This window comes from Xenopus tropicalis, chromosome 1 (genome assembly GCF_000004195.4).
Source record: "Xenopus tropicalis strain Nigerian chromosome 1, UCB_Xtro_10.0, whole genome shotgun sequence".
Taxonomy (NCBI): domain Eukaryota; kingdom Metazoa; phylum Chordata; class Amphibia; order Anura; family Pipidae; genus Xenopus; species Xenopus tropicalis.
In genome coordinates this window covers 72,555,170-72,619,975 of record NC_030677.2, presented here as the reverse complement: position 1 = coordinate 72,619,975, position 64,806 = coordinate 72,555,170, and the positions used below count along the sequence as shown (strand labels likewise).

Sequence of the window (64,806 nt, the reverse complement as noted above, 5' to 3'; positions counted from 1 at the left end):
GATGTAGCTGAACATTAAGAAGAGCAAGTGCAGTGTTTGCACAGCTAAAGTCAGACAGCCACTGGCAGTTTTTCTGCAGGCAAATGTGTGTAATATAAATGGTTACATACTTGAAAGTTTCAGTGGGATATGTACAGCAACTGTTGCAGCACTGCCTATAGCCCAACTAGCCATTTTACAGTACACAGTAATGCAAATTAGCATTGTAGTGTTTCCCTAGAACTCTAGTCTCTTCAATGCAGGAAGCCTGGCAAGCTTACATACAGTTTTTTAACATCAGAAATCCAGCATCAATCTTTTATCTTATAGAACATACGTAGAGTGTAGTAAACAAATGATAAAATAAATCAGGAGCAAGACTAAACAAGGCAGAAATCAAAATATGTGATATTCAGAGTACAGAGTATGATTATTCTTGCCTTGCCTGCTGGAACAAATTCATTTGTCATCTAGGAAAGGGTTAGCATAAAATGAAGAATATGTGGACATTAAATTCATGTTAGAAAATGCTTTCAGTTATTGTTAAAGTGCCTGGCAATAAAGGTAAGAATCACAGATGTTTTGTATGTAAACACTTATAAATAATAACATTTCGGTCCTCTCTGGCCACATTTGGTAAGATCCGGTCATTCAGCTTGGTCACAGATGGCCATTAACAAAATATACTCATCCATGCTATCACCAAACACTTAGCATTTCTGGCCTACAGATGGATGGGATTTGGACCAGTTTGGATTCAAAATTGGCTAATAACATTAGAACATCAGTGTCAGTTCTTCATATATTATGGATAGCTATACACATTTTAGAAGCTGTATTTACCATCAACTGAATCACTTTTTTTTAATTTGTGTAATTACAAACTATTCTCTGTGTACTTGCATCTGCTGGTTCAGTGCTACATTTATACTTCATCTTACAGGAGGTAATCATTGATCCCTGTAGCTGGTGTTAAGGAGGCATCCAGGGCAAGTATAGCACTTACATTTGCAAGTTAGTTGGTTATCTGCCATAGCAGCAGAAAATTGATTTGATATATATATCTAAAACAAACCATTTGTGAATTTCTATTCTGCAGCACTTTAGCCCTGTACAACCATTTTAAATGCCTGTTTAATATACATTAACTAAATGGCCATCCATTTACAGGACTTAAGGCTAGTAGTAGATGATCACCATTTCAATGTGGGGCCATTTACCTGTTGCAAAGGTTGGAAAATGGGATTATACTGCTGACATCCCAGTAAGCTAGTTGATTGCAGGAGTAAAGCTATAGAGCTACAATAAATCATGTAGTCATTTATCTCAGATTTAGAATCTCCAAGACAGCATTTTTAATTTCCCAGAGGGTAGGAATTCATGCTAAGAAGTTACAGCAAACTAGCATCACAAGCAGCTGATTTAGATGATGTGTTTGTGTATCTTAAATGTCAGTTGCCTGTCTCTCTGCCACCCCCACAGTGATATTCTGCAGTAATCACACTGCAAAAGTATAACCATATGACAAATTCCTTAATGTCCAGTTTGGACATGTGTACTTTGGAGCAGGGATTGCTTTTAGTTTTGTTCTAAAACAAAATATTCAGTATAAGGCTAAACTTTATTTGTGGTGCTAATAAAAATAACGATAGAAAAAAATATAGAAAAGACCTAAACATACTAAGCAACTAAATCCTCCTAAACATAGGGCAGCTTGTGCCATTATTTGTTTCTGAAGTCTGTGTGATTTAGAGGCAGTTAACCTGCCAGTCTCTTAAAGACCACTTGGATCTCCAAAATTGTCTTAGACTAGAAGTGTTGTGCCAGGAACGCATTCCATGGCTGATGTGAAAGTGCACATAACCTAAGGACAAAAATCCTTGTGTCAAAGGGCACAGCACAATACCACCTGTAATAAAGGAGGCCCAATGCAGAAACCTATCTAACTGCATGGTTAAAAGGCACCTGTGGTAAATACAGTTCTCCATCAGTAAAATGACTGATCATTGTAACTAATGGCTTTAGGAAGCTGATTACTGAAGTGTGTTTGCTGTTTTTCATTAAGTAAGAAGGCCCCTACCATATTACATCCCATCTATTTGCAGAGACATGACCAACATATTATAAGATTCACAAATTTGTGGAAGAAAACTAGAATAGTAAGAACTTTTGTAAAATATAGTTTATTTCATACTGTATTTTTATGCTGGAAACAAACTGATGTATGATGGTGCTACTCACCCTGCTCCCAGTGATCATATTGTAAGCTAAACTTTCATTACTGACCTGAGTGAGAGTCCTTGTTGTCACCTACCTCAGCACTAGTTTGGCAGTAGGATATTGATAGGTGAGTGAAAGAATACTGATGTCATACCGTCGACATTGTCCAGACACCTAGCAGTGAATAAGTAAACAGCTAACATAAATAAATCACATTTCTTAATACTTGACATCTTGACAAGTTTAACTTGAACTTTAATCTTTTTCTTCTCAAAATTCAGGGATATAATTGCTTGGTCTTTTTACCAATAAATAGCATTTTTTTGTTTTGTTTTGTTTCTGTCTTGGGCTGTGATAGGCTATATCTATTTTTCTGTTTTCAGGGGGAAGGACATCTGCTCCCTGATTTAATTTGACTTGTGTATATGTACATATATATGACAGATGTTACGAAAACTAATTTTGTAAATGTGCTGGCTTTTTTTTTACTGTAAAATATGTAGAACTTAGCATCTTAGTTTTAACAGAATCTATTAAAAAGATGTTGAATGCACTGAGCTAAATTAAAGGGAATATTTATAGCCTGGGTTTGGAAAGTAACAGTCTTACTAAGGCAATATACCATAGTAAGTGTCATGAACCTAACCCAGTGCTCTTATTGGCTTAGATTTTTATTAAAGAATTTCAAATATACACACTCCAGTGGGGCTATGTATTTGGTGCTATTAAATGGCCACCATTATTTTTAAAAGTTACCTAGAAATAAAGGACATACTTTTTTTTCTTAGAACCAATGTGTAATGAGTTGCCCTTTGGTGAACTAAGATAACATTCTAATTATTACTAATTAATCCATGTAATAATGCATAAAAATCCACAGGTATTTATTTGACTATTTTGCTACACTTGCATTGAGTGTGGTGATTTTTTTTTCTTGCATTATGCAGAGATTAACAATATATATATATATATATATATATATATATATATATATATATATATATATATATATATGTGTGTGTGTGTGTGTGTATATACAAATGCTATGGTACATGCCTAGCAGCTGAGTATTGAGCTAGCAGTGAAGTATTACACCTTCTGTGTAAGCAATGTAAAGAAAACCAAGTATTTGTAATGGTTAGTATCTGGTTTTTCTTTTGTTCTGTACAGGTTACAGTAACCCACCTCTATTGTATATAGTTCTTGGTAGCCCTTACAGCATTGTTTTAAATTAAAAAAAAAAATGTTTTTTTTTTTTTTGCAAAATTGTGAGAAAGTTCTTTGGCACAAGGTCCTTTATATTTATAAGTGCATCTTTAATCTGGGTAATGGAAGGTGAGAACTGAACTATTACAGTACTAAAGCCCTATACATCAAAGGTGGGCTCAAATGTAATGTGCATTAGGCATGGCTACTGCCATGTCTTTGCATTATTCATGCTTTGTTTCCACTCTAATTTTAAAGGAACAGTAACACTAAAAAATGAAAGAGCTTTAAAGTAATAAAAATATAATGCACTGTTGCCCTGCCCTGGTAAAACTGGTGTGTTTGCTACAGTAACACTACTATAATTTATATAATAAGCTGCTGTGTAGCCATGGGGGCAGCCATTCAAGCTGGAAAAAAGGAGAAAAGGCACAGGTTACATAGCAGATAACAGATAAGCTCTGTAGAATACAATAGTGTTTTATCTGTTATCTGCTATGTGCCTGTGCCTTTTCTCCTTTGAATGGCTGCCTCCATGGCTACATAGCAGCTTATTTATATAAATTATAGTAGACTTTCTGAAGTAAACACAATTTTTACCAGTGCAGGGCAGCAGCACATTATATTTTAGTTACTTTTATACACTTTCATTTTTTGGTGTTACTGTTCCTTTAAGGCCTATAGCATACATAATGTTTCACTGTTGGTATATTTTAGCTCAATACCCCTCTGTGCATTTTCAGGGCTGCAAACCACCTTTCATTGAATAAATGAATAGAAGCGGCATAGAGGTATGCCAGGTGTCTGACTTCAGGCTAAAATATACCAGAATTGACATATTACATGTGCCAAAGGCCTAAGTGGTTTTGTAACCTGACTTCAGAACACTCTTGTAGAGCCACAGACACTTTTTGAAGCTATATATTACTTCATTTAGTAGTAGTTTAGTTTAGTAGTTCACAAATGCATATGTAAACTTTCAGACTCTTTACAACCTGGCTTTACATTGCCTGAAATCTAGAAAAGTCTCTGTACTGTTTACATATATATTGGTGGATGTTGCTCCTGTCCATTTTAATGATATTGCAGCCACGGGCATCCTTTAGTACATTGCCCCACATGTATATTTATCTAAATTCATGGATACTGTTACAATAAGTACATGGATGATTGTGCTTCCCATATATTTTTTTTTTAGCTCAAATCCCTTTTTCAAATATGTTCATGCAGTGCAATATTCAAACCGGTTAGCTTTTTGGTTTAAACCTCTCACTGTGATTTCTTGCAGTAAGTGAGAGGTTTTGTTTTGTACCATTCATTTATAAGTAAAATATATGTATATAAGCAATGTTTTTACAAGCGTGCTTGTGCACACTATGATACCATTTTAAATATATATTGTGTTTGTTTAAAAAAAATGTATTAGTTTTGTTATCCAGCAAAGAAAAACTTGTAAATTAAAGTATTTGTAAATACTCCAGTCACTCATATTTGTACCTGTCAAGCTATAAGCTTTTGGGAAGGTGCTGCACCCATCCACTGTTGCTAGGGGGCTTGAATATATCAATTACTAATGCACTTCAGGCCCCCAGCCCTGTGAAAGAGGTGAACTTGGTGCTTGTGTTCATAGAACTCATGTGACTTTTCTAATATTTAGTTTTTGATGCCATTATTTGCCAAATGGCTTGCAGAAAAAAAATTAAACCATATACAAAATCTGAAAAAAGTAAGATTGTCTAAGATCATAAAAGCTGTAAGGTTGGGCTACTGTTGGCAAAATGAGAAGCAAAATGGCTTCTGCACAGTAGTCAGGTTGACTGTAACCATACTTGAAAATGCTTCGAGCGGTGTCAACTTTACTTGAACGAACCTTGTCATCCTGAGAGCTGCACAGCAGTGCTTGGTTCATGTCTAAAGCTAATGGTGAACTTGTATAGGAACTTATGCTGTTTGACACTAAAGGTAATTACTTTCTCTGTGCATATTATCTGAGTACATTCTAGGAGCTTCTTTTTCCTTCATTTTTTTTCCTTTCCACAACATGGTGTGTGTACAAAATCTGAGGATGGTTATAAATACTGTAAGTATTGTAATGTAATGAATGCAGGCTATTTGAGAACTGTTTATTATATCATTCCTGAGATGTGGGTGTTTTTAATAAATTTATATTTATTTAATGCACTTGAAGTCTGTGGCAGCATTTTGTCTCATTTCTAGAAATCCATCAGAGCATCAGAGGCTTTGTGAGCCAAATGGCTTTCATGTCATTATATCTTCTGGTTAGGAATACAGAACTTGGTCATTCTGCACATATATAAATAGTATAGGCCCCCCAAAACAACATGTATGGCTAAATTGTTTTAGTGGTCCCAGTCTTCAGCTCAAGATACTTTATTGTTTATTTCAGTGGTGTAACTATAGAGTAAGCAGATACCGAGGGCCCAGGGGGAACTGGGGTACAGGGAGCCCCAGATCACAGGTGAAAAAATTCATCCTCCTCCACAGCCGCTTTCCTACTTGTGGCCAGGGAGGGGGATGTGACAGGCGTGAGACTCCAACGGAGGAGGAGGGTAGTAGGTGGCAGGGTTCCAAGTAGGGAGAGGTGTGTGCCAGGCCCTTCCAGGCAGGGGCCCCAGTGCACCCTAGTTATGCCACTGGTTTATGTTATAAATCATGGAAGTAGTATTGTCTAAAGCTTGCAAACACACACCACGGTCAGTCATTTGATATCAGTAGATACTGCACTGGCAGAGCTTCTAGAAAGAGATTAACTCGCTTGCAAACAAGCAGTGATGTTAAAGTAGGCAAGCCCAAAACAACTAGGGTTAATTCAATAATGATGGACATGGGCACTAAGGCAGATAACATGGTATACATGAAAACTTCCATGGGGCTTGTAACTCTGATTTACCAGTGAGGTGGTATTAGTCATTATTGTTGCAGTTCCTATTGGTACACTAGTATATCAGCACTATTTTCATTTTTGAAACACTTATCTTGCCCTTGGAGTGTCCATCAGATTGCCCCTTGTATAATTATTAGTACCAATGTTGCAACTATACAGTACAACTCGGGTGAGATGGCCTACCAGAGTTCCTTGTTATCAGATTCTGACACAGACACGTGTAATTCTACACAATCCTTTGTTGCTGATAACTCATATTTAGAAAAGATGCATATAAGAAATGTTATAGGCTTTAATGCAGGTTCATGCAGTTCCAGAGAGAGAGATCACATACACACTCTGATAGGAACAGGAAAACATAGCAGGAAGTAACCCAGAAAAGCAATCACTTACATCACACACAGGAAATGGCTTGCAAACATATAGCAGGTGAATTCTGGGAACTGTAGTCCTCTACAGTACTTTTTGAGACTTTATTTCATGAATTCATGAATTTCATCATTCACACCTAAAAAAAAACAGAAGCGGAAAATTAACTCTCTCATCACATGAGGTTGGTTGACAGCTTTACAAAAATAGTGTAAAATCAAGGGAAAGTGTTAAAGCAACTTATTTTCAATTACTAAAAAGATATAAGCACACCCTGAAATACAATATTTACTGTGGTGATAACAAGGGTTAAGCAGAGCTGTATTAATGTTACACTATGGGGGGGGGGGGGGGGGCAGCAAGGCCTTACTGACAGTCACATGCACAACCTAAAGCAATAAGTGATTGGTGCATGACTGTATGAGGTGCAGACTAATTGGAATTGACTATTTACAGACAACACCAAAGTATGCATCTGGTTAGTACAGGTGTGGGACCTATTAGGCTAATGTCAGACGAGGCGTCTGGCGTATATTTTCGGCAAGCTGAAAATTGCTTTTAGAAAATAGCACCATCTGCCTCCTAACAATGCCTGCACGCGAATGAATGGAATACGCCCGGGTGCAGGCACTTGTAGCCGATATCCGCAAAAAATGCAAGACTTTGTATCTTTAGCAGATATCAGCCACATGTGCCTGCACCCGAGCATATTTCATTCATTGGGCACAGGTAGGAGGTGGCGCTATTTTCAGCAAGAGATTTTCAGCTTGCCGAAAATATACGCCAGACCTCGTCTAACATTAGCCTTATCCAGAATGCTTGTGACCTGGGGTTTTCCCGATAAGGGATCTTTCCGTAATTTGGATCTCCATACCTTAAGTCTGCTAAAAACTCATTTAAATATTGAATAAACCCAATAGGCTTGTTTTGCCTCCAATAAGGATTGATTATATCTTAGTTGGGATCAAGTACAAGGTACTGTTTTATTATTACAGAGAAAAAGAAAATCATTTTTAAAAATAAGAATTATCCGCTTATAATGGAGTCTATGGGAGGCGGCCTTTCCGTAATTCTGAACTTTCTGGATAACAGGTTTCGGGATAATGGATCCCATGTAGTTTAAACCAATTTATTTCACTAATACTATTCACAGAGGACAAACATTTTTTTATGTAAAATCCAGGAAACAAAATGTAAAATAAGGGAAAAGCACCCATTGAAATTCATTATAAATTGGTGGGACCACAAACAATATGAAAACCACTGGGAAACTTAAAAGGTTTCTTAAAATTGAGGAAACAGAAATATGCAATAAAGCTTTAACATCCAATGGTACATTAGAACTACACATGCACAAAGATAAAACTGTAACCTCTGTTTAAGTCTATTATGAACTATTACTGTCATACCTGCACTTTATTGTGCAAAGTCATGGGCCTCGTTTTAAAATTCTGCATTCTCTGAATTTTCCTTCTCTCCTGAACTTTGTTGAGCCTTTTGATGTACATCAAAGTTTCCATTGTATATCCCTTTAGTCTTCATTCCATGGAGAAATATGCTGTGCATTGAACTGTAGGACATACATTTATTATATCTATATGAAAGATGAATAGGACCTCATAGGACCTAAGCTATATTAAAGTGAATTTTTTATTGAGCCAACATTTTGGATCCCAGACCAAGGTCATCAACTCAACCTGTACATAGATTTATTCATCAACTTCCTGACAATATATGTAATCATTGTTGCAAGCTGAGTACAATCTTATACTTTTTAGTGGGTTTTTTTTGCTGTGTATGACCCTTACACTACATTATTAGTGTTATTGGTCAAACGTTGGTAGTTCAAAAATAGTTAAGGTTACCTGTGACATTACTAGACATTACCCATCCCCCAACAAACCTTAGGTCTTCTCTACCTACCAAAATATTTTAGGACCCTACTCAACAAACTGTTGGTCAGTTGGTCTGCGTCTGTTTTACTCTTTTACAATTGACCTCAACATTTATCTGCACTGTTTTTTCCCATAGACAATATGTCTGAGCAAAGAGAAATGGTTATTTATTTATTTTATTTTTTTTAAGCAAAGGCCATAGATTTTTTTAACGATAGTGGCACATTATCAATTACATGCATTTCAGTGGACACAATCTCTGAAAGAGCACAGCAATCAAGGTCCCTCTTCCCCAGAAAGGACTCAGGACTACCACCAGGAATCACAGAACCTCATACTATTAAGTTTGCCACACTTATTAACCTATTGGTCACCTGGGCCCCTGGAAGAAGGATCCTGCCAAGAAATACATTGGAGCCTTAAAGAAAAAAAAGGCTAGCACATGCATGATCCCCCTGATCCACCAAAGCCATGCCCTGGTATGACAAAACCCTGCTCATGATCAATTCACCCACATGCCTTGTCCCCTTTATGACCACAAATTGCATTTTTAAGTCTCATGCTGCCGCACCACCTGTACCTCCATGATGTTGTCCTGCTTCCTATTATGATACACTGTAGTTCTATTTTAAGCGTACTGTCCAAAAACACTGAAGTCTTCTGGTAACAGAACTGCTATGGGTTCCATGTGCCTTAGAACAGTTCTCAAACTATTTCTTAGGCCATGCTTAAAACTAACACCATACTGAAACTTTGGTTACACTTGGCTGCCGAAAAGTATTAACCACAGCACTTGAAATGCAATATTTTAGGGCTATTTACTATGAGTGTAGGTTCAAGTGCTAGAGCAAAGTTTCATTCTTAGAGCCCAATGCAATGTGCCTACTCAAAGTACAGTTAGGGGCACATTTACTTACGCACGAACGGGCCGATTGCGTCCGATTGCGTTTTTTTCGTAATGATCGGTATTTTGTGATTTTTCGGAAAATTGTCGCGACTTTTTCGTAGCCATTCGAAAGTTGCGCAAAATCTGGCGATTTTTTCGTAGCGTTAAAATTTGCGCGAAAAGTCGCACCTTTTTTGTAGCCATTCCGAAAGTTGCACAAAATGTTGCGATTTTTTCGTAGCGTTAAAACTTGCGCGAAAAGTCGCAACTTTTTCGCAGCTTTCGCGCCGAGTATGAAACATTCGGATTCATTCAAGCTTCAGTATGGTGACTTTTCTTGGGCCAGGTTGGAGCTGCAGGGTGCCATTGAGTCCTATGGGAGGCTTCCAAAATCATGCTAAGTCTGAAAGTTTCGCCCGCCGCTTACGAGTGCTCAATACGAAAAAGTCCCGACAAGATACGAGCGAATCGTAATGGCTACGAAAAACTCGCGTTTTTTCGCGCAAATCGTATTGGTAACGAAAAAGTCGCGACAATTTCCAAAAAGGCGCCGAAAAAATCGCAAAAAATACGAAAAAGTCGCAAAATGTTCGTTTTCCAATCGGAATTTATCCAATTTGGATTCGGATTCGTGGGTTAGTAAATGTGCCCCATAGAGTTGTGCTCTGTGCCTTCTGCCAAACTGAAAATGTTCCAAAAGGCACCACTGAAAGGTACAAAGGAGCACTGTACTGACCACCTATAGGGCTGCAGAGTGCCTTGTGTCCATAAGCACTGCTTCCTAAATGAATACTAATGTAGTGCTGCTCCTTTTGTATGTCACACTGACAGGTGCAACGTGCAAGTAGCTCAGCATACAGAGAGAGGTCCAAACATTTGTGCTCCATTCTGGAGCTAAAAGCAAAAGGAGAGAGCACTCTGCCAGGAGATGCAGTGTGAGAGAAAATGCAGAAGGAGAGGTTGTGGAAATTATCCAGCGCGTGGATAAAAACTCTCTCTGGAAAAGTTGGGGGCTTTATTGGCTTCTAAGCGATAACACATGTTGTTTGCACATGGTTCCAGTTTTCCATAGTTGCATTTATGTTCTTATAGTAGTTATGTTCCTATAAAAAACCCAACATAATGTTCTTTGACTTCAGCTTATTCTTCCTCTTTTTAATCTTCTTCTTTTTTTTTATTCTTAGCCCCCCCCCCCCCCAACTATCCACACTTCTTCGTCCTATAGCGGAGCAGGTTGTGCTTTTGTAAGCGATTCCGCCCCCAAGTAAAATTTTATCCATTGACTTAAATACGGTAATATAAACTGTTTTGAAGCCACATTCACCAAACTTAAATTACATAGTCATGGGGTCAACCCAAATGAAAAGGCGATATTTGTTGGATGCCCAAAATTGGGCAGAGCTACACACAGCCAACCAGATTTCCCCCATTGAAACACACTTTCAGTGGGGGAATTTAACCTGCTGCCATTCTCACAGTATGAACGCCAAGGTCCCCAAAATCTTCACAGTTGGTCACTGGTGGACTGTAGGTGAAGGTTAGTAAAATAGTAAAAGTGGATGGAGCCACTAACAGCCAATCAGATTTCATCCATTGAATTTCATTGTTTTACATTTAAAACACTCCCATTTTCACATTATTTATGCCAGGGTTCCCAAACACAGTCACTGGGTGACTATGTATTCAAGGTTAGCCAATCACATTTCTTTCATTGATTTCAGTGGAGACATTTTAACTGCTGCCATTCTCACACATTTAACATCAAGGTCCCCAAACTGTGCACAGTTTGTCAAATGTGTGACTACGTTTTAAGTTTAGAAAAATGGGTGGAGTCCAATAAACTTTAATTGCTGCTATTCTTTAAATATTAATACCAGGGTCCCCAAACTTTGCAGAGCTAGCCTTTCAGATTTTCAATGAGGAAATTCAACCTGCTGCCATTCTCACAGCCAGGGACCCCAAACTCTCAACAGTTGGTCACTAGAGGACTGCAGTTTTAGGTTTGAAAAAGTGGGTGGAGCCACCAGCAGCCAATCAGATGTCACCTATTAAATTTTGTTTTTTTGGTTTAAATTTAAAATGCTACCATTCTGCTACCATACTATTTACGCCAGGGTCAACAAACTTTGCAGAGTTAGTCACTGGGTGACAATACTTCAAGGTTTGAAAAAAGTGGGTGAGCCACCAACAGTCAATCAGATTTATTTAATTGATTTTTCATTGATTTTTAAACTTCTGCCATTCTCACAGATTTAACACCAGTGTCCCCAAACTTTTTACAGTTGGCCACTGGGGGACTAAGATTAATGGTTAGAAAAAGTGGGCAGAGCCACCAACAGCAATTCGGATTTCACCAATTGAATTTTATTGTTTTTTTATTGCGAACTACTGCCTTTCTCACAGCATTTATGGCAGGGTCCCCACACTTTACAGAGTTAGTCACTAGTGGAATGCAGTTCATGGTTAGTAAAAGTGGGTGGAGCCACCAACCGCCAATCAGATTTCATTCAGTGACTTCACATGAAGTTTGTTCTCAAAATTGCCTTTCTAGTTTGTAGTCTGCTACTGTATGCATCTGTATATTACAATTCCTTATAGTGGAGCTCTCTCAGCTGCAGTACGATTGTTCTTTGGGCAGTACAGCAGAAACATGAACATGTTGTACCACTTGAACTACAAATGTCCATCAACACCTTGCCATTTCAGTAAATTCAAATGATGGTGTGAAACTTTCAGACCAACTAGAATGAGGACTATGGAAAGTCACATGGCGTATTAGCTGCAGGTACTCAAATGGCAATTTTCACAGGTGTTTTCATACAGTCAAACTGAGACATATGAGACATAGAATGGACATAGAAGGCCAAACAATTTAGTAAAAAGGGGAAATATGCTTTCTCAAGCCCTTAAATACCCTTCTTTTTCACCTTCATCTTTTTGGGCTGATATTGCAATTAATGCATCCCTCTGCAAGCTCCACTTAATTACTAAAAAAAACTTGAAGTTAATTACATATCTGCCTTTGCCACAATATGGTGGCATTTGTGCATGCCAGTCTGTGGAGAGGCAATACATGTGGTGGGCTAGTGTTTCTAATGGTTACTGGCTAATCCTACCTTTCAAGAGTCCAGTGACTTGCCTCTTTTTGCCTTGCACCTGAAAATGTTGATTGTTAGAGTACTTATGAAGGCAACTAAAAACAGATTTTTTAATTTAATTTTTTTATATTTGTATTCAGGCCCTCTGCTATTCATTCTCATTCTAACTTCCCAACTGCTGCCAGGTTTTTGGATATCCAATGACAAAATAAGAGACAATGCCTGAAAGTTATGGAGAAAATAGGATGATACCAAATATATTACAAAGTGCTGATGACACCTCAGAGGGAAAATTGACAGCAGACAACACATTTGTTTTCTCATGGTCCCTTTACAGAACTATCTGAGGCTAAGGGGGAAATAGAGAAGCCTTGATTAAGGTACAAGAACTGGGAATACTAAAGCAATGAGACAGATCAGAAAGGGAACTTTTTTAGATATTCTTTATTTTCATTTTCAAACAGCAAAGGATAAAGAGGGGTACAAAAGGCAAGAGGGAGGAGGAGCAAAATTGCTTACATCAAAGGATGACAACCAAGCATTAAAGATAATAAGCCATGAAAACAAATTAACTTCTGTTACAGATAAGCGGGGTACAGTAATAATTGTTACATCAATGGGCCTTTCCATTGTTTTCAGAAGGAGAAATTTATTGCCAGTATTGTCTTGTTTTACAAATTACTACATAATCCCCTCCAAGACTTTGGACTGATGGGGCCTGTTTGTAACCGACAATCCAAATGGAGACTGTGTTTTTGCAGCCCTAAACCAAAATTTGACAGGTCAGTGAAAATCGCTTTACAACTGAATAATAATAATAGACAGCCGGCTAAGGCACCACTGCTGCTTCTGGGTGCCACCATGAATCTCTATTAATGCAGCTCAAAGTGGCAGATGTGTTGGAGCTAATGATGACTTCTTGGCCCTGTGGCTCTTCTCAGAATCAATGGCTGCTTAATCACTTTTCCCTTTGTATTTCCCTACAGTGCAATTCATTTTTGTCTTTGTTAAAGAGGCTGAAATCTGCAATCTGCTCTCCCGTGAAAATCCTGGCAAGCTTGGCTCGGGGTTGCTCCCCTTGGCAATTAAACCTTCACTGCCTAAATGTTCAGGACAGCGATTAAAAAGCATCACACACTTTGGCCTCAGCAGAATCTACTAAATGCTCTATTAACCCATTAGCAACACACTATTAGCAGCTATTAATCCCCCCTTTTAACATTTGTAATGGATTCTGTAGGGATGGCTTCCTTTAGTAGGATTACTGATTTTATTTCACATTATAGCGAGTGTGTAAACCATTTTTTTCAGAACAGTGTTATATAAATACCATAATTTCAGATTAAATGAATCTAAACTGAATATTAACACAAATAAACAACATCATAACATGATGATGTCTCAGAGACTGCCATATGCAGGGCTACCATCAGGGGGTACAGAGGGTACTGTATTCAGGTACCCCATGGCAGAGTGCCCTAAGAGATGTGGTTGGTACAATTTATTAGTTGCAAAAGGAGGGGGGTTGCGTGGGCATTGGTAGAGTGGATCTTGGCCATGGTTGGGTGGACCAGGGGCTTGGATATGCATGCCCTGGGCTTTTCATTTCATTTAGGGCCCTATTCTACTTGGCACTTTTGTAACATGGGTCACCAGCCCACCAGCACCGCATGGGTCTGCTTCCTCTATACACCATTCAGTACAGGGTTGCATGATTACTGATGGCATCCATGACCATATGACTCCACAATTTATATTTGAACAAAAAAAGTCTACCCTTCCCTGCAAAACATGCTTCTAAAATCTTTTCTAGACCAATGCTGTGTAACATGTTGGGTTCAAAACCCTTTATCAAGTTATGCTCCTAGAATCTGAGCCTCTTCTGCTCACTGAACTTTCTTGTTTCTACCATTTGTGTGACATTATGAAAACAGTGTCTTAAGAATGTTAGATCACACATTCCTTCTAAGTGGATTTTAACATTCATATTAACATGGAATGACATTTATTTTCTATCTTGTTATTGACACCAGTGGCATCAGTGATCATAGCAACCAAGCATTACATGGTGAAGGGCCAGTTTTTACCACTTCCATTTTTTTATACTGCACCCACGTCAAACCACACTGATGTTATCACAAGAGCCTTTAAGACTAAACCCACATTAATGGTGACAGAACAGCAAAAACCCAAATGGTTGGTGCTCACTGAAGGGATATTGCCCTTCATTCATGTCATAATACTTACCCTTAAATCCATATGCCTCACCTGTGTATAACACAACAACCCCCAACACATAAACACTACGTACGGCACACACAGGCAACATAGGTCAGGCAGAGTATGGCACACACAGGCAACATAGGACAGGCAGGGTATGGCACACACAGGCAGCTTAGGGCAGGCAGAGTATGGCACACACAGGCAGCATAGGGCAGGCAGAGTATGGCACACACAGGCAGCATAGGGCAGGCAGAGTATGGCACACACAGGCAGGACAGGGCAGGCAGAGTATGGCACACACAGGCAGCATAGGGCAGGCAGAGTATGGCACACACAGGCAGGGCAGGCAGAGTATGGCATACACAGACAGCATAGGACAGGCAAAGTATAAACTATATTTATGGTTCCAGCACAAAAAATCAGAATTCATGTGGCTGCAGATTCCAGGTGTCTGTGTGCCACCCCAAAGGTATACCCAAAGCAGTACAAATGAATCAAACAGCTCCAGTTGGTAATTCAAACTGCAGTGCTATTTTATTAGCAGTGTCAACTACATGTTTCAGGCACAGCCCTTTCTTAAGTGTCACTACGCGAAACTTGAATTTTAAAAATAAACATCCTGGACTAACTAGGGGCCTGTTCTTTCTCATCCTTACTTAACTATCAGGTTCTTCTATTTAATGGCTAACCAGTTGGAAAGTAACCTTACTGTAACAGAAGGCTGCCTTTCTGTTGTTCCCTCTCTTTTATGTGCCTGAAGAAAACCTATTATCAAATCTGATCCACACTTGCTATAAATATATCCTTTACTATTACCCCTCCCAGTGTGACTACCTATTGGCCAATAGAGGATTATGTGTATATGCAGTACTTTGGTAGTTTCCAATAGAAAGATGTATTTACCCATTTTTGTTTCTTCAGAATGTGTACTTTTGAAAAATATATGGTATTCCAGGGTCTCTGCACTTTTAGGGGTCTTATGGCACATAACACACATACTGGGTGCTTTTAAGAGAATGGTTAATTTAGAGAGAGTTGCAACTGTGAAGAACAATGGCAGATTATTCACGATACCACAGTATCAAGTTCAACCGGCTTCTAATAATACTGTACATTATACTGTATTTGTAATTAATGCTAAATACCTTCCTTCCTTTGCTCACACCTCCAAACTCACTCAGTTCAGGTAATTTCCTAATCAAAGGACTAAATAAACCTGGGTCTTTGAACTTGTTTCTGTAATTTAGCCCTTGGTTCCTGCATTAATGTGTAGCCTGAGTATCTGTAGCCCTGAATTCCAGCATCCTGTGCTGCTTTGTGAGTGTGTACTGCTCTGAGTCTTCATCCTGTATTTTACAATATCACATTTTGAACCCTGGCCAGCATCATGGACTAGTTTTCTTGCTGCCTGCCCTGAACTCTTGCTGTTGCAAAGGCTTGCAACCTATTCTGAGTGTCTGCTGTTCTATCCTTTACTCAGAGTGTTAAACCCACAGTTTTTTGCAGTTTCTCCGCTTCTGGTTTTTACCATGTTAACACCCAAATACTGTATCTTCAGAAGGGGCTTCTTTCAGCTAGTTCCACACTAGTATGCCCTGACAGCCATTTGATCATCTCCAGAGACTTTCGGAGATTCGGACTCACACTGGGTTCAGACCTGAATACCTTAGTAACTTTTGTTAAAAACAAATTTGGCAGCCCATTCAGAAAAAATTGACAAAGTATTTGGGTTTGAAACCCAGCAAACTCACATGGTATTATTTTCTTTATGATGCAAAGAGTATTACAGGGTACTGATTTTATTATGATTACATATATATATATATATATATATATATATATATATATATATATATATACACATATACAGTGGTGTGAAAAACTATTTGCCCCCTTCCTGATTTCTTATTCTTTTGCATGTTTGTCATACAAAATGTTTCTGATCATCAAACACATTTAACTATTAGTCAAAGATAACACAAGTAAACACAAAATGCAGTTTTTAAATGAGGGTTTTTATTATTTAGGGAGAAAAAAAATCCAAACCTACATGGCCCTGTGTGAAAAAGTAATTGCCCCCTGAACCTAATAACTGGTTGGGCCACCCTTAGCAGCAATAAAAGCAATCAAGCGTTTGCGATAACTTGCAACGAGTCTTTTACAGCGCTCTGGAGGAATTTTGGCCCACTCATCTTTGCAGAATTGTTGTAATTCAGCTTTATTTGAGGGTTTTCTAGCATGAACCGCCTTTTTAAGGTCATGCCACAACATCTCAATAGGATTCAGGTCAGGACTTTGACTAGGTCACTCCAAAGTCTTCATTTTGTTTTTCTTCAGCCATTCAGAGGTGGATTTGCTGGTGTGTTTTGGGTCATTGTCCTGCTGCAGCACCCAAGATCGCTTCAGCTTGAGTTGACGAACAGATGGCCGGACATTCTCCTTCAGGATTTTTTGGTAGACAGTAGAATTCATGGTTCCATCTATCACAGCAAGCCTTCCAGGTCCTGAAGCAGCAAAACAACCCCAGACCATCACACTACCACCACCATATTTTACTGTTGGTATGATGTTCTTTTTCTGAAATGCTGTGTTACTTTTACGCCCGATGTAACAGGACACGCACCTTCCAAAAAGTTCAACTTTTGTCTCGTCGGTCCACAAGGTATTTTCCCATAAGTCTTGGCAATCATTGAGATGTTTTTTAGCTAAATTGAGACGAGCCATAATGTCCTTTTTGCTTAAAAGTGGTTTGTGCCTTGGAAATCTGCCATGCAGGCCGTTTTTGCCCAGTCTCTTTCTTATGGTGGAGTCATGAACACTGACCTTAATTGAGGCAAGTGAGGCCTGCAGTTCTTTAGATGTTGTCCTGGGGTCTTTTTTGGCCTCTCGGATGAGTTGTCTCTGCGCTCTTGGGGTAATTTTGGTTGGCCGGCCACTCCTGGGAAGGTTCACCACTGTTCCATGTTTTTGCCATTTGTGGATAATGGCTCTCACTGTGGTTCGCTGGAGTCCCAAAGCTTTAGAAATGGCTTTATAACCTTTACCAGACTGATAGATCTCAATTACTTTTGTTCTCATTTGTTCCTGAATTTCTTTGGATCTTGGCATGATGTCTAGCTTTTGAGGTGCTTTTGGTCTACTTCTCTGTGTCAGGTAGCTCCTATTTAAGTGATTTCTTGATTGAAACAGGTGTGGCAGTAATCAGGCCTGGGGGTGACTACAGAAATTGATATTGAAATTGAAAATTGAAATTGATAAACCACAGTTAAGTTATTTTCTAACAAGGGAGGCAATCACTTTTTCACACAGGGCCATGTAGATTTGGAGTTTTTTTTCTCCCTTAATAACGTAAACCTTCATTTAAAAACTGCATTTTGTGTTCAATTATGTTATCTTTGACTAATAGTTAACGGTTTTTGATGAGCAGAAACATTTAAGTGTGACAAACATGCAAAAGAATAAGAAATCAGGAAGGGGGCAAATAGTTTTTCACACCACTGTAAGTCTAATGTCTCTAAACTACATATATTGCTGGGAAACATTCTAACATTCCATAGGAAATACAGGTACGGTTTTACGGTCAAAAATTAGACATGGCTGAAGAGGTATATTGCACTTGGGGTTGGGGGGGTCTCCTGTGTGATTCCACCATAGTTTATAATAACTGAGTTTACTGTTGTATAGTCCAAATGTAACATGAGTGGCTGATATTCTGTCCTTTTTATTTGAAGGTCACAACCTCATCTTCATTAGATTGTTAGAGAAGTGGCAATATTCAATTTCTGTATATTTGCAACCTCACATAATGCTCTTGTTGATGGGGATTTTGGATCCTGGGATGAAGATCTGCACTTTCATGTTAATTTCTTATACCATCATATTCTGCTCTCACTGATAAGTTTGAAATTCCTTCTGGAAATTACACTCACGGTTTGATAAGAAACTGAAGTAAGGCCAAAGGCAAGGAGATAGAATAGGCGTGGCATGGTTTAGCATTTCAGGCTGAGGAAATATATTTTAAAATGTACTGTATGGTTTACTTGCGCACATAAGAAAAAGCACAATAGAAAAAAATATTTTTTGTTATACAGGTATGGGACCCATTATCCAGAATGCTGGGGACCTGGGGTTTTCCGGATAAGGGGTCTTTCCGTAATCTGGATCTCCTGCCTTAAGTCTACTAAAAAAAATAATTTAAACATTAAATAAACCCAATAGGATTGTTTTGCCTCCAATAAGGATTCATCATATCTCAGTTGGGATCAAGTACAAAGTACTGTTTTATTATTACAGAGAAACAGGAAATCATTAAAAATTTTATGACAAAGTAACTGACTTTTTTTTTTATGAACACTTGCAATTATTATTCACCTGCATCAAAGTCAGAGCAATTTTTATGTAAAATAAATTAAAACTGGCCTAGTTTAATGTACTTTTGTGTTACGCACCAAAAAGTCAATGTTAACCTTCCCTAAAGTAAACTTTTCTGCAACCCCTGGCTCTCTGAGATAGGCACACCAATCATAATTTTAAATGGAAAAGGAACCTCCAATAAGAACAATCCAGTAATCTTGCAATTCTACATGTATGGTTCTAGCTTACTAGTAATGCACAGTAATCATTCTTTACAAGGGCAGATAAAATGCTCCTTAGGTGTCCAGGGATAGATATATGTTGAATGCTTTTTCCAGTGTGCATGTTCTCAATCTAAAGGGTTGGCATATTCATGTTGACATATTATTGTGCAGGGATGCTTAGATTCGCTTCTGCACCAGTGTTGATACACATGGACAGCTCCATGTGTGTGTCCTAACGCAACTTCAGTATGTAGTCTGCACATGCCCTGATTCCAGATCCGCTCTGGCTTTGGTGCCCTTTTCTCCTTAAAGGATAAGGAAAGGCATTTCATTGCCAACAGATTAGTCACAATAGTGCAAGCTAGAACGTTATATTTATTCTTCAGAAAGCTTTACAGCCATAGAAGCTCCCTCTGTTTGTTTAAGATAGCAGATGCCATTTTAGCTTGGTCTGACTTCACTTCTGTGCCTGCATACTATTCTAAACTCAGATTACACAGCAGAGAGGGGAGGGGGAGAAGGGAGTGGGAGACAGGAATGAGGAGCATACTAAGCAGACTTGTGCCGTGACCTGAAGGATTCCATGTATACAGATTAAAAGGAAAGACGTGACTCAGAGCAGCAGTTCTGTAAGTGCTTATGGCTATATTTACATAGACCTTTCTGATAAAACTTAATTAGTTTTTACTTTTTCTTCTCTTTTAAAGGAGAACTAAACCCTAAAAATGAATATGGCTAGAAATGCCATATTTTATATACTAAACTTACTGAACCAGCCTAAAGGTTTAGCATCTCTATAGTAGTAATGATCCATGCTTTCAGAGTTACTGGAATCTTTTAGAAGTGTCTGCGGCTCTCACATGTTCTCTGAGCAGCTGTTGAGAAGCTAAGCTTAGGTATCATCGCAAATTATCAATCAGAATATGAGGTTTGTTTGTCATAGAGGGTGATGCTACAGGGTTGATTATTAATTTCTAATGTGAATTGCACTGGTTTCAGAACTGCCATGAGGTTATAATCTTTTTTTACAATCACCCTTTTAGTGTAGCATATTTCATATATACAGTATGTAGGGACCCATAGGGTTAAGTGCCCTATGGCTTCATATCCCTATCTTTCATATCTTTGCTGTTATTGGGCAGAGCCCTCTACACTCAGGTTACAGTTGAAAAACTATCCTTAATAGGTTTAGCCAGGTTGACCACTCCCCCTGCAGACTGATATAGGGACTTGCAAGGAGGAGTGTCTTCCTTTTTTGGCTGCATGCTGTGTCCTAGGCAGAGCCCCAACTGAGCCTGGACCGGACATAGGCCCAGAAGCCATTTTGTACCCTAGGGGACCTTATACCCTAGTGAAAAGTCGGGGACAGGGCCCCGTGAATGAGAACAAGCCAGCACAGTCACATCTATTTAATAGCACCCTCTAGGAGAGGTGAGCATAGTTAGCTTATTTAGAAAGTGCAGCCATTAGCCCCAACAAAGGACATTTTAAGGGTTTAATCTAACCCAGGCTCTGTATGCCTTGCTGTAGGGACCACAGTTAAGACGCAGGATTCAGGCAGTACTTCACCCCTGAACCATAGTTGGCTGGAGGAGATCCGTTCCAGTAAAGGGCATCCATCCTGGGCTCTCAGCTATTTCTCTGCACCTCTCCATGTTGGGCTATACTGTTCCTACAGGTCACAAATGCTGTTTATCACTGTGACCCAATCTATATCTGCTGTGTCTGTGAGTATAATACCCTGTGTGCACTATTACATCTATCTTGCTGGACAATAAATCTGTATTATAGTTTACCATAAAGAATCCTCTGGCGTCCATTTATATCTATTGCACCACACTACTTATATAGTTGTAGTTCAACAACACCCTTAGCTCCATTATCTATCTCCCACTTAGCGGAGGCCCACTTCTAAGTATTAAGGTCACATGTAACACATGCTCTACAGCACACTACTAGCCTGGGTTTGCCATATCTAAGCCAAACAAGTGTTACAAGTATATTACGTGTCGATTGCTAAGCTCAGTAACTGACAGCAGCACAGAACATGTACAGTGAATCAGCAGAAAAGAAGATGGGGAGCTGTTGGGGCATCGTTGGAGGCACAGACCTTCCCTGCTAAAGGAATGTGGTTGCCTTGGGCTGGTACAGAAGCCCAAAACATAATGTACAACATATCTAGCCTTCTTCCTTAGTTTAGCTTTAGTTCTCCTTTAAAAATCTCACAAGTTGATCAAAGAGAAAATTAAAAGACATTAGACAACAGGGCTGTTGGCTGGCACCTTTGATTTAGCAGCATTACCTTGCTCTAAGCTTCTTTGCTATCTATAGTGGCACAGAACACACAAGTTGTATCTTACAGTGTTTGTATTTTATGGAGCACAAATTCCCGTTCAGCTTTCCCACCTGATCGCTAAAGTGCGCTCCAATTAACCTCCCATTAAAAACAGCCAGTGGCTAATTACTAAAATTGTAGGACGCTCAAGTGTAGTTGTCAGGGGAAATAAAAATTCAGAAACTGACAGGAAAGCAGCCTTGTATTGCAAACACGGTTGATGTACCATGGAAATCAATCAATTTGTAAAGTAAGTCAGTTTTTACACACATAACCAATGCATTTTGCCCAGGTGTAATTCACAACATTTCAAAAAAGAAATATGAACAACTCAGAACCTAAAGGGGTTTCGAAGTGATGGTTGATCACAGGGTTTATAAATTCAAAAAGTATAAGTAATGGACCCAAAAGAAACACAGATTTAAAGGGGAACTCTGCCCTGACACAACGTTTTGAAAAGTAAACATAATTTCTAACAACATTGCAATATACATCAGTTAAAGTTTAGAACAGTTACCTAAGCCCAGCCCCCTGTTGATCCTGCTGATCAGGCTGCATCCTCCAAATCTCATAATCTCCTGCACATTACAGTGATAGGTATATTAGGGGTTTCTGTGTTGTGTGGGGCTCTTTAACAAATGTTGGTTTGGAAGACGAACTTCCCCTTTAAGGTTATATCTGAGGAACAGTGGCATCTGGCTAAACCCAAACCACCTGCAACACTCAGCAGCATCAGCAACATCTCATAAATGTAAGAGATCATAATGATGCTGTAGGAGGATTCCATTTATTTGTTCTTCCAGATATGTAGCAATGTACACAACACTTTTCAGGTACACACTTTAACACTATTAAGAGTAGATGGACACTTGTGTTTTTTAAATAGGTTCTATTATTATGTAACACATTATTTGGCTATAAATTAGTCAAACCCAGGCTAGTGTGGTTTAGAGCATGGGGTACATGCGACTATATGGAAGAGACCTGCGGAGCAAGGGTGTAGTGGAACTACAACTCACTGTAGCTGTCTGCAGTGCAGATTAGCAGAGATTGACGATAGAAGGTTCTTGCAGTTGAACTATAGAGAGGTTTATTGTCAGAGACAAATGAATATGCAGAGTTATACTCACACAGATCATACAGATGTTAAATGATAGTACACTCTGAGGACAACAAGAGAGGATGCACACCGGTTTATCCCACCTCCTTTAGAGTCTGGGCAGGGTAAATGCACCTGGGCAGCTTGGCACCCCTTTGGAAGAAGTCAGGATAGATACCTCAGTTCTCAGGTTGATAACCCCTAGCTTGAGAGTCCTACATCTGACTGTGGAACAGGGTTTAGGTACTGCCTGTCTCCTATGTCTTAAACCATGGCCCTATGCTGAGGCAACACTGCCTGCATGGAAGGGTACTTCCTTCCCTACTTTCCTTGGTGGAGCTGAGCAGGGTCGGACTGGGGGGTGAAGGGCCCACCAGGGCTCCCGCCCCAGGGGCCCTGCAGGTGCCCCCACCGGCTGCGCACCCTTACCCCTCCCCCCGCAGGGCCCCCCTAACCCCCCTCGCAGGGTCCCCCACCCGACGTTCTACCCCGAGAGCGTAAATTTCATGCGTCAGGGGAGGAGCGTTTGGGCAAGGGGGAGCGCTGCAAGGGTCGGGTCTGGGCTGCCGGGGCCCACCAGGATTTTTCCCAGTGTCCCGGCGGCCAAGTCCGACCCTGGAGCTGAGCTGCTCTTGCTTCCTACCCTCTCTATCTCACTCTCCTAGAGAGTGCTCTTACAAGAGTAACTATCTAACTGTTCCTCATTCACAGGGTCCCTGTCCCCGAGTATAGGATGGGTACTCTAGGGCAAATGGCTTTACTGGGGCCTATTCTGATCCTAGGCTAAAAGGAGCTGTTCCTTGAGATTCAGAAGGCAGCCAAAGAGGAAGCCACACCTCCTTGCTAAACACTATATGAGTTTGCAAGGGGTGTGAGCAACCAAATAAACCAATAAGTTATAAGTGCATAACTATAAACTAAATGGGACTTTGCCCAGTAACAGTGTAAATCAAGAAGTAGTAGGGTTTAAAGCCATAGAGGCAGATTAACCCTATGGGTCCCTACAATTATTTTCTTATAGTTTCTGAGATTTAAATGCTTTATACAAGTATGCTGCAGCCATAAAAAAATGTTAGGCTGAAGAACTCACATATAAATCTTTAAATATATAAATAACTCTAACCAAAAAAAAATAAAACAATAAGAAAATAATAAGAAATTAATTAATTAATAATAAGAAATTAACACAATCCAGATCACATACAACATGCGTTTTTACTGCTCTATGTTGTTGGGCATCTTCTACCTTGCTTTCAGTGACCCTAAACCAGGTAGTTATTTTTGAATTTCTGACTTGGTGGCAAGTTTTGGTTAAATAAAATAAAGCCCCCTGTAAGCTGATAGTGTGCATAGAGGCCCCTAATAGCCAATCTTAGCCCTTATTTGGCACCTCCATGAACTTTTATGATGCTTGTGTTTCTCTTCAAGTCTTTTTACATTTGACTGTGGATCACGAATAAGAAAGGTTGGGGATCCCTGTTTATATGGTATTGAAAAGTGGTTCCTGCATATTAATCTTATATATTTAATATTCATAAAGGGTCATGTGTGTTAATCTTTCCTTTCCAGTAACTCATAGCAACCAATGATATTTTCATCCTGGTTGCACAGGACAAATTATATAGATTAACTACCGTAATCTCAAAAAAGTGAATCGCCAGTGGGAAGGTATAAGCAGTGCTTCGTTTTCCGAAGTTGCCCAAAGTTTCTTGCAGGAGGAAACTTTGTGCGACTTCGGAAAATAAAGCAACACATATGCCTTTCTACCAGTGATTCACTTTATTACCAGTGGAAGGCATTTTGGGGAAAGCCTGGCTTTCTGGTGATTCTGGGAGTTGAGATTAATTGCTCTTTGGTGCATATAGTAAATAGAATAGATGCTGCTGTGCCATTGGTAAAGCAAATATTATTTATACAGCTAAATATGGCCCAATTCAGTAGGTTTAATCCATTCTTTAAATTCTGGTTTACAATAGAAAAAGATGGTAGATAATGAATATCTGGCTAATAATAAATGGCAGGCTTCAGTGTGATTATATGGGATTTACTAAATCTCTAGCAAATGTTATCTGGGAAAGCATAAATTTGTTGGTTATAGGTGCACATTAAATAAGGAAATGGGACCCAACAGTTCATATGTTCATGTATTGTGTGTTGTCAGGGTAGAGCAGAACAAAGCCAAGTCTTGACTTCAAGCCAACATTCAAAAAAGATTCTAGGGAATGGAATTTCAAATTACTGGCATTAAAAGAACATCTGCAAAGAATCAATGATCTCTAACAGAATACTCAAAGGAGACGCATAAGCAGAGAGTAAAAATACTGATCTGGCTTTTCTATAACATTTTCTTCAGATTTCACAGCGCATTAAATGCACCCTTCTGTCCCTACTGGCTTTTTGTATGTACTAACAAATGGTTTTATTTCCTTGGTGCATGACCATAGTTATCTCCCACGCAAGGCAATGCCAACATGAACACATGTTTAGATCCAATAACTATGACACAAGTAATATTTGCACAAGACCTTGTGGACCAAATAGAAACATAAAGCCCAAAATGGAGCCTTAATTCAGCACTCTAGGTTTTCAACATAAAAATGATTTTATTTTAAATGCAATTGAAAATAACACTATATCAAACATCAATAAAAACACATTAGGACGATGGATTGCCAATGCTGTATGCCTGCTTCATGACCAAAGTGCAACTATAACTCCCTTTAATTGTCCAGGAATCAATGTGTGCAAATCAGTCCATAATAAAATGAATTCCTGCCACACTACACTTGGCAAATGAGCACACTACAGTTCTTAAAATGTTCAGATTATCCAACGCTTCACAATAGGGATTTTCCAGGCATTATTTGAAATATGAGCAGTGCATCCCTTTTGTTTTTGGTTTGAATATTTGCATTAAGAGGCAGCATTTCTTATGCAGGTCAGTAGAGGAGCGTAACAAGCGGGTTGGTTGGTATCTAGAGATAAGATCAGAGATGTTAGGGTTGGGCAGAGTTATGAACTGCTTTAAATGTGATGGTCATGAGTTTGAATGTTATTCTGGTTGATGGCGGAAGTCAGTGCAGGGATTGGCAGAGGATGAGTGTGGAGAGGTGTATGAGCCTGGCAAAAGTATTCATTATGGACTGGAGAGGGGGACAGCCTATGGAGGGGAAGGCTAATTAATTGAGAGTTATAGTAGTCCAGGTGTGAAATGATAAAAGCGAGAATAAGAATTTTGGCAGCATCTTGGGCAATAAATGATCATATTTTGGAAATATTTCTTAGGTGAAAGTGACATGTTTGATAAGTGATTGGATTTGAGTAAAGGGCAGGGCAGAATCCAGAAAAACCCCAAGACACCAGGCCTGGAAAGATGGGGTGATTCAGTTGGGGTAAGTAGAATTGTTAACTGTGATAGATATGGGGGTAAAAAGAACCAATTCTGTCTTAGAGAGGTTTAATTTAAAGTAACATTGGGACATATAGTAGAGATAGTAGACAGGCAGGAAGAGACACGGCAAATTGAAGGAGCAAAGAAGAGACGGGGTAGAGTGAAGGGCGGGGCTAAGAGGCTAAGGGATTAAGTTCTGCATTGTCATTTCTTATGGTGTCAATTTTGTATTTAAAATGCTCAGCAATATCTTGAGCAGTGACTGAAGCACATGGAGGGAGTGGGAAAGGGACAGCAGAGAGTTAAAGGTAGAGAAAAGTTGTGCAGGTTTTTTTTAGAGATTTTGTCAATGAGTGCAGTAAAGTGGGTTTGCTTAGCTTGGCACAGGGTGGTATTTAGGAGAGAGAAGCAGTTTTGTAGCTGCAGAAGTCTGATTCCGACTGGGATTTGCACCAGCGACACTCAAGTGTACATGACTGCCTTTGGAGGGCTTTGGTATGAGCAGGGTGCCAAGGTTGGAGCCGTTTAGGTCGATTGCGTTTTGTCTTGGCAGGAGTAAGTTTGTTAAGGGCAGTGATGAGTGTGCTGTAGTAGGCAGAGGCAGCCAGATTAGGACAGGAGATGGTTGAGATATAAGAGTGAAGAGTCAAAGGCAAAGAGAGATGCAACGTGTATAGGGATTGCAGGTCCTGATATGTGCATGTTTGGAAAGGGGGCTGCAGAGAGTGTGGATGGAGTTAGCGAGAGCTAAAATGTATGCAGATTCTAACCAGAGAGCGGGAAATGGGAGTTAGTAAAGTTGGAAACTGAGCAGAATCTGGTAAATATGAGATCCAAAGAGTTCCTATTGTAGTGAGAGGGGGAACCAGAGCCCAGAGAAAAAACAATGTTAGTGAAAGAAATTTAGAGACAGTAAGGGCATTAGGATTGTTAACAGGTATGTTAAAGTCACCTTGGATGGGTGAATCAGATAAAAGAAAGCCAAGCAGCAAAGCTGTCAAAAAATTGTAAAGTTGGTCCAGGAGGTCAGTATATCACAGAAACGCGAAAGAGCAAAAGAGCTTAATGAAGTGAAACTCAAATGAGGAAAACAACAGAGAAGGAGCAGGAGGAAGAACTTTAAATGTAAAGTTGGGAGAAAGAAGGAATCCTACCCCATTCCCTGCTTTGTTCCCAGGTCTGGGAGTGTGAGTAAGGTGTAGACCCCCTTAGGAGAAAGCAGCAGGTGAGGCAGTGTATGAAGAAGCCAGGTTTCAGTTATTAAAAGTAAGTTAAAGGAGTTAGCGATGAAAAGGTTAAAAATGGAGGTAAGTTTTTACAGACTGAGCAGAAATTCCACAGGGCACAAGATGTTTGAACAGTGGCTTTTGATATAAGGGTAATGCTAGTAACAGGAATGAGAGGAATACAAGCTGAGAGTGGGATTTGTATGTTCTAGGTTTATATGAAGAGAACGAGTTAATTGGAGCTACAGAGATCTATCTACCTACCTACCGTATTTATCAATCTTACTTTGTATCTACAGTATCTTCATTCTACACAGGTTTCACTGTGGACAATATTTGCAGTTATTTTAGTGTGGCTGCACTTGCATTTGTAAATGAAAACTAGTTTCTAAAGACCCTGCACTACCTTTAGCTCTCACTATCTGGTTTAAGCAAGGTTTCTGGAGGAGCAGTCTCCTCCCCTCACAGACCTCCAGGGCAGAGCACCCAGGTATGTATCCACACCGCCATTTAGGTGCAGTGGCTCTGCACTCAGCTGCAGTGCATGTAACTGGAAGAGAGTAAAACATAACCCTTTGTTCCCCAGGCACATTTTTGCTGCACTAGGCACATACAACAATTCTGTATAATTTCTGGCCACACTGTAACATTGCATAAAAGATTCTCTACATAGTTGTAAGTACAGACTAGTGTAGCAGCTGCCATACAGTGAATTGGTTCAGGCATTATTCCAAGTATCCAATAAATACAATTGCATTCAGATTACAGGGAAACAGTATAGCCATACAAGGGCCAATAGTAGAGAACAAATGTAACTTTCTCCAATATAAATATGTTGGATTTATAGTGTTTTTAATGTGGTATATCATTAAAAATCATTACATTCAATGGGGCTGCACAAAAGAAGAATTCAAAATATACAGATACTAGATACTAAGCTCAGAAGCACACAAATTTCAGTGAAGAGAGCAAAACTGTTCACAGTTGATGATTGGACGACGCTCCCTGGTGGCATCATTAACTTTAAGATTGAATCAGGGCAGATTTAGGCACCGTGGCAACGCTAGCCCCCCACAAACTGCTGGTTCTGCCACATACAAACCAAATGGTTGTAGGATGTAGTCTTTTTTTTTTTTTTTAGAAAAAAAAAAACAAGGCACAAAATAGCATTATTTTGTAATTAGTTTTTAACTTTCTTGTGAATTGTAAAAAAAAAAAAAGCTGGAGAGTGCAGAGACATGCAAACTAAACTGGTAAAGGGGATGGAAGATTTTAGACTGTCAGGGTTGGAGTTGTTTTCTCTGGAAAAAAGTGCTTGTGAGGGGACTTGATTACTCTGTAAAAGTACATTAGAGGGGATTATAGGCAGATAGGGGATGTTCTTTTTTTTTTTTCCCCATAAAAACAATCATCACACCAGAGCCCACCTCTTTAGAAGAGCGGAACTTTCATTTGAAGTGGCGTAGGAGGTGAGGTTGGGGAATGCCCTTCCTAGTGATGTTGTAATGGCAGATTCTGTTAATGGGGCCTGGATGAGTTCTGGAACAAGCATAGTATCCAAGGCTATTGTGATACTAATATCTACAGTTAGTATTGATGTTGGTATATATGATTTATGTATGTGAGTGTACAGATAGGTCAGTGTAGGTTTGTGTGTGCTGGGATTACTTGGAAGGGTTGAATTTGATGGACCTCTGTCTTTTTTTCAACCCAACTTAACTATGTGCTTTATGTATAAAAAGATTACAGCTGTGCTAGCCATATTTGTTTAGACAAGAAATTAAACCCCAAATTTGAGAACTATTGTTTTTTTTCCTGTAAAGGCATGTTCATGTGTCCCATACATTCATGCAGATTAGAGCATGGTGTTCTTATAGCCAAAGTAGATTTATATGTGAATGTTTTGGTCCAGTGTAGCACCTGTCATGGGAACTGTGCATGCTTTCTTCTATGTTTCTATTGTCTGCCGCATTGACAAATGACCACAACTACATTTTGATCACAGTTCCTTTCTGGTGTATGTAATGTCAAGTTATTTGACTTATGTTAACTATTAACCATTTGTGCTGGAGTTTAGCCAGCCACTCACGAGGCTTAGAATGTAGCAAATACACTTAATAAAAGACAAACAGCCTGCAGTGCAAAACATATGTGTTCTATTAAATGCAGTTGTTTTAGGTAATACCATGCCGTATTTAGCTGGCTGGACTATTATTACCTTATTTTTAATCTCAGCAATTATTTAAAAAGAAAAAAGGAAAGAAAAACAGGAAATGTTAAAATGTAACATATATTAAACGGTCATAGTGTTGAAACATAGTGAATGGCCTTGTCTTTTCCAGCTGTAACACTAATTTTTTTTAAAGCAAAAAAGCTATTCTACCCTGCACCAATAACTGCCCTATCCTGCAAACCAAATGCTTTAATAGAAAATACCTGCAAAACTTGGCTTCCTGTCAATTGAACTACGGCGATAAGGCGAAGGAAGGAGCAGCATCCACTATGCGACGATCGATTGATCGAGCCTAGCCTGACTCCTTCCTATACAGAAAGAAAGCTAGGCTCGATCAATCGATCGTCGCATAGTGGATGCTGCTCCTTACTTCGCCTTATCGCCGTAGTTCAATTTACAGGAAGCCAAGTTTTAGCAGGTATTTTCTATTAATGCATTTAAAATACTAAGTGGTTTGCAGGACAGGGCAGTTATTGGGGCAGGGTAGAATAGCTTTTTTACTTAAAAAAATTAGTGTTACTTTTCCTATAAGAAAATCTCCAAAACTGCACTGCATTGAGTGGGGAGTATCAGCTGACAGACCTGCAGTCACATTCTGTGAATAAGACACACAGCCAAGAATTGCCCTGGCCAACAGAGGCCTTCAAAAAGATAGTGCCATTTGCTCAATTGGAACTTTCCTTAACTGCATACCTACAGCAGCCAACTTCATCCATCATGTGCTCCTTGCCCAAAAGTGGCCATACATGAGCAGACCCATAAAGTACTCCAACTGATCAAACCGCAGGCCAAAAGGACAATACTGTAAGAGGGGCCCATACACATGCATGGCCATTCCAATTTTTTCATTCATGTGGGACAAACATTTTAACAACTGCAGGTCCTTTCTTTCAGGACACAATTCTTGATCCAACAAGAACATGCAAGTATCTTTTTAAACTGTACAGAACCACTCCCCCCCCCCCCATGCCCAGATGTTAGGATATTATAGCAGAAATCCGCAACCAACCTGGGCACATATGGCTAAGCAGAAGCCATATGTGCCCAGGTTAGTTGAGGATTTCTGCTTATTATTATACAAAGAAAAAAAATGGTTTCCTTCTACAATACTATTTAATTAACCAAAGTATAAAATAATAAAGAAAACAATATTGTTAACGAAAAGAGAATGTGTTTATTTACACAATGCTGCCTTAAATTTTATAACCACTTTATTAAAAAAATAAAATATATCTTCTTGATTATATTCTTGAATTGAAGAAGGAGCTCTAATAACTTGTTAGAGAGTTCATTTGTTAAGGAAATGCCATGTATCAACTGAAAGAGAAGAAATGATTGTCGTGAGAAATATAATCTTACCAAAGAGACATTTGAAACAGCCTAAAGCCTGGATTGTTTACATATTTGATATTTTGGCATTTATCCCTTCTGTTTCATGAAAAGATTTTTGAACAAGCCTCCTCCTTGTAACCAAAAATTTCACACTTAATCATCATGACAAATTATGCCTTTTACACCAGTATACAGTATTGGTTGTGGCCTTCTAGGGCCCACCAGCGAACCTGATTATCAAGGGCCCACTTTCACAACAATATGATGTAGACAGGGTTAAATGTATTAGGTCTCAGAGTCCTATGGTTAAAATAAAGGGCTGATGGGAAACATCCTTGGCTGGGGCCCAAAGTGAGTTACTGTGGTACACAAGTCTGACCGTCGTTTAGTGGATCTTCACTAAGGAGTGTATAAGATAACTGTGGTGGGGTTGCCTTCTTGCCAATGTTAACATTGAGGATTAGTATTACTGACATGGAAGCAACTATATAAGGCGATGAAGAGGCGAGTCTAAACTATATTAAGTTTTCTCCCATTCTTTCGGTCTCTATTTATGTTGTTCCTAAACTGTTGTGATCGTTATGTGCAATTTTACAACAGTATGCTTTTTGGTACGTGTATGGTGGTCAGACATTCCCAGCTAATGCAATATTAGTACATTTTGTATTATACCATGGAAATTTGTCAATTAATCGTGCAGGTTTCAAAATATTATCTGTAAGTGCACCATGCCATCCAGTGCACAAAAAACCACTAGAGGTCATTCAGACTGAACAACAGAAGGGTGGCCTTTCAGCCTGTTTAATACATTACAATATGCACTTAGATTTATTAGAAGCAGTCCGTGTGTTTTGGTAGATCAAACAAAAGCAATAGGTTCTGTGGGACTGAAAATAAACATTTGACCTTTAAAAAATGGAAAACAATGGGGCCATACATATTTCTATGAAGCATACACTGTCTAGACCAGGGATGTAGAACTCGCAAAATGCCAAGAGTTGTAGATTCTAACAGCTGCAGGGCCATAAACAGCTGCTGAGAAATGAGGGGAGCTTGCGTGTCAGACAACCCAAACCTATCACTACGACTAAGTGAGTATGAAATATAATGAAACAAATGAGTCTGAAGCAGCACAGTTATAAGAAAGGATGTGCAGAATCTGGTCAGCTGTTTGTTGCATTTGGCTCAGTTACGTACAGTAGGATCTCTATTATAGATTTTCCACCAACTGGGCAATGGTACAGGAGGCTTGCTCCGCACCTGCAGAGAAGCAGCTGCTCCCTGCTGCAGAGACATTCAAGTTGGCTGTAACAGATTTTTGCTCTATGCAATGTTTCTACAGCCCCGGGACTCATTTGTAGGTTCCTCCCCCCATTTGTTTTATTGAATATTTAAATATGCAACTTTTCTGGTAAAATAAACCAAATCCTTTTCATCCACTGTGTAATAAAAGCAAAACAAAAACACACAAAAGGATTATATTATATACCATCTGAGGAAACTTTATTCGGACTTCCTGGTGAAGGAGCCTGCAAAATAATAATATACTTAGGTTATAATATATAAGGAGTAGGTATCAGAGCTATAATCTTAATATATGTTCTTAAAGGGATAGTTCCACGTCTTAACTTAAGCGTGTCAACATGTCTACATAAACCCTAGTGCTGCTATACTTTCGACTGAAAATGGCCCCCTGCCTCCACCAGCTCACCAGTTGAACAGCTTCATAAGTGACAGCTTGTTTGGAAGCAGGACAACATTCCAATAGGCTGGAGGACAAATGTAAACAGGGCACCAGCCTATGAGAACTTTGCCCTGTCCCTACAGTGAGATGTAAACCACAAAGCTGCACAACTTTAAAGTGTGCCAAAGACCAATGCAAGATAGTAAAGAGGGAGGCAGAGGAACAAATCAATAAAAAAAAAAAAAATAGCAGCGCAAGGATTCATGTTGGCATAGAGGCATGTTCCTGTTAAAATTGGATTATGTATCACTTTAAGTATATTTAACAGTTAAAACAGTGTAAAGGAAAAAAGAGTCCCCTTTGACAGTTGCAGGTGAGACAAGCCTCCCAATATACAGAGTATGTAATAGGTTCTTTCCAATGAACACATGGAAACAAGAATTATTCCACACAAAATCTAACTTACAGACTGAACAATGGATGCAGCTTCATCCTCAGGGCAGCAGAAGGGGCTTTCACTTACAGATACATTTTTACTAAAGGAAAAACAAAACAGATTTGTTAGGTAACTAAACACTGCTAACAGCACAACAACTTAATGTTGCATAAATAACACTGTCTGATGCAAAAAAATATATAACGTAAATTCTAAAGACGTTTTCAGACAATCTAATCTTTAGTAAAAAAAAAAAAAAAAAAATCTTACCTGCTAGAGCCACACAGATTACTGGTCCTCCCTCTATGATAGCCATACCACCCAAACTGCCCTTGCCATACCTAAACTGATCACCATTGTTAACCCACACTGTAGTCAGTCAGTGACTCTGGGTTGTATGTAATAAAAGACACTAAAGTTTAAACATCTGCAGTAACCTATAGCAACCAATCAGCAGGTAGCATTTACTTGTCACTTGTGTAAAAGTAAACATCTTATTGGTTGCTATGGGTTACTGCACATGGGCTAACTTGTGCCTTTTATTATATATTGTGGCAACTTTATGCCACCAGGCTGCAGGAACTAACCCTTTCACTCTCAGAGTATAAGCCCTGGCACAGACGTGTGATAATTGCGCAAATCATTACGATTTGATGAACTACGGTGGTTTTAAATTAAATCAATTCTAGAATGAAGGCCCCCCCCCCAAAAAAAAAAAGAATACAACTTAGAAAATGATACTAACCACTCTATTTCACCTTTATCTGATTTTTTGTGCAGCATATTCTTCCAGTATTCATGAGTAGATTTAATCACTTCAACAGCAAAATCCTGCAAAATTTTCCAAATATTAAAATAAGAGATCAAACCACTGTATATGAAAACAACACCATCAGTATGGTACAGTGTTAAAGGGATAACAAAATCCATAAAACAAGACAGGAGTGGAAGCAGGCAACAATAAGAAAAAGGTGATATATCAGCCACTCGAACAAAGGCATAGAAGAACATAATCTAGCAATTAAAGGATCTGAAGACAAGGAATCATCCTTGATAGTGGCAGGAAGTATATACTCCAAGCATCTTAAACGAAGACACAGTGTTCTTCCAGCTACAGATTCCTAGTAGGAGAAATTAGTCACCAGGCGTCACAGTATCCATGATGTTATAAATAAGCACCTTGCCTGCTCCATACTTAACACCACTGAGGATAAAAATCTCTGTTTCATATGACCATCACCCTAGGTCAAACTTATAATTAAGGTAGTCAGATGAATCCATACCAATTGCATTTTATGTTGATCCATTAGATTATCCATAGAAATGACTTTCTGTGCTGATCCATCAGAAAAGGATTTTCTGTGCAAGCTTGCAATATGTAATACACAAGTGGAAGTTTTAAATTATGTATTCTGATAAGGTATCTACCTGGCAGGCCCACCGTATCACAACAAGAGTTTGTTTTCCCACTGTCAGTTTAGCAAGTGTTTCTATAATATCAGACTCTCAGGAGTTGGGCAGCTAAGTGTTTTGTAGTCTATGTTTTATTCTAGCATGTGAAAATAAAAGCCTGAACTATAGCTCAGCTGTAACATGCCAGTGAAACTGCATCACAACATTTCAAAAATAGAAAGCGCCACACTTGGGAAAATAAGCCTAACGTTTAGTAAATCTGTCTCATATCATATGTACAGAATGAAAGTAAATGGCATATTGTATATCAAGAATGTTTTGTATTATTGATGCTTTAATATTACTTCTGTATCAAATATAATATACCTGGCCTTTAAACTCTCCATTAAACCCAAACTGATTTTCAGGCTTCCCATCAGGGACTTTGTAAGTCCTAAGCCAATCAACAGTTGCTTCCAGATAGCCAGGTTTGTGCTTTCTTACATCTTCTATGTCTGAAAGGCAATAAATTGACATAATCATCAAAAAAAATGTAGCCTATTTTTGCCTTTAAGCAATGCAATATGCAGCAGGAATATCCCTACCTAATAACTATGTTACCTAGATTCCTGCAGCCTTCTACAAACCAGTCTTTCAGCCTCACACCTTTCCTCCATCAATGCCTTTCAAACATTTTAATGGACGCTTAACCTCTTATTATTTTTGGACCACAAGATGCGATTACCCAGGCTGCATGCTGCAGCCTAGTGATTTTGGCAATCAGAAAAAAAGGAAGTGATTCTGTGATTGCCTTTTAAGCAGTCTGGGAGGCCTTAAAAGCCATCATTCAGTTTAAACCAACTGAAATCCTAAATTCTTCCAAAATCTCCCCCAGAGGAACAAATTCAGCCAGTTAAAAAGAGATGTGGTTATGTCCAAGAGGACCTTCATGTATCTATATTTTGCCCTATAGCAGTGCTGTCCAACTGGCTGCCCGCGACCCCCCTCTGTGCGGCCCCCCACCTGTCTGGCTGCTTTGATGGCTTACTCTTGTGTAAGCTTTAAATGGTATCAGTACTGTGATTAACTGCCCCCCCTGCATGTTTCTCACCTCAGATTCAGGCTGTAATCAGGCTGTATTGTTTAAATATGTAATCCCCTGTGTTGTTCACACCTTTTAATCTCTGCATTGTTCACCCCCTGCAGTGTTCACACCTCAGGCTGTAATCACCCCCATTGTTCCCCTGTTTACACTTTAGAGCAGGAGGAGCAGTAGAAACCCACAAATAATCCCTGCACACTGCAAAAAGAACATATACTGTGGTGGTACTGCAATTAAAATGTTTTTTAATATATAGTTATTGTGCAGACTGTAGGAGCAGTACCAGCATTCACTGTATGCTGCCTGTGTGTCCCATACACACAGGCAGCATAGGGCAGGCAGAGTATGGCACACACAGGCAGGGTAGGGCAGGCAGAGTTTGGCACACACAGGCAGGGCAGGCAGAGTATGGTACACACAGGCAGGGTAGGGCAGGCAGAGTATGGCACACACAGGCAGCATAGGGCAGGCAGAGTGTGGCACACACAGGCAGGGCAGGCAGAGTATGGCACACACAGGCAGGGTAGAGCAGTCAGAGTATGTTACACACAGGCAGGGTAGGGCAGGCAGAGTATGGCACACACAGGCAGCATAGGGCAGGCAGAGTGTGGCACACACAGGCAGGGTAGGGCAGGCAGAGTGTGGCACACACAGGCAGGGTAGGGCAGGCAGAGTATGGCACACACAGGCAGGGTAGGGCAGGCAGAGTATGGCACAAACAGGCCAAGTATGGCACATACCAGCCAAGAATGGCACACACAGTCAAAGTATGGCACACACAGTCAAAGTATGGCACACGCAGGCAGGGTAGGGAAGGCAGAGTATGGCACACACAGGCAGGTTAGGGCAGGCAGTGTATGGCAGGTTTTTGCTGTACTACAACCATTAATATGGGTATGGTCATGTGATAACACGGGTGTGGTTTCAAGTGGGTGTGGTTTCAAAAAAGGGAGTGGTCAAAACTGGCTTCCATTATCGGCCCTCCACCACGTAGGTCAGAAAAATTCCGGCCCTCTGTACCACAGAAGTTGGACAGCACTGCCCTATAGGATCAACCATAGGCATGCAGGATACCTCCATGCTTTAAAGCAGTACACTTTTTTTTTTAAACTTTGTTTTTATTGTTTGTTTTTCAACAGGGTAAATTACATTTAAAGGAACAGTAACACCAAAAAAGGAAAGTGTATAAAAGTAACTAAAATATAATGTGCTGCTGCCCTGCTCTGGTAAAAGTTGTGTGTTTACTTCAGAAAGTCTACTATAATTTATATAAATAAGCTGCTATGTAGCCATGGGGGCAGCCATTCAAAGGAGAAAAGGCACAGGCACATAGCACATAACAGATAAAACACTATTGTATTCTACAGAGCTTATCTGTTATCTGCTATGTAACCTGTGCCTTTTCTCCTTTTTTCCATCTTGAATGGCTGCCCCCGTGGCTACACAGCAGCTTATTATATAAATTATAGTAGTGTTACTGTAGCAAACACACCAGTTTTACCAGTGCAGGGCAACAGTGCATTATATTTTTATTACTTTAAAGCTCTTTCATTTTTTGGTGTTACTGTTCCTTTAAGGCATGTAAGAGGGAAAAATAGTAAAGTAAGGTTGGGGTCGGATTGGGGGTTGGGGGGCAGGGTTGGACTCTCGTCTGGCTATTGTTATAGGTATAATCCATTTCTATTGTTCTGGATCTGACATCAGAAGTATCTTAAAATTGTCTATGTTTGCATCTGGTTAGGTTGTTGTAAAGCACTACACTTTTTAATAGCTTGAAAATACCAGAAGACACCTAGAAAGCAAATATCCCGGACAAGCACTTGTATCAGCACTTGTTGTTAGATGACGTAGCCTGGTAACATGTCATTAGGATTTCAGAAGCTACTATTGTCTGACAAATTTGATTCAAAATACATGCAAGGCTATGAGAGCTGGTTTGGGCATTTGGTAACAAAGCAATAAATGATTACAATAAAGGTTTATAACAAATACGTTACAGATACGAAAATAAACTTCTAAGAAACAGACGCTTTTGAAGCGGGACATGTCAACCCCAAAAATATTGTTTTGCCCAATAAAAGAAAATGTAACTTTGCAATATACATTCATTACATATTTCTAATGGTTTTTGAGTTATTTGTATATTTAACTGCTATTAAAAGCAGTGTCTGTCTGTCCTTTCTATTCTCTGCCCTGGTGGCTCTGGCATTTGAAACAATATAACAAATGCCAGCAGATTTTACAGACCTGACTTGCTGGAGGAGCCTGACACTTGCAACATTGTTTAAAAAGTAACAACCAGGAGTTCAGCAAATGCTGCTTTCTATAGCAAATACATTTGCAAATAACTTAAAGCGCTAATCATTTTCAATAAATTGGAATATTGGAAAGTTGCTAAGTTGCTTAGAATTATATTTTCTTTTATTAGGCAAAAAAATATTTTTGGGGTTGACATGTCCTTTAAAGGAACAGTCAAGGCCTACTCTGCTGCCAAACTGCACAGTCCTTATTTATGATAAAGAGCTCAGGCGAGGCATATAAAAGGAACCCTTTTATCCGTCCAAAAATCAGCCTAATGTCGATCTCGCTAGTTTAATAATCACATTGGGGTGATAAAGCTCATCAGCTCGACTGCATCAATCCAATATTACCCACCTCAAGGTGGGAATACCAGAGAAAGATCTGATCATTTGATCACAACCAGATCTTTCAATATCCAGTTTTAAACTGATGCGCTCTTTGTCTCACTGGGATTTTTAAACCTGCCCCATCAACATCTGGATGATTTTCAGCCAGATACTGGTTGGGTAGGCCCATCTGGGGGACCCATACATGGGCTGACTTGGACCATTTGCAGTTTTTATTGGCCCACACTGATCATGAAAAAGCCTATCTTCTAAATTAACAATGCAGATGTTGCCAATAAAAGATGTGCAAACATCAGGGGTGGGATACATCAAAAGCAATAGTTTTATTGCACAAAATTACATACAAAGGCAATTTGGATTTCTATTCTTTTATAATATAACATAGAAGTTTGTGACATATTGCTTAGAAAATAATGATCTTTTAACATCAGGGTCATCTGGAAACAAACATACAAAAAACACTTTGATTATTGATTGTAGACGAACAACCCACCCATTATTAGCAGTAAGCCTAAAAGGCACCCCACACAGTTTATATTCTGTATAGAATCAATACAGCTTTAGAAATCAGAACTTACCATTAAACTTCTCAGCATCCGGGTCATCAATATTGACTGCGATTACCTTCCAATCAGTCTCGCCTTCATCCACTAGAGCGAGAATTCCTAACACTTTCACCTGTATGACATCACCTCTTGCACAAACCTTCAGGGCACAAATTATGTAAAAGATTTAAAAAAAAGAAGGCATTTCATGGTCCCTTGTATAAGAAATGTGTTTATATCCTAATCTAAAAATAAAACATTTATATGAAAGTTATCTGACAATGGTTTAGTAGCCAGTTCTCTAATATTCTTTATAATGCATAATAAAATCCAAGGACAATTTTGACGAAGGCTCAGAGTAATTTAGGATTTGTGAAGAAAAGAAGTGGTTATTCTATGGATATCTGGTAGTATTTAGAGTACCAAATAGCTATTTTAGTAACTATAATGGCGGCTCATTAGAAACACAATAAAGAATGCTATTCATGGAGAATAAAGGAATGATTGACAGAACAGAAGCAGCAAAGAACATCTGTGTAACTGGGGGTTGAGAGGTGGAAGATTCCTGCAAAATATGAAAAGGAAGGTATACTTTGCTTGTTTTTACTGGGATTAATATTTCGCAGAGAGTCAAAAGACCTTATAGCCCCTTAAATAAATACTTAAACTGTCTGAATATGTGGTTATGATTATTAACAATGAAGGGAGAAAATAAATAAATAAATAACAGTAGCACAATAAGCATATTGTTCTATATATTTTGCACCTGCATTTGTAGGAGCATGAAATGCGTATCCTTGGCTATCTTAAACATTGTTAGTTTGGCTATACAAAATGTATATAATGGGTAACCGAAAGCCTGAATGCAGTGTGCATCTGACAGGGCTTATTTCTGGCTCACTAGAAAAAATGATCAAAATAAAACAAAACTGCACTTCTATGGTTTCAAAACATTAATCCTAATACAATTAATCAATCATTATTTTCCTCTTGAAGCTCTGGTTTCTCAGCTTCCGAAAACATTTAATTGTTTTTACTGTCTACATATAAACTTTATATATTTTCGGCCTTAATCCACTTGGGTTATTAACCAGTGGGCATTCTCAACCTGTGGGGTTCAGGTTGATCCATCCATGAGCACTGAACACAAAGCCTTCAGTTAACACTAGAATCAGGCGTATTTGAAGTGTAGCCACAGACAAAACATGAAACAGGCCCTTTTTTTCCCTATTCAGACTAGGGACACATCACATTTACAATTTTATGATTCAACCAAATCCCAAACCTACTTTCAATATGCAAAGTTAGCTAAATAACAGGGAAAAAAGCCAACTCGCAAGTCATGTGATAGTAAGGGTTGTTAATCAGGGTAAGCTAAATTCTGTTTCTTTTATATATTGAAGGTTGTCGCTGCTTTTAAGGGTGCAAAAAATACTTCATATTCAAATGGTGTTTAAAAAAAAAAAGTGAAACTAATCGGCTGTTATCACCATGGTCAATCAATTATCTATGGACACATCGGCCTTTTGTGATTTTTCAGTCGTTTAATGTAACAACTTGGTATGGTGCAATGGTGTAATTTTTGATACTTGGCTTTTGTGCATTAGTGGTTTAAACCTAGGGTGGATGCTGGGCAGTAAAAGGTTAGGTTTCTTGTAGGAGTACACTTTACGAATCAGCACGTTATTTAAACTTACCTATCACTCTATCTGTATACCCGACAAAGGGAATCAACCCTAAAATGTTGCATGCGATGAAAGAAAAGCAGGGAGATTCCCGCATTTCAGCAGTCGTGTGTGCTAGTCGATTTTGTTAGTTCATGTTGCCTGCGGGGTGCCAATCCCCCTGGACTGAGCACCTGACTATAGTGGTCAAGGAGCTTAGATGGGGGTTGCATACTTGTACACAGTACAACATTAAACACCAACAAGATGAGAGGGGTTAAAGAACAGAGTAATGATGGCCATACATGGGCAGGTATTATATGCCGACAAGGCCACTCACGACCAAATCAGCAGTTTATTAGTACATACACATTGATTAAATGTCTGCTCCCATGACATTAGATATTTATTTGCCTGGATTGAGAACCCCATTTGGTGAGGTCTGCCAAACATGTAGGAAAGGTTATGAAAATTTCCAATTGGTGAATTGTGACACAAAGGACATTTGCAGATAACTTTTGCCAGACAATGCTCATGTGCTGCCCACAGTGCAATTTGGCATTTTAATTTTATTCTTTATTTATACAATGCCAAGACATTTACTCAGCATTTAGTAATACAAGAAAACAAATATTCCATATATCTATTTGCAGATACTTAAGTAGGCCTACACTTTTGATAATTCTACTTTGATTCTGAAAGAATCATTTTTTCTAAAAGTATCCCTTCTTCTGTTTTGTAGGGCCTGCTGACTAAAGTAATATACTTATCCTCTGAAGGTGGCCATACACAGGCAGATTTAAGCTGTTGATTGAAGTCCTTTAGACCAATTTGGCAGCTTATCTTCCCCTGTAAGGGCACCCCAACAGGCCTCCCTGATCGATATCTGGACAAAAATTGGCCAGATGTCGATCGGTTAGGCTTGATTTTCCGGGAAACTGATGCAGTCCTTGATCAGACCCAGCTCCTAATACCACCGTTGTAATTCAATCCTTTGGCCCTAGGGCCAAATAATCAAATTAGCCTGATATTGCTCACCTTAGGTGGGCATATCGGGAGAACGATCTGCTGGTTTGGCAACCTCTTATGGTGTATGGCCACCTTTAGGCCTATGGCATAATGTTTTTCTCTCTAACTGTACTCAGACGGAAAAAAAGTTATGATTTTCCTTTGCACCTGTCACTCTTTATCACAGAGAAGAATAGGGAATCAAAGCTGAAACCACCTGTAAAAGGCCCAAACAAACACCATAACAAGCAAGGGTTGAGCACTGAAGTGGTTGTTTACAAAAACCTACGGCGGAAACTCAAAAGGGGGAACAAAAAGAATGCCTTGTTTTTCATATTATTTCAATACAATGGCCTCTTTAGATCTCCAATAATAACCTGGTTAAGGGAATAGCAGAAAAAAAATAAATAAAAGGTGCAATACACATGCACACCTAATTGCCATCTTATAGAGCAGAGGAAAGCCAACCTTGGAGCCAATTTCACAGACATCAATTGGATCGTTATCACCACAACACTTGGTATCATTGTCAACATGCTTGGGATCTTCCCAGGTCTGCAGAAGCAAATGGAGAAAGGAAACTTTAGGTAAGTTTTGCTCAGCTACGACATACGACATATTCAACTGCTACAGGAACAAATACAATGTTATGTACAGATCCCAAATAGAAAATGCAATTATCCCCAAACAGTTTTGGAAAACAGAAAAAAAACATTTTTAAATATATATTTTAACACAAGGTCTGTTGCCTGAGCTCATTGTTCACCTGAGACAATTTGCTATTGGTATTCATTTTTTATTTTTTTGCGGTTTTATAGTTATTTAGCTTTTTGTTTAGAAGCTTCAATTTAGAATTTCAGCACCTATCTGGTTGCTATGGTTAAACCAGGTAACCAGGCAGTGGTGTAAAAAAGAGACTGGAATATGAATAGGAGAGGACCTGAATAAAAACATAAGTAATAAAAAGTAACAATAACAAAATTGCTGCCTCACAGAGCAATGGTTTTTTGGCTGTTGAAAAGCTGAAAGGAGTCTTAATAAAATGGCAAATAATATCAAATACTATAAGAAATAAAAAAAAAAAAAAGACCAAATGTAAATTTGCTAAGTACTGCCCATTCTATAACATACTAAGTTAACTAAAAGGTAAACTACCCCTTTAAAAAGGTATAGACTGCCCTTTAACAATAAACACAAATATTTAGCAAACTTCCAGATGTTATTGGTGCCGTTTTGCCCACAAACCCAAGGGCTAGTTAAGGAGCTTCATGTATGTATAGCCATCTAACACACAAGCACAAGTTAATCCTTCAAATTTTTATAAAGCACAAACAAGAAAATAACATTTTACCTGCGGAAGGGCGCCGTAATTCCATATGTAACCTTTGTGAGGAAAAATGTTTGAAACATAGCGAAGCTTCCCTTTTTTGATGTCTTGTTTAATAGGGTTAAGAAGTTCTTTTGTTGCAATCTGGAGAGGGAAGCAAAACTGATTGATAAAAAAGAAACAAAACTATATGACAAAGTATAATGCTCTTAAAAACGTTTATATCACATTACCATAACGTATAGAAGTCTTCATAAAATTACTTTGTGTTCTACTATTGAAATCTTAACAGTAATTATATAGCAAAAGGCATACCCTTAATATAAACTATATAAATTAGCAATAACTACCTCCATTTTAGCATTTGTCCAACGAGGTACCTCAACCACCATGTTAAACACATTCTAACAAAATAAAGAGGGAAAAGTTAAAAAAATATATATATATTTGGTCATACAGGTATGGAAGTTACAATGCTTGGTACCAGGGGGTCATGATAAAGGGTATCATTGTCACGTTTCAATCTTACACACCTCTGGCCAGTGTTGGACTGAGACATTTAGAGGCCACCCTCTAAAATGTATATATAGTACAAAACTTTATAATGTTATATAAGCCTTTGGTGGGAATATGAATGACTTGCTAGGTAGTGTCTAACCTGGCTATGAAGAACAGCATTGGCCTTCCACACATAAGCCTAATTGAAGCGCTCTGTTTTCCTTGCAGCAGAGATGGAAATTTCAACAGAAGAAAGCTAATTACAATGAATTCACAAGAAATGGTGATAAAGAGTGTAGGAAAAGTGGTATACAGGCATCTAGGCCAAAACGGAGCTGGAATTCATAATTCACTTAGAGATAAGTCTGATGGCAAGTCTGACATTTCCTTATAAGCAAATTCTGATTAAAAGATTAACCAGTGAAAAATTTTTTTTTTTTAGTTTAAATAAATGTATACAATATATACAGATGTGGTAATATAATTACCACATCTGTATATACTGTATACATTTTTTAAAATTTAGTATTCATATATTATTCCTGGTCAGTTAATGATTATTCATTAAATTATTATATTGTCTGTATGCATAGTGCTGCATATACAAGTTTCAATATAAAAATGTGCAGATACAGTTTATTAAGCAAAGCAAAGTTGTCACAAATCGTAGCTTAGAATTGAGTGCTGTAAGGTGAAATGTTAAAACTGGTCAGGGGGTTCAGTTCTTCTGACAGAAATTCCCTGTTTACGACAACTTTTTTTTCCAGGTACGGGTGCTGTGTTGCAAACACCACCTCTTTTTGCTTCTCTCTTGCCTGATTAAAAACCCCTAAAACTAGTGGGCTGGAGAATGCACAGCTTTATGACGTGCCATTCTTTTCAACAGCTAAAAGAGGGGTTAAGGAGCCTAGGCTTTAAATAGTCTTAAGTACTGTATAACATTATAGATTTTCTTGATTAAACATGGTGTGTAACAAGGAGGTCACTATTAGTTGCTACACAGTGCTGTATGTATTGAACGGAGCATGGAGGGAAGACACACACAATCATTAGGACTGACCACGAGTACTAATCATTGCCATTATATGTAGGAAGCACATTAGTGTAGACTCCAGAGAACACAAATGCTTAAGTGTACCTTATCCCAATTACTCTTTGATTTCTTCGCTGGCACATCACTGTCCTGAATAAACAGAAAGTTATATTAAGGTCATTTGATGGGAGGCATGGAACAGGTATAATTAATACAGCTATGAAAAACGCACGTGGCCCTTTAACATTGCAGACTTTTTCTCTAGAGCTCACTCCATGTTCCAGGACATGTTATGATTTCTGTTTTTTTTTTTGTTTTTTTTTAATTATCACTCCCCCCTCCCCCCATTTGAGATATTTTAATGTAGAAAGCTCTAGCCTAAAATACTGAAGTCTTTAAAACAGCCTGGATATTGCAAAAGGACAGAAAGAAAAACTTTCAAGAAACCATTTGACTGGATTAAAAAAATGAGAGCTAGATTATTACTAGCTTCCCAAATTATTTAGGCTTCTGCATATTAAAGTAAAGCTGGCCATGTACGGCAATATCTGATCATTTGGCAGTGTAACCCACAGGATGCGCCATATTGATCTGATTCAAATTTTGTCCCTTTAACTAGCGATCGAATCATAATGGAGGCCTATGTAGACCTGTTGGGAGAAGAACCAAGTCAACTTAATGATGCAGCCCTCATCAGTAGGGATTTTCTAACCTGCACAATTCTAACCAGATAAATCAGTCAGATGTGTTATTGGGAAGGCTTAATACATAGGCCAATTAGCTGCCAACTTGGCCTGCAGTTATATATCATTACAGGTATGGGATCCTTTATCCGGAAACCACTTATCCAGATTGTTCCGAATTACGGAAAGGCCATCTCCCATAGACTCCATTATAAGCAAATAATTCTAATTTTTAAAAACGATTTCCTTTTTCTCTGTGATTATAAAACAGTACCTTGTACTTGGGCCCAACTAAGATATAATTAATCCTTACTGGAAACAAAACAAGCCTATTGGGTTTATTCAATGTTTAAATGATTTTTAGCAGACTTATGGTCTGGTTATAGAGATCCAAATTACGGAAAGATCCCTTATCCGGAAAACCCCAGGTCCCGAGCATTCTGGATAAGAGGTCCCATACCTGTAGTTTTATAGTACTATATATTTACCATTGCACCTGGGCCCACCAAAGCAACAGAGCTTTTTCACTCTACTGCTAATACCTTGCCCTGGGCCATAGAAGAATGAAGAAGCTTGCTCCATGGTGTTCACTCAGACGTACCCCCGGCCAGTGCATTTATTTGCTAATAGAAGGACTAGCCTGGTGCATCAGGTGTGTGATTATGATCTTGAGGGGTGTCTAAGATTTGGCACCCCCTAGTAAAGTCTCCTCCTTTCTATCACCATCTTTATATAGGTCAATACATGAGCTTATTTTGTAGCTCTGTAGAACCTGCCACATATTGATTTTATATACACACACATATTACATTTATATATATATATTTTTTTAACTTATATAACACACACAATTACCTGTTCGGCTCTTGCATGCAGAGGGATGTCATGAAATGGTGAAATGAATTTGCCATCTGAATTCTCTACAAGTCAGAAAAAAAAAAAATAAAGAAGAAATTTTAAGGGTTAGGGGCCTAATATAATACAGGTATAATGCTGGATTCAAATAAAAAGAAGGGCCCGCAGTAACAACTGGCAAAGTTCTGATTCTTTCTATTACAATATAGTGAGGCTCACTAACAATTAGGGACTTCCTATTCCAAAATGCTTTTCCACCGGCAACAATAGGGGTCAGTGGTGGAAAGGTCTACGCATTGCTTTCGGCTTTCCAAAGTTATGCGAACTTTCCTCCAGCAGGCAACTTCGTGCCACCAGCGATTCGTATTGTTACTGGTGGAAAGACATTTTAGAGATCTATTGCGAGGGATTAACTTGCTCTGTGGGACAGTAGCCTAAAATAAAGCTGCCCATACATTAAAAGATTCACTTGTTTGGCGAGTGGCCAAATGAGCGGATCTGACTGATCCGATCATATGGGGCAAATGATGAGATTACAGTGACTGGGATAAAGGCCTCTGGCGCGAGGACCACATCAATGGGCAAATGATGTCCTTGCTCTGAATAGACTTTTAAACCTGTCTGATCAACATCTGCCCAATTTCAGGCCAGATATTAGCCGGGTAGGCCCGTTGGAGTGCCCCACACATGAGCAGGTTAGCTGCAGAATCGGTAGATAAAATCTGCCCCTGTATAGCCACAGTAAGTCGAAAGTTGGACAGTGGAGCTACAGTTGATGAGATTTATTTGGATTTGACAAACTTTTGATACACTCACACATAAACAACTGCTTTCTAAACAAAAGATATTTTGGTCTTGGTAATATTGTTTGCAAAGGATGGTTATCAATCTCTGCTTGTCATAAGAAGCTTAGTAGTGTGCATTTGAACACCTTCTAAATGTCCCATATTGCTTGTGACGCCATGTGCTTTTCATATCTTTTAAACATTAAAATGCACAAAAAGTAAAGTAGGAATATTTAACAAGCTTTTTAAAATAAGAACTAAAATTAAGAATGATGGCACATGTTGCAATTAGTCACCCACAATAGATCTGCTCTACCAGGGGCGACTAGTCTCCTGCAAATGTTTTCCCACCAGCAAAACATTGGCTTTGCAAAGTAACCTAAAGTTGCTTTACATGAAAACATGGGCTACTCTTTAAAAACGAAGTGAGGCATATGTTTTCACACTGATGATTAACATTATTGCTAGTGGGAAAGCATTTGCAGATAAGTTGCCTGTGGTACAGCAGATTTACTGCAGGCAACCAATACCAACATGTGCCATAGCCCTAAGGCTAATGCCCACTTTGTTGCCCATGTAAAGGCATTTCAGAGAGATTAGTTGCCTGTGGTAGCAGAGATTTATCACAGGTGACTAAACTCTCCAAGATGACTTTCCATGGGCAACTAAGTGAATTGCCAGTGGAAAGGCATATGTGTTACATTCTTTTCCAAAGTCGCACGAAGTTGCCTGCAGAAAGAAACTTTGCACTACTTCATAAAAAAAGAAGCAATACATATGCCTTTCCACTGGCAGCACAGCTTTCTCTCAGGCAACTAATCTCTCCATGGGGCATTAGCCTGAAAGGTATCGCTACAAAACAGCATCAGTGATATACTAGCATCTAGAGCTAGGAGCATGCAGGTTTTTATTCTCAAGAAAAGTAAGAATGAGTGTCCTGTGAGTAGTTCACTGTAGTACAATACCCAGGTAGAGAATGTGGCTCCATATACACAATCAGCATGGTAAGACAATGCTTAGCCATGGTTAATGATGCCATCTGTATTTGAACAGAAATTATTTTCGTGGTATATACCCTTTATTCTACTAAGTGGCATAAGTCAGTGTTGGCATGAATGATGTGCCCTTTGTCAGAAGCATTCACCCTGTCAAGAAAAGTCAATGGCAAGCAGCTATATAATTCCTTTAGAACCAACGTATTGTACTATGCAAAAAAATGAATAGAATCCACTGTATGGCTTAAAGGAGTAAATATGATGTTCCCATGTCCAGAGTCTGCACAGTTCTCTCTCCCCTATCCTGCTCCCCCACCCACTAGAATGCTAAGAACTAAATATATTGTTCTAGTTGGCACTAATGTGGCAAATCTATTGGCAGTGAAATGCCACAATAACTTTCCTTCTCCTTTAAGAAAATGTGTTTTATAGAATCTATCTAATGTTACTGTAAAGGGCACTGACAAAGTAAAAAAAAAAAAACAACAACAACAACAAACGCCTGAAGAATGCCGAAGTCAGGCAGTCATTTCTCCAATTAAATTCTTTTAAAAGGGCCAGCAGATGTTAAAAAGGGATTAATGCTTAAATTTGTTAGCAAAAACATTAATAAAATTGCATGATTTTATTAAAATCAATAAACTGCCCATTTCTGCTCCCAGATACTCCTGCATTCTCCCCAAATCACACTCAAATGGGTCCAAAAGGCAGTGCTCCTAACGTCCAAGGGGTGCCAGCCCTAGTTTGGAAACCACTGCATTTACCTTGAGTTAGAGACTGTTCACCTATTTTAATAGGACAAGCATTAAGTGTGCTGCAAATGGCAAGCATTATTATAACAGTCAAACCTTAATTTCATATATGAACCCAACATTCACCAAACTCTTCCCACTATTAATATCCTAGGTTACATATACCCTGACCCTAGGATAAGCCTTAGGATAAATACATCTTGTGGTCCTATCCCTCCTGCTGGCTTAAAGACTGCCTACAATAAGTTTTCAAGTCAATGTTAAAACATGCCAGTTTTACTATTTTTTCTAGTACAGGTATGGGATCCCTTATCCGGAAACCCGATATCCAGAAAGCTCCGAATTACAGAAAGCCTTTCTCCCATAGACTCCATTTTAATCAAATAATTCAGATTTTTAAAATTGATTTCCTTTTTCTCTATAAAAATAAAACAGTGCTTTGTATTTGATCCAAACTAAGTTATAATTAATCCTTACAGGATGCAAAATAATCCTATTGAGTTTGATTAATGTTTTATTGATTTTTTAATAGACTTAAGGTATGAAGATCCAAATTATGGAAAGACCCCTTTATCCGGAATACCCTTGGTCCCGAGCATTCTGGATAACGGGTCCTATACCTGTACCTATATAGCATGCCAATAGCCAGGCAGACACCCCCTCATTATATGTCAAGCACCCCAAAGGCTGGCTATTCTTGCAATATAAAAGCACTGTTAGTCTTTACATTACTTGTTCCACTGCCCTGCTCTACTTTAAAGACTACATAGATGAGAGGATGTAAAAGTCATTTCACATTAATTATGCACAAATGCAAATAATAACTTTTATTATTTTCAGTGCTTGAAAATACAGTACGATGTATAGCTGCACCAGTAGTGGAATCTTCATTTGAGAACGGAGATGACCTTGAACATATGAAATAGCATAGAAGAGAGCAGTCACATTTAAAAACACATGTAACCCCACTGAATCGACACCCTCACCTACACCATCAGCGTCCCTGACTGCCCTCCCCCGCCCGGCGGTGGTACAGCCTGTCAGTACGCTGGAGACATAACATTGCCAGTTCCATTCTCACATAGCAAGGGGTAGTTCACTGTCCTACAATCCAAGAGAGCGATGCCGCGCTACTTACTGAAGTACAGCCTGTATTCAGCGGTATTTGGCCGCCCCCTTTCCTCTGTTCTGTAGGCCTGCATGCTTACCCAGCGAGAGGAAGCTACAGGCCTTCCGGAGCAGTGCGTCAAGGTAGCTCGGCAAAGCCTAAGCGAGCCACGGCATAGTGACAGCATGTTCGCGTTATATGCCCTGCCCTCCTGTGCGCCTAGGCCGCTGTCACAGCTGCCGCCTCGCTCTGATCCTACACTGCCATCTACACGCCGAAGCGCAGCACGACACGATTCCCTTTAGAAGATGGCCGCTGGTGGGAGGCATAACCTATGGCCATAGAAAATGGCTGACCGACACGGGCAGTAGCACCTTCTAATACTCTACCGGTTTATATTTGCGTATGAACCATAACTGTGCTTGCATGCGACCTATATACCGACTAGCTGTTACCTTTTGTATATCCCTTGCTTTTTCTTTCTATAAAGCATAGATATATTTTCTACAATGCATTTACTTCAAAGGTGCTTTTACGGCAGGATTTTCTAACCTGCCCAATAGTAGCCAGATATCAGTTGATCATAAGGGTTCTGGCACACAGGGGAGATTAGTCGCCCACGACAAAACTCCCTGCTCGCGGGCGACTAATCTCCCCGAGTTGCCATGACCCGCCATCCCGCCGGCGAACATGTAAGTCGCCGGCGGGATGGCACACGCGGCGGGGCGATTTGCGCGAAATCGCGCTGCCGCGTCTGCCATCCCGCCGGCGACTTACATGTTTGCCGGTGGGATGGCAGGGGGAAGGCAACTCGGGGAGATTAGTCGCCCGCGAACAGGGAGTTTTGCTGCGGGTGACTAATCTCCCCGTGTGCCAGAGCCCTTTATGGTGGCCTGTGTAGACGTGGGGATTGTACCAATTCAGCATGCTGATGCAGTCCTATTTACCACTTCTACCCTTACCTACCTATTTACCTGGGGGCACATTTACTAATCCACGAATCCAAATCACGAATGGGAAAAAATCGTATTGGAAACGAAAATTTCGGAAGATCGCAAATATCACGAAAATGCTTACGAAAAAATCGTATTAGTCACGATAATATCGTATTGATGATCCGAAAGTCACAAAATTTTCGGACCAAACAATTGTAAACAGCGGTAAAACCTTTTCCGATTTTTTCATGCAAACGTCCGAAAAAGTAGTGCGGCGTACGAAAAAGTCGTGCGCCATGCGAAAAAGTCGTGCGGACGCCCGAAAAAATCGACGAAAATACGCTCGGAGTGTTCGCATGAATGCTCAAGCGTTCGTGCTTTTACAAATGTGCCCCCTAGTGTAACTCTATTTTGGCTGATAACAGGCAATGTTCAGCAATGATGTTCCGGCCGGCCTGTTACCCCGGTTGAGTTCGGGCCCATCTCCGCACATCACTTGCGAGTCGTGGGCAGGTTTGGGTTTAGCTCTTCTGCACACATTCCCCACCTACGACTTGAGTTCTGGTTGCCTCTTCTGGCTTCTGAATTTATAGGCATGCTCTTGCCCACCGCCTCTTTTGTGACATCATTGCGGGTCTATAAATACCAGGTCGAGTAGGGTTGGGAGCGGGTGGGTTAGTATTGAGGTTTTTCTTGACCCATACAGCACTAATGTCCAGCTAGTGCAGAGCACAGGGTATATGTGACTAACATACAGGATGGGCCTTTACTATAGCAAAGATTGTTAATGAGAGGCATTACTAAACTACACCTCTCCACTGCCAGATTTAGTGCAAATAAGAATAGGACTCCAGAGGTTCTTTTAATAACTGGAGCTTTATTGTCCAAATACAGCAATGAGGTAGTACAGCAGAATATCAGGTGCAGTCAATAAAAATGCAGAGTGTTGGGAGTCTAGGGGGAGGCAGGGCCCATTTTATAACCCAAGCAGAGGGTCCACCACTCCAGCCTTACTCGCCCATCCCCCCATCTAAGGGCCTACTGCTCCCAATGAATACCAGTGCCAGTGCAAATAATTATTGCATTCCACTGCTTCACCATGCATCCTGCCGGTGGGCTCGACGGGTGGGGCCAAACATGACCAGGGCCAATGGAATTGGTCCCTGGGTTACTACAGAGAAAGCAGACCCTGCGGGTGCAGGGGGGCCCAGAGGAGTAGAGCGTCTAGTAAGGCCTTAATTAATGAGCAATTTCAATATATCTTGGTTGAATAGCTCAACTTACTCATGTTTTGGAATCCTAAACTAAATTTGCTGGGGGGCCAATTACAGTTAAAGCAATACAGTCATGGGAAAACATGTTTTTTTTTCAAAACACATAAGTTAATAGAGCTTCTCCAGCAGAATCCTGCATTGAAATCTGTTTTTTAAAAATACATTTTTTATTTAATTTTGAAATTTCACATGGCTAGCCAAAATCTTCATTTCCCAGGGTTCTACAATCATGTGACCTGTGCTCTGATAAACGTCACATTTTACTGCTGAGCAGCAAGTTGAAGTGATATCACCCCCCTCCCAGCAGCCGATTAGCAGAACAATGGGATGGTAGCAAGATAGCAGCTCCCAGTAGATATCAGAATAGCACTCAATAGTAAGAAATCCAAGTCCAGCTTGGGACTCCAGTTAGGGCTCTGGCACACGGGGGAGATTAGTCGCCCGCGATAAAACTCCCTGTTCGCGGGCGACTAATCTCCCCGAGTTGCCTACCCCTGCCATCCCACCGGCGAACATGTAAGTCGCCGGCGGGATGGCAGACGCGGCGGGGCAATTTCAGGGAATCGCCGAAAAAGACTCGCGAGTCTTTTTCGGCGATTTGCGCGAAATCGCGCCGCCGCGTCTGCCATCCCGCTGGCGACTTACATGTTCGCCGGTGGGATGGCAGGGGTAGGCAACTCGTGGGAGATTAGTCGCCCGCGAACAGGGAGTTTTATCGCGGGCGACTAATCTCCCCCGTGTGCCAGAGCCCTTAGGGCTCTGGTACACGGGGAGATTAGCCGCCCGCAACAAATCTCCCTGTTCGCGGGCGACTTATCTCCCTGAAATTGGCATAAGCGGCGCCGCGATTTCCCTTGTCGCGGGGGATTAATCTCCCCGTGTGCCAGAGCCCTTACATGGGAGTAGGAGAAACAATAGGTTACCTGAAAGCAATTCTGATGTGTAGCACTGGCTCCTTTTGAAAGCTCAGACCCAGGCTCAATGCACTGAGATGGCTGCCTACACACCATTACAACTAAAAAAAAATACATTTGTTGAATCACGAATAACATTTTAAATGGTAGAGAGAATTATTTGCTATGTAAACAGTGTAATTTAGAAGTAAAAAGTACACCATAAAAATCATGACAGTATCTCTTTAAGTCAATGGCTTTACAGTATTATACTTTATGTTTATAGGCAAATTTCAGCTATGCAACCCACACAATTCAATTTGATTGGTCTTGCCAAAGTGCACAATGCGCCACCTCTTTTGTGATTTGATATGTCATATCATCTGGTCAAATATCAGTGGGTGGGTGTTACCACTGTGCTAGTCTTTGGTCAAATGTAATTTACATAAAGTAAATATAATCTTAATATAATCTTTACAACAGTACCACAAAAAAGTATGTTTGTGTTTTTTTTTCTTTTATATTCTGTAACCAGTAATGGTATCCAGCAACTTTACAAAATAATAATGTAACCCTTTAGAAAGTATTTTATAACAAATTGAATTTATCTATTAAATAAATATATTAGACCCCGGGTACATATCTAAACAGAACATACTGCTTGGGTACTGGAGTCCTATTTAATCAATAGTATACTTAAACTGACCGGTCATGTAGTGATATTTTGAAAAGGAGTCAGGTTCCTTCTAATTCCATATTCAATATACTCTCCAGTGAGATGGAGCAGCAGGCAGCCAGGACAACACTGAGTTCATAAACCGTTTACCCATAAATATTTATGCCAGACAACGATAACTTGTCCTGTTCAGACTGATCATGTTCCCTCAGGTTTTCTTCAGTTCACCCTTTGTGATGTTGGATGCATCTTACCATGACATGCCCTGTATACTTCTAAATACACCAGTATTCAGTTCTTAGAACCTTCAGTTGGAAGCATGCTGTGTTGCAAGTCCTCATCCCACTTCTCCTAATTCAGTGCATTGGGTTCTTGGTTTCAGTGCTCAAACAGGTAAAGCCATGGATTCTGTGTCCCATTTAGGGCAAACGTTATTGCATAGATAAAGGAGAAATCCAGATCTATTGAAGCGTTTAGAGCACTGTCCAGAAATGTTACTTATGTCAAAACTCTATTATACTGTTACTGCAAACAGTAAATAAATGACAAATAATAATATCAAGGATATATGAATATCCCCCAGTGGGCAAGTATATATAGGGAATATAGAGGCACACATAGAAAGAGTATTGCATTATAACACAAAAAAGGTAGAAGAGCCAGATCTCCCTAAAATGGCTAGCATTATATATTTTGAAGGCACACTGAGGGTGCCAGTCTCAACAGGTGCACAACATGAGAACCTCATCAAAAGAGTGTCCTCACATCAGAGATCCCCAACCTTTTTTACCCGTGAGCCACATTCAAATGTAAAAAGAGTCAGGGAGCAACACATGCATAAAAAGTTTCTGGGGATGCCAAATATGGGCTATAAATGGCTATTTGGTAGCCCCTAAGTGGACTGCCAGCCTATAGGAGGTTTATCAGTATACCTGTTTTTTATGCAACCAAAACTTGCCTCCAAGCCGAGAATTCAAAAATAAGAACCTGTTTTGAGGCCACTGAGAGCAACATCCAAGGGGCTGGGGAGCAAAATGTTGCTCACGAACCACTTGTTGGGGATCACTGCCTCACATCAACATTGGCTGCACAGTAATATGATGGGTGGATGGACACAAACATACCATGTAAGAAAAGAACAAATTCTGGCAATTAAAGGGCAACTGTAGTCTCTTCAAATGTATTCATCAAGCAATTGGCAATTAATCCATGTGTAAAGTGCACATTACACCTGTTTTTTGTGCACTTTTCTCCCCTGACCTCTCTTATGTTTGGTGTATATTTATAGTCAAATTAACATAAAACCCTAATCATTAATTAAAATCCTTGTATTAGGGCAAAGAGCTGCAGCCCTGTGCTTGGCAAGTTACAGTACCTCATCCTAAATTCCGGGTTCTGAGACTTTCTGTAGACTTTCTTTTTCTCCTGTGCGTCTCTTTAATGTCATTATTTTTCTGCTATTACTTTTTTAGTTGTGGAGAATGGAAATTGTGGTTCATAAACAGCTGGTGTGCCAAATGCTGTCAGCTGGCAGGGCATACATTGAAGGAGTACCCAAGTGTACTGGGAGGAAATCCTTGACTAGTGATGAGCGAATCTGTCTCATTTAGCTCCAAAAAATTGCGAGTCTTTCAAAAGATTTGCGAAACGGGGAAAATGCTGCATGTCAAAAAAATATTGCCGTGCACGACAATACGTTTGACACAATTCTTTTTGACGCAAGAGACAATTCTTTTGATGAGAGAGACAGTTCTTTTTGGCACAAGACAATTGTTTTGACATGCTACAATTCTTTTGACGAGCAAGAGAAATTCTTTTTATGCTCATGCCAATTTTTGGATGCGCACCAAATTTTCACTGAAAATCCATGCCTGCCGAATTTTTTTGACCCATCACTAGCTTTGACTACAGTATTGTTGCTTTTAAGCATTCAAACTCTTTCCTTTTTAGCTTTATTTGTTGCATTGATGTTTCATGTCATGAAAAGTGTAGAAATGTGTGTACTACTGAGTTACAGAATTTTCCAACGGCAGATATAAATATAGTTTATTATGCGTGTATATTCCTTGCATACCAGAAAATGTTTTGTATATTGGGAAGAAAATAATGCAGAATGATAACCCTTCCTGTACAGACTTTAATGCACTGTAAAACCCAGGGAAGATTATTTTCATGATTCAAGTCCATAAAATGTGCAAAGCAGATTTTCCCTATTGAAAAGAGATTTTTTTTTCCCATGACACACACACATAATTTGAACGGCTCCCATGTGGATCTCTGACTGGTTTTACTGGCTCTAGGGTGCACATAGAGGAGCTTATAAAGAATTGTAATGCAGTGGGTTACTTTGGCAACTCCTCCAGGAACTGTCTGCTGTGTATACAGCCCTCAGCAGGAGAGACTTATTGCAGCCAGAGAATTGTGTTGCTAAACAACTTGAGCAATCACAAAACAAATGACAAGTGTATTTAAAGGGATACTGTCTTCAAGATAAAAAAGGGCTTTATTTGTTCCTGTAATGTAAAGTTGTGTAGTTTGTGGAAAATTTCATACATTAGTTATAAAAAAATGAAAATATGTTTTTGTGCAATAGAACAATAATATAATATCATAATCTGAAAGAGGGTTTTGCATGTCTCATTTGAAGATCAACGATCACCTGTATCTCAGCACTGTCCCCTCTATGTCTCTAATAGTCTAATTATTTAGTATACTATACATTATATGGCAGGGTCGGACCGGGACACCGGGAAAAATCCCGGTGGGCCCTGGTGGCCCAGACCTGATCCTTGCCGGCTCTCCCCATGCCTGACTGCGGCGGCGCGGGCACCTGCAGGGCCCCTGGGGCGGGACCCCCGGTGGGCCCTTCATCCCCCAGTCCGACCCTGGACACCCCCTTCTAATGATTGGAATTTGCCATTTAAGGGAAAACTATACCCCCAGAATGAATATTTAACCAACAGATTATTATTTGAAAGTGACTTATTAAACAATTTTGCCAAACTGGAATATATAAATATATCCATAAATATTGCCCTTTTTCATCCTTTCCCTTGATCCACCATTTAGTGATGTGCTGTGTGCTCCCTCAGAGATCACATGGCCAGAAATAATGCAACTTTAACTGTAACAGGAAGAAGAGTGGAAGCAAAAGACAGAACTCTGTCCATTAATTGGCTGATGTGACATAGCATGTATGTGTTCCTTGGCTTGTTTGTGTGCACTGTGAATCCAATGATCCCAGGAGACGGCCCTTAATTTAATTTAATTCTTAAAATGGCTTTTTTTTATTTAGGAGTACCCAATAGCACATACTACTAAAATAGTATATTTTATGAAAATGGTTTATTGAAATGAAGCAGGGATTTACATATGAGCTTGTTTATGCAATTTATTTTTATAGAGACCTACACTGTTTGGGGGTATAGTTACCCTTTAAGCCACACCTATTACTGATACAGGTGTCACTACATCATACAATGACAACTGTATGATTGTACATCAGTCTCAACAATTCTGCACTTCATACTTTGTGGCAACAATGTAGGAAAGGCCCTTGCATGTTTAGGCAGAATATTACCCCATGGACAAAGTAAGGTCCATACAGAATTGGTTTTGTAGGAATAGTAGAATTTGTCCGGCTGTGGGGTAAAATGGAACACCAATGCAGGTCAGGCTTGATTGCCCTACATAACTGCATAAATAACCTTTTACATATGAATGGAATCCAATTTCAACAACAAATTTTTCAACATTGAGTAGAAAGCCTTCCCAAAAGAGTAGAAGAGCAACAAAGAGAAGATGCACAAACCCCTCTCTCACTGCCTAGGAACCTATACAACTTGTGTATCAAGCAAAGAGAAGCTGGACAGGGGCAAACTCCACTGACCAGCACCAAAACATAAGGTAAATTCCATTTCACTGCCCCTAATGAACTGACTGACTGACTGACTTATTAGCACATTAATTATTAATTCTAACTATTTGTACTACTTATTATAGAGTACGGTCAGCTGTTTATTGGGATCTCTTTACTAAATTACATGAACTCTTCAGCATGGTATTGAGTAGTTATTGGGCCCCACAGCAGCACCATTGAACCCCTACACTTACACAATTTTTGTAACTTATAGAAAAACCTATGTTACTTTCAAATAAACTTATGTTACTTACGTATGAACTCCACTGGCCCCACTACTGTTTCTGATGGTGGCCCTGTTTCTACATAACCCCAACTGAATGAGCTTATGTCAAAAAGTGGAGTATATTTCCTTTTAAAGTATTTAGTGAGACCCATTGTGATAAAAAATACCTGAAACCGATGGCAGGCACATTACACTGAATGAGAGTAGCTTTGCCTTGGTGTTCCATAACAAGGACAGCAAAAGAAAGCTGCCTTTCACTTTTAAAGTGATACTTTATACCTTGTATAGAAGCCAGCTTAGATCCCATTCCATTGTTCTGATCACTGAGCTTCTGCCTGAGCAGAGAGTAGGGATCAAATACTTTGTGCTAATACATTTAGAAAGGTAAAAAACCAAAGGTACATTAATTTAATTATCTCAGCACTCTCATTAAAAATCACAGTGACCAAAATAGTTTACCTGTCTGCAGCAGCTTCTGAATGACAAAGCTATGTTATAAAAAGCATGGTCATATACAGTTTTATTGAACCTTATTATATCATACACAAAATGCAAAAAAGAAGTATTCTTAGTTGTGAAGATTATTGTCATAGAAATTACTATTATTTGACAATTATAAAGAACCAACATATTTTTCAGTGCAGTAAAACATTGTGTCATATCTGTACATACACTATACATACATCTATGGACTCCATTTATGTAATACCATTCTCAAGCATATAGGCCATTCTCTGGGAATATTCATTTTGGTGCCATAGAAGAATAACAAAGGTGCTACAGTTTGCTACAGGTCTAGTTACCTACAGCAACCAATCAAAACAAAGCATTACATGGTCACCTATGTGAAAGCAAACATCTGATGTGGCTGACTAGACCTGGGCCATTTATTACATTACCCTATATGCTTCTCATTGAGGGGGCTTTTTTTCACCTCCACCCATACATTTGTTACTGTTCTGCATCCCAACCTGAAGTCATTGAATGATAACAAACTGGTTTACGTTTAAGTTAACCTTTAGTATTTTATAAAATGGCCAATTCTAACCAACTTTTTGAATTTTATTTGTTTATTTGTTATAGTTTTTAAATTATTTCCCTTCTTTTTCCAACTCTTTGCAGTTTTTTTTTCACTGGCCCCAGCAGCAAAGAAACTATTGCTCTGCGAGGCTACACTTTTATTGTTATTGCTATGTTTTATTACTTATGTTTCTATTGAGCTCTCCTACTATTCATATTCCAGTATCTCATTTAAACCACTCCCTGGTTGCTAAGGTAACCTGAACCCCAGCAACCAAATAGCTGCTGAAACTCCAAATTGGAGAGCTCCTGAACTGAAAATGAAATAACTAAAAAAAAACACAAATAATAAAAAATGAAGACCAACTGCAAATTGCCTCAGAATATCACTCTCTATATCATACTAAAAGTTACCTCAATGTTGAACAACCCCTTTAAGGGGGTCATTTACTAATGCTCTGTTTTTTAAGTTCAGGTTTTTTTGTGTCCATTTTACAATAGGAAGATCTTTTTTTTGCTTCGTGATTTTAGAGGTTTTTGACCCTGGCTTTTGTGCGACAGTACAAAAAAGTCACGGTTATCATGCAACAAATCAAAAGAGTCCTGTTTTTTGTATTATTTAGGGCTCTGGCACACGGGGAGATTAGTCGCCTGCGACAAATCTCCCTGTTCGCGGGCGACTAATCTCCCCGAATTGCCATCCCACCGGCGATGTACATTATCGCCGGTGGGATGGCAACTGATGGCAACTTGGGGAGATTAGTCACCCGCGAACAGGGAGATTTGTCGCGGGCGACTAATCTCCCCGTGTGCCAGAGCCCTTAGTAAATGGCTGGCACTCATGGAAATAGATTTAGGTATGGTTTTAAAAAAAGATAAAACTATGAAAATCTGAATTTTATTAACCCTTTAAGTGCCAGCCGAATTCGTCATTTCGGTTCCCCCCAGTGCCAGACGTTTTTTAAGCATTTTGTACTCATTCACTTTAACAATGTTTTTTGGTAGGAAAACCTCCATGAAACTAGGGAAATTATATATCGTTTTTTTCGTCACTAATTGGGCTTCGACATACATACCAAATTTTATAACTTTTCTGGAGATATGATGTGTATTTTGGGTGAATTATGTAAAAAAAAAATAAAATTATGAAAAATTTCTGTATATTTTGAGTTTTTTTTCCATAGAAAAGTTAATTTTACAAACTTTTTTTTGTTGTTTGTAAAAGCCCTGATACTCCCAAGTCCAACGATACCAAATATGTGGTGGTACCCCACAGTTCCTGTCCAGAAGTAACCCCCAAACTAAAGCAATACTTAGTACAATATCACACCAGAACAAAGCGGAAAAGCGCTTGTAACAGTTGATGCAGCATAACTTATATGTAAATCTAAAATATCCCCTCATGTTTGGTATCTTTAGAAACTACAGACCTTCAGGTTTCTAGGTGCAATGTAGTTTTCACTAAAAAGCCAAATACCTTTTGTCAGTGCATTGTGAAATTTGGAAGTTTTTTTGACATTTTTTTTTTTTTCTAAAACGTAAACTTGGACGCATGATCAAATGTGGATTTGACAAAAAAAAATCTCATAAAAATTTTCTAACAAAGGCAAATTTGAAAGACAAATTTCTACTGAATAAAATGATGCCCCATATGTATGGGTGCACATAAAGACATGGGCACCAAACACTCCAAAGCAGGGGCAATGCACAAGGGCAATTACAGCTAAAAATGTGGGTGCTGTGCTCTATGTGCACTACCTGCAGTTTTTCAGTGTTAACCCCCCCTACTTGTGAAATAACCCCCACAAACTATATATTTCTGAAAAGTGCACACCTTCAGCTATTCAGAGACACCACTCTTCTCTTTCTACATAGAAAATTGTGGCCGCAGTCCCTTGCAGAAGTCAGCGCTTTGGTCAGAAATCGAGGAAAAAACTGATAAAAAACCTAGATTTCTCCCCAAAATCTCCATGGCAACTACCAAAAACTTACTAAACATCAATCTGCAAGTTCCCCTGAATAAAACAATACCCCATATGTATGGGTGCACATAAAGACGTGGCCACCAAATGCCCCAAAACAGGGGCAATGCATAAGGGCAATTTCAGTTGATATTTTGGGGGCTGCGCTCTATGTGCACTTCCTGCAGTTTTTCAGTGTTAACCCCCCCTACCTGTAAAATAACCCCCACAAACTATATATTTCTGAAAAGTGTACACCTTCAGCTATTCAGAGACACCACTCTCCTCTTTCTACATGGAAAATTGTGGCCGCAGTCCCTTGCAGAAGTCAGCGCATTGGTCAGAAATCAAGGAAAAACCAGATACAAACCTAGATTTCTCCCCAAAATCTCCATGGCAACTACCAAAAACTTACTAAACATCAATCTGCAAGTTCCCCTGAATAAAACGATACCCCATATGTATGGGTACACATAAAGACGTGGCCACCAAATGCCCCAAAACAGGGGCAATGCATAAGGGCAATTTCAGTTGAAATTTTGGGGGCTGCGCTCTATGTGCACTTCCTGCAGTTTTTCAGTGTTAACCCCCCCTACCTGTAAAATAACCCCCACAAACTATATATTTCTGAAAAGTGCACACCTTCAGCTATTCAGAGACACCACTCTCCTCTTTCTACATGGAAAATTGTGGCCGCAGTCCCTTGCAGAAGTCAGCGCATTGGTCAGAAATCAAGGAAAAAACAGACACAAACCTAGATTTCTCCCCAAAATCTCCATGGCAACTACCAAAAACTTACTAAACATCAATCTGCAAGTTCCCCTGAATAAAACGATACCCCATATGTATGGGTACACATAAAGACGTGGCCACCAAATGCCCCAAAACAGGGGCAATGCATAAGGGCAATTTCAGTTGAAATTTTGGGGGCTGCGCTCTATGTGCACTTCCTGCAGTTTTTCAGTGTTAACCCCCCCTACCTGTAAAATAACCACCACAAACTATATATTTCTGAAAAGTGCACACCTTCAGCTATTCAGAGACACCACTCTCCTCTTTCTACATGGAAAATTGTGGCCGCAGTCCCTTGCAGAAGTCAGCGCATTGGTCAGAAATCAAGGAAAAAACAGACACAAACCTAGATTTCTCCCCAAAATCTCCATGGCAACTACCAAAAACTTACTAAACATCAATCTGCAAGTTCCCCTGAATAAAACGATACCCCATATGTATGGGTACACATAAAGACGTGGCCACCAAATGCCCCAAAACAGGGGCAATGCATAAGGGCAATTTCAGTTGAAATTTTGGGGGCTGCGCTCTATGTGCACTTCCTGCAGTTTTTCAGTGTTAACCCCCCCTACCTGTAAAATAACCCCCGCAAACTATATATTTCCAAAAAGTGCACACCTTCAGCTATTCAGAGACACCACTCTTCTCTTTCTACATGGAAAATTGTGGCCACAGTCCCTTGCAGAAGTCAGCGCATTGGTCAGAAATCAAGGAAAAACCAGATACAAACCTAGATTTCTCCCCAAAATCTCCATGGCAACTACCAAAAACTTACTAAACATCAATCTGCAAGTTCCCCTGAATAAAACGATACCCCATATGTATGGGTACACATAAAGACGTGGCCACCAAATGCCCCAAAACAGGGGCAATGCATAAGGGCAATTTCAGTTGAAATTTTGGGGGCTGTGCTCTATGTGCACTTCCTGCAGTTTTTCAGTGTTAACCCCCCCTACCTGTAAAATAACCCCCACAAACTATATATTTCTGAAAAGTGCACACCTTCAGCTATTCAGAGACACCACTCTCCTCTTTCTACATGGAAAATTGTGGCCGCAGTCCCTTGCAGAAGTAAGCGCATCGTTCAGAAATCAAGGAAAAACCAGATACAAACCTAGATTTCTCCCCAAAATCTCCATGGCAACTACCAAAAACTTACTAAACATCAATCTGCAAGTTCCCCTGAATAAAACGATACCCCATATGTATGGGTACACATAAAGACGTGTCCACCAAATGCCCCCAAACAGGGGCAATGCATAAGGGGGGGGCTGTGCTCTACCTGCAGTTATTTAGTCTAAACACCCCCATACCTGTGAAATAACCCCCACAAACTATATATTTCCAAAAAGTGCACACCTTCAGCTATTCAGAGACACCACTCTTCTCTTTCTACATGGAAAATTGTGGCCACAGTCCCTTGCAGAAGTCAGCGCTTTGGTCAGAAATCAAGGAAAAACCAGATACAAACCTAGATTTCTCCCCAAAATCTCCATGGCAACTACCAAAAACTTACTAACCATTAATCTGCAAGTTCCCCTGAATAAAACGATACCCCATATGTATGGGTGCACATAAAGACGTGGCCACCAAATGCCCCAAAACAGGGGCAATGCATAAGGGCAATTTCAGTTGAAATTTTGGGGGTTGCGCTCTATGTGCACTACCTGCAGTTTTTCAGTGTTAACCCCCCCTACCTGTGAAATAACCCCCACAATCTATATATTTACGAAAAGTGCACACCTTCAGCTATTCAGAGACACCACTCTTCTCTTTCTACATGGAAAATTGTGGCCGCAGTCCCTTGCAGAAGTCAGCGCTTTGGTCAGAAATCAAGGAAAAACCAGATACAAACCTAGATTTTGGTCAGAAATCAAGGAAAAACCAGATAAAAAACCTAGATTTCTCCCCAAAATCTCCATGGCAACTACCAAAAACTTACTAAACCTCAATTTGCAAGTTCCCCTGAATAAAACGATACCCCATATGTATGGGTGCACATAAAGACGTGGCCACCAAATGCCCCCTAACAGGGGCAATGCATAACGGGGGGCTTTGCTCTACCTGCAGTTATTTAGTCTAAACACCCCCATACCTGTGAAATAACCCCCGCAAACTATATATTTCCAAAAAGTGCACACCTTCAGCTATTCAGAGACACCACTCTTCTCTTTCTACATGGAAAATTGTGGCCGCAGTCCCTTGCAGAAGTCAGCGCTTTGGTCAGAAATCAAGGAAAAACCAGATACAAACCTAGATTTTGGTCAGAAATCAAGGAAAAACCAGATAAAAAAACCTAGATTTCTCCCCAAAATCTCCATGGCAACTACCAAAAACTTACTAAACCTCAATTTGCAAGTTCCCCTGAATAAAACGATACCCCATATGTATGGGTGCACATAAAGACGTGGCCACCAAATGCCCCCAAACAGGGGCAATGCATAAGGGGGGGCTTTGCTCTACCTGCAGTTTTTCAGTGTTAACCCCCCCTACCTGTGAAATAACCCCCACAATCATATATTTACGAAAAGTGCACACCTTCAGCTATTCAGAGACACCACTCTTCTCTTTCTACATGGAAAATTGTGGCCGCAGTCCCTTGCAGAAGTCAGCGCATTGGTCAGAAATCAAGGAAAAACCAGATAAAAAACCTAGATTTCTCCCCAAAATCTCCATGGCAACTACCAAAAACTTACTAAACCTCAATTTGCAAGTTCCCCTGAATAAAACGATACCCCATATGTATGGGTGCACATAAAGACGTGGCCACCAAATGCCCCAAAACAGGGGCAATGCATAAGGGCAATTTCAGTTGAAATTTTGGGGGCTGCGCTCTATGTGCACTACCTGCAGTTTTTCAGTGTTAACCCCCCCTACCTGTGAAATAACCCCCACAATCTATATATTTACGAAAAGTGCACACCTTCAGCTATTCAGAGACACCACTCTTCTCTTTCTACATGGAAAATTGTGGCCGCAGTCCCTTGCAGAAGTCAGCGCTTTGGTCAGAAATCAAGGAAAAACCAGATACAAACCTAGATTTTGGTCAGAAATCAAGGAAAAACCAGATAAAAAACCTAGATTTCTCCCCAAAATCTCCATGGCAACTACCAAAAACTTACTAAACCTCAATTTGCAAGTTCCCCTGAATAAAACGATACCCCATATGTATGGGTGCACATAAAGACGTGGCCACCAAATGCCCCCTAACAGGGGCAATGCATAACGGGGGGCTTTGCTCTACCTGCAGTTATTTAGTCTAAACACCCCCATACCTGTGAAATAACCCCCGCAAACTATATATTTCCAAAAAGTGCACACCTTCAGCTATTCAGAGACACCACTCTTCTCTTTCTACATGGAAAATTGTGGCCGCAGTCCCTTGCAGAAGTCACGCTTTGGTCAGAAATCAAGGAAAAACCAGATACAAACCTAGATTTCTCCCCAAAATCTCCATGGCAACTACCAAAAACTTACTAACCATAAATCTGCAAGTTTCCCTGAATAAAACGATACCCCATATGCACATAAGTACATGGCCGCCAAACCTGAAAATGCATAATATTGGGGCTGCACTCTATGCACCCCTTTTTTTTTTGCCTGCACCCGAATGAATGGAAT

The 64,806-nt window shown here is 39.6% G+C and overlaps 1 protein-coding gene across 1 annotated transcript; it reads right to left on the bottom strand.

Annotated features, from left to right (window-relative positions):
• Positions 1-30,793: 30,793 nt before the first annotated feature.
• ppa1 (pyrophosphatase (inorganic) 1) lies at positions 30,794-49,731 on the bottom strand. Its single transcript, NM_001017130.2, is given in 12 exon segments — positions 30,794-30,959; positions 32,464-32,503; positions 33,125-33,194; positions 33,840-33,925; positions 34,874-35,001; positions 38,815-38,941; positions 41,922-42,008; positions 42,805-42,924; positions 43,131-43,184; positions 44,417-44,461; positions 45,850-45,914; positions 49,520-49,731. Coding segments are annotated over 12 exon segments (915 nt in total). The 5' UTR covers positions 49,584-49,731; the 3' UTR covers positions 30,794-30,930.
• Between the last annotated feature and the right edge of the window lie 15,075 nt (positions 49,732-64,806).